Below are 57,498 nucleotides of genomic sequence, written 5' to 3' on the forward strand. Positions count from 1 at the left end.
GCAACAGATGCAGGAAATGCAACCATTGTCACCAGTCATGGAGTGACCCAGTAGAATGTAAGCTGAACAGTTCTATGATGAACAAATCAAACGGCGAAAGAAACCAGACTTCTTGTCAATCCCTAAAGAGACTGAATATCATCATAGTGCTTCATGTTATGAACTGGAGTACTTTTATTTTTGATTCAAAGAAAGAAAGGTGCTGTTGTTTTTTTTCTCTGAACACTTCAGAACCATTAAAGAACTTTTGCCTTTTTGCCATTCATTTTTAAATGTTCAAATGCCGTTGGCAGTCCTGTTGTAGTTATCTGTACAGATTTACAGAAGGTTATGGCCGTTGTGCCCCTCACCCCTGTATTTTTCCTTTTCCCCATCCGTATGTGGTCATGCTGATATTCAGTGTGCTTAACTGCATTATCTGTGTTCTGGTTTTGAGGCAACTGTCAATTGAAAAAGTTACTCTAGTAGTCTGCCAGTTGGCATGGAAGCATTTTAAAGCTGGTCTTGGTAACAGAAGACTTCCAGTAACTTGCATGGGATGAAAAATGCACAAGTAGTAATTTTGTTTACACCCTGAACTGCAGCCATTGCTTACCAACCGGTCATGAACTTTACAGGGAAGTCTACTCAGTTTTTATACAGCACCTTTTGTAAACGATTTTTGAGGTTTTCCTTGTTTGGTAGACTTGCACTATTTTCAACATTTCTGGGACATGCATGCTTTTTCATCACGTAAATTGTTGTCCCCCGTCCCCCAAGTTTTTGGTACTGTTGTGCCCTGGAGGTAAATATACTTGAAGTTTCCATCAGACAAGGAACGAGGGGAGTAAGGTGGGCATCTCCTCCCCGCAGTATTTGAAGGTTGTACTGAGCGTCGCATATTTTATTTCAGATTTTTAGCTTGTCAGTTTAACCATTTTTTTTTTTTTTTTTTTTTCCTCCTGGATTATCAAACTCTTCCCATGCTTTGGCTCAGCTCACCAGCAGACTTATGGCAAATCATCCTGGGACTAAACACCTAATCAAGAAGTGAAATAGAGGGGGAGAAAAAGACCCATTTAACAAAACAACAAAAATCTGAAGTGCTCTGACTTGCTTCCAAAATGAATGCTATGAACAAAGCTCTGCATCAGATGTTTTCCTGGTGTTTTGTTTGTTCTCATTATTTACTGTGGACTCTACTGTTTTCACCCCCTTTTGTGTTTTATGGTACCTCCTAAAGCAAAGCCAATAAACCTTTCCACTATGGCGAGTGCAGTAGGTGGTTTGTACGAAAGGTATAAGAAAGCAGTATGTGTATCATTCCAGTCTATTTTTGTTTATGGGAATTGACTTACCTTCTTGGCTTTAGCAGGTATGGTAAACCTTGGTTTGCGATTTTATTTTATTTTTTTCTGTGTTAAAGCATCTTTATGCTAGTAGGAAACTAGTTTAATGTGTTGCAGGTGCAGAGTATTTTTATTTTGTTTTTTCCATTTTGAATGTGTTGGACTTGACATACAATAAACTACTGATGTCTGCATAATTCACTGTCCTGTTCTCTTCCAACATTGCAGTCTCTTCTCATATTAGACACCACTCTTGGCTGTTAATGTGTTTCTCATGTGAAACCTTTAGAGGAATGTTAACTTGAGTTCAATGAGGTGCTGCAAAGCTGAAACTTGTAGAACAAGGTAATTTCTCTCCACACGCACCCCCACCCCCTAACACATGGATAATGAGGCGGAGGAATTTCCCTTGTGTACTGCAGTTGGATTTACATATACAGTATAACAAGAACCACTTATCCAACTGATTTCCCTTGTATTTCAGAATCACTGGTGTAACTGTTAACCTTTTAAACTATTGTATAAATGCTTGAGTGCAATAGTAAGGAAGTAATAAACCTGTTGGGCTGACAAGCACCTCATACTTTGAGTATGCACAGCCCAATTTATTTCTGAGGATTGCTTACTGTAGTATTAGTTTCCTTTTCAGCTTTTGTTAACTATGAAAAATACAGTATTGGTCATTCTCTACCCAGAATGAGTGACCTCCCCTCCACCACCAAATTGAAAAGTTTGATAGTTGCCTTTTATATTAAACATTCCATCCTTTCAAGCAAATTGTTTTTTAGGCAGAAGAGGGATTCTACATATCTGCAGGTTTCTGACCAATAAAAAGAAAAACTGCACCTATTGTGAAGACTGTTACTTCACGCTAATAAAATGTGACTAAATGGCTTACCCTGCTGTCCCTAAACCAATGTGTTGTGTGCGTTTGTGTAACTTAAGTAATTGTTCATCTGGGTTATATTTCTCCAAGACAGTTACCATTTTTTATCTGCTTTGAACAAATTATGTGGCCTTTTAAGTGTCAGCTCAACCTACTCATCATTTATATACGAGTACAGAAACTAAGCCCTGTAAAGGCAGCTTTATAGAGATTAATAACTCAAGATTGGAGCAACATAAACCAGACCCTCTCAATGGTTGCAAATAATATAAAATAGACTGAGCTCTAGGGGAGTTTCCAACTATGACCAGCTGTGTTGGGGAGCAGATTAAAATGGTCCACCACCCAAAGGACATCCAGCCAACGACAGGCCAATGGTTGAAAATGGCTCATTGATGAAAGAGGCCAAAGGAGGCTGACATGAATTGTGCAGAGCAACAGACGGACTACAGTTTGTATTTGACAGTCCAGTACAACATTGGTGCCAAAAGACCCATAAAAGAATGCGCAACTCGTTGTACCTTGACACGAATGGGTATGGCAGCCGATGACCTAACAGAGTCCCACTTCTTTCAGCAAAACACAAGAAACTGCGGTTGCAGTGGGCTAAGGAACGAAAACAGGATTGGAAAAACATTGCCTGGTCTGATGAATCCCGGTTCCTGCTGTTTCACTCTGATGGGAGGACTAGGGTATGGAGAAAACCATATGAGTACATGCATCCATCATGCTGCATGTCAACATTGCAGGCTGCTGGTGGTGTGATGGTGTGGGGTGTGTTTTCATGGCACACATTGGGCACCTTGATAAAAGTGGAGCAATATGTGAATGCCACAGGATATCTGAACATCATTGCCAATCGGGTGCATCCCTTCATGGCAGCAGTGTATCCATCTGCTAATGGATTTTTTCAGCAGGATAATTCCCCATGCCACAAGGCTAGGATTGTCCAGGAATGGTGCCACGAACATGACAGTGAATTCAGCTTACTGCAGTGGCCTGCCCAGGCACCAGATCTCAATCCAATTGAGCTTCTGTGGGATGAGATGGAACGAGCTATTCGGAGTAGAGATCCACTACCAGCCAACTTGACACAACTGGAAAGCATTGGAGACATGGGGCAGCATCCCTATGGACCGCTTTCAACACCTTGTAGAGTCCATGCCCTAATGAATTGAGGCTGTTAGGAGGGCAAAAGGGGGTGCAACTCAATATTAGGAAGGTGTTCCTAATGTTTTGTACACTTGCTGTACATAGGCTGTATTATAAAATACGTATAGTAAAACCTCTGACACACGTCTCCCAAAGTCAAAACATTTTAAATACCAGTTATCTTGGTCGTTAATGGATTAAACTCTACAGTGTGTAAATTGGATATGTAAGATTTATTGAAATTGGGAGAAACCTTTTTTTAAATATTGAAATGTGTTGTTGGTTAGTGTCCACGTCCATATATATATATATATATATATATATATATATATATATATATATATATATATATATGTGTGTGTGTGTGTGTGTGTGTGTGTGTGTGTGTGTGTGTGTTATTATACACACACACACACACACACTTTTTAGCGATTTCTTTTAGGGGGGTCAATGATTTAGTTACGAGGGCAGTGGAGATTTTTGCAGCTGTCAATAATAACTTGTCTAGTACTTGGTCATGATTTTACAACAGCCGTTTAAGCGTGTTTCGCATGGTACTACCAGGTGTCCTCAGAGTTGATATCAAGAAAAGTCCGTAAAGTCTAAATTAAATGTGATGTTGTGGTCAGAGAAGGCATGTTTTGTGCATGATTTGTAAACTATGAACTGTTTAAATGAATAATTTAATTGTACCTTTTTTTTCCCAAAGGCTCCTTTGAGTGATATGTATTTCCATACATATCTTCTAATGTAGCATTAAAAGCATTTATTTTTTTAAGAGTTGCCAATTATGTGTTGTATTTTCACCTGTTCCCAGAGGCCATAATTCCTATATTAATCTTTGACTTGCACGTCTCATTGCACGTCAGTTGGAACATTACATGCACATGCGTTGTCCAATCAAAGAAGTTAAAGGCTGAATCTGGTGTGAAAATGACAGGACTGCCCAATCGCAACTAATTGTTTGGGGTGTTTTTTTTGTGTACTTAGCCAGCAGAGGGAGCAGCAGGTAGTCTCTCTGCTGTTAGAGGCAGGAGCAGCAGCTAGTCTTCCGTCGCTGGTCGCTCGAGCCCCCCCTCCCCTTGAGTACTGGAGGCTCGGGATCCCCCCCCTGAGGGGGGGGAACTCGTGACCTGCCCCCCCCACCCCTTGAGGGGAGCACTGGACACTGTGGCTCTTCCATTCAAGGTCCGTGGCTCAGTCGTTTCTGGGCAGCTTTCCTCCTCATGCCCATACCATAGGCAAAATGAGTACTTTGGGACACCTGCCCGAGCAAACTAGGACTGCTCCTCATAGATCCAGTCCACAAGCTCCTTCATTGCTTCCATGAACACTGGATACCCTCTCCTGATCCCCTTAAGCTGGAGTGCTGCTGTGTGTATTTATTAAATTAAAGAAACACTTTTACAAAATACTGCTCCCAGAGCAAAATAAAAGTTTAAACGGAACGTCTCGACTACAGAAATACCTCCATCCGAAACAAGTACTGTGCTAGTTCTTCCAGCACCAGAAGCAACTGTGTTATCTTATCCATATGGGCATGACAATAATTACAAACACTCAAACAGTAATTCCATTAAACAATTCCTTCACATGCACCCAGGTGTCCAATTCAGCCCTAGAGGCTTGTGGGACCTGTAGTTTTTAGGCCTTTGGCCATGATACCCCTCCTGTGGCCTACAAAATCCCAACATACAGTGAATATACAAGCAGGGCTTTGCCCTGCCCTATATTTACATGCAAAGCTCTTCTGCTCTGCTACACTTAAAACATTTGTGTGACATCACCCTTTGATCATTTGATTGGTTGATTCTACAAATATTCTAACTAAAAGTGGCTATGTGGCTACGAGTCCACAGGAAAACAATCACAGTGTGAACAATTCAACAGAAAAGCAAAATCAATTTTATTATGCAACAATCATTTCAAGAATTAGAATACACATTTCAAACGTAACACTTGGAAATGGGCTTGTGATTTCAGTTGAGCATTTCATATTGCTTGCTAAAAGTAATACAATTGTACATTAACATCATGTAAAAATAGTTTTTTATAATTACAAATTAATTTCAACATAAACACCCCTTCTAATTTTTATTTCACATATTTTCTGGACAAGCTCAGAAACAACAGCAGTTTCATCAGTTAGTAAAGCTTCATCAATTATACAGACATTAAATTTGAATTTTACATTTCTTTCGTTTAACCATTATTCAAACAAGCTTACAGCCCACTTACATTTTTCCTGATTACTTCTCAAAAATCAATCGCTGGCAATGATATTTAGGTCTTCATCTTTTTTAGGTTCAGCAAAATGATCAATAACTTTACTCCCTATTCCTGGCTCACATACCTTTCACAGACAAACATTTTAACTTTTTGAACTAAGCGTAACAAAAGAGCAAAACGCAAATCCAATTACCAAATTAACAATTGAATCTCATTATCGAAAAAGTATTAGTTTCGATTAAATGTTTTAAGTGGCACAAACAACTCTTTTGAATTGGTAAGAAAATAATCCACAGTTCCTTGTGCCTAACAGCAATGTAATCATTCCTCACTTTCAGGCAAATGTGATAAAAACAGGAATATACAGGAATTCATATATTAAAATTAAACCAACATTATGATATCGGAATTTAATATTCAGAATTCTGAATGCAATTGATCACATGGTTAAATTAACATATGATAAAAATGCAAAGAGCCAGACTCACAACTGCGATCAGTAAACTGTCATTACATTTCACAATGAATAAAAACCTACCAGTTATCCATCGTGAATAACTTCCACTGTTTCTGACAAGTCTAATACCATACAATATAACTTATTACTGAAGTGTGTCACTTGTAATAACATGCGTTCGAGAGTCAGTTGCAGCACAGCACATATCTGACTGTAAAGATTTTTTTTTTTCTACATTTCACTGGTACAGTGTTTATTATTTAATACTAAAACAACATACCAATAATGCAGTAAACATTTTAACAACGGTTGTAATCTAAGAAGGGTACACACACATTATGTATTCTTCGTGTATGTGTTTTTTTTTAAATATTAAAAGTACTATATCCCCATTTTAGACAAAAATTCAAAGATATTAAAAAAAGAAAACAGGAAAGTTCCGGAATCCTGTATTCCTTCTGTAGCTGCAATGGACCTTCACAACAGGTGCTGTAGTAGGATAAATATTTATAAAATAATATAGATGCTTCTTATATAATAAAATATATGAAACTATAAAATCCCTCTCTTCTTTTGAACGCCACTACCATGTCCTCTTTCTTTTTAGATATCTGGCACCTCACCGGTCTCCAGTGAGGGAGACTACCCACTGCTCCCGCCTCCACCGCCAGAGTGCAACCTGCCTTGCAAATCTCAGTAGCCATTACACATGCTACTGAAGGGAGAGTGGTAAAAACCAGGTGTCCGACGACCAGCACAGGTCCAGCCAGAAGGAGAGGAGCAGGCGTTGCCTCTGCCTCCACCACTAGAGAGGTGACAGGTTACACCCCAGCCCTATTATTATTATTATTATTATTATTATATTATTATTATTATTATTATTATTATTATTATTATTTAAATGTATTGTTTTGTGTTTGTTGTGTTTGTTAAAAACAATGTTTTTATTATTGTTGTTTTTTCAGTGTGGATGGGGTTAAATTCCCCATCCATCTAAACTTGTGAGTAATGCCATCAACGAATTGATTAAGTGATTACCAATTTGGAGATGGCCACATATATAAAAACATTACAACAACAACTGCTTTAGACCAGCATGGTGTTTGTTGGATTATTGTGTTTGTTTATTTAGGCCATATTTATTTGTTCCTTTTGCTTACTTTATTTAATAATAAGTGCACTGACGACTCACCTCGAGTACTGGGCCTGTGTGTGTTTACCTGGATTGGACACATCACCACTCACCCATCTGTGACATGAAGAAACACAGAATCCTATTGTGAACCCGAAACAAACAAAACACAAAGTAGTTTTTTTTTTTTTTTTCTAGTACCGTGTTTGATTTATACATAGGAAGACTATTTCACCCTGTAACAATATGATTACATGGAACATGGAAGATCAATACTGTAACACAAATACTAAACACAAGTAATAAATGAGAAGGTCTTGGGAAATGTATTATGAATTTTCCTAGAACCAGGAGAAAATGCTTTGAATATATGTTCCTGTTATCGAGATTCCCATTTACTTAGTACGTTGCTTACAGTGTTTCTTAAAAGGGAAAATCCAACTGGTAATGTTACACTAACTTTAAAAAACGAAGGCTAAAGGTGTGAATTAACACGCTGAAAGATTAATTTTTCAATTCAGAAACAAAATAGTGCAAACACAACACTTCAGCCAATGTTCACTTTCGTACCGTTTATTTCCAAAGTTTTCTTAAGGGGACAACAGCAACAAAATAGAAACCATCAGCAGTATATAAATTAAATAATCCATAAAATGAAACATATGGCAAACTCATTTCAGAACTTTGTTTATTTAAACAACAACTCTGAGGATGTACCGATTCAATCATTTCAGTTCTCCACCTGAAAAAGGATCACTATAAACAGATGAAGTGATTAAATGCAAAACTAGATTGGGGGTCACATTAGATCAATTGTACTGTGAGGTTCAACACTGAACTCTAAACTCTAAAATGGTAAAAGTACTGGTATAGTAAAAAATATGAGAGCAAATCTGCTAAAATGTGCAGACAGGGCAATTTCAATTTCATAGAAGGACCAAAAAGGGTTGTATGCTTAATAATCACAAAAAAAAAAAAGAAATAAAATGCAGGTTTATTAAGTAGAAGAAAACTGTAAATAAAGTAAAATATTAAAAATGTTCCAAGAAAGCTTCACAAACATGAACATCATTATCATAAGTTATTAAAATATACACGCGGGCAAGTGCATTTCAAGGTACATTTACCAGAGAAACAAATGTCAATACTTAAATTATTTGTTGTATGGGGAAAATGTGTGATTTCTCAGATCTTTTTTTTTAAAACTCTAAATTGTATTTTTTTATTTCTCTCTTTCTGCTAAACTCAGCTTTGTGGTCAGTCCGCCTTCCATAAATCTATTTAAATAACTTATTAACTACGACGCACCACTTATTCTCTTCAATAACAGCTATTTTGCATTTAAAGGTGTTCTTTTTACATTGTGTTACTAGATTTGTTAAATTCCTTGTTCAGGCTTGAATTTCTTTCCACCACCCATCAAATACTGATTGGATTAATCAAGTGTCAGTCACTTATATAACTAGCCTCTTGCATCAAATTTATACAGAGAAAGACTAAAATGGAGATGTAAGGTTGCCAAGCAACAAAGTCAAACATGCATAAATAGTTACCTGTTGCATGTTGCTATGTTGGTGTGGAACTGCTGAATTTACAGTCTGCCTTCTATTACTGGGAGTTACTTGGCGATGGCGTGTTTTTTATGTTGTTGTAAAAATAATCAATCTTGGCACTGGTTTTATACATTAACGTTAACATGAAGTACCAAATATTCTTTTGCTTGGGGTGTAATGCTTGTCCATTTATTAACAATAACAAAAATATTTATGTAACGTAAGCAACATTATGCCCACACAAACACCTTAGTACCCGAGTAATTTATTTATTTATTTATTTTTACTTACTTTTTTCCAAAGAAGAGTCGGTTTGAGAAATCGTTACCATTAAGTAGTATTTAAAGTATATGCCATATAAAATGTTGTGTCGACCACTAGATAATAGCTATTTTACAAACAAATTAAATGTGCATGATTTTAATAATAACACTACCAAATCCAAAACATATTAGATGAGCAATACAGAAGACTATTAAAAAAAAAGACTTGCAGATTAATGTTGGTATATATGAAAAACATATATTACACACATAAAAAAACTACCTATGGATAACACATGACGATTATTGACATGATATTTTTAAATAAACGGTCACAAACTAATTAATACTTGAATATTAAAACGTTATTATTTTTCAGCGTGAGTTTGGTCACATGTGAAAATAGGCAATTCTATGTTGCTGTCAGAGAGTGTTATATAGGATGTTGGCAGCATTTAAATTGTGTGTGGAAAAAGCTACTGTGTTCGTACTGCCTGCCACTTGGATGGTGATGACGCTATCACGAGCCTGGATGAAACCCGATTCCAATAAGTGAGATCCAGGGATTTTGAGAAACAAGAAAGGACAAGATGGCTGGCTTTGGCCTGAGAAATGTTTCTTCAGTTTTAATTTGTGAAATATTCTCCGCAATTTATTGGGAAGACTTGGAACAGTGAAAATATATGTAGTTTTGTTACACTGGGTAATACTGAAAGGGACAAGTTTGATGTGTTGCGGAAGTGTGGTTGTAGGTGTTTAATTTTAAAGTTGCTTTTTTTCGTTTCGTTGCTATGACGATGTAGGATTCAGTGTAGCCTACTGTGAAGAGACGTTCAGTTTTTGTTTTGTTTTGTTTTGTTTAAATGTAGCGTTTGTGTAATTTGATCTGCATGCGAGGTAATATACTTTGGTTAAAAGTTTTTACCAAACTAAAAAAAGGAGTTTTGTTCAATTATTTTGGGTAAAGAAAAGCACTGCAGCTGTCACTGTAAGAAATATATAATAAACAGGAAACGCAAAGAAAGTAATTGATACTTTAGTAGCTGCAATTTTTTTAAATTAGATTTTCAGTTTTACATAACATGTTAATCTGTTTACTGTGTGAAGATTTCTAATTAAAGAAGGACAACATACTGCATGTTAAGCTAAAAATCAAAGTAAATAAATGCAACGTTCCGTGCATTAACGGGTGCGATGAGCTCAAGTCGTGTAAGACCTCAGCAGCGGGAGCCACTGCCTGGTCAAAACTCCTCGGGCGCAGTTGGTCCGAGATTGGGCACTAGACAAGACCCAAACGATCGCGGGATGGATATAGAAATGGTTCACCACCCAAACCGTGGTCCAGAGAGCACCACCGGCACACCTCCTTCTTCTTCCTGCTCCAGACAGGCCTGGAGCCGAGTAAATCCTGGGTTTGAGCCCGAGGAAGAAATACTGGAGGCGGGCTGGCCTCCTGCGAGCCCTGGGAGAAGGTCGGTGTCCACATCATCCAGCAGTACAAGCAGCGGGAGTATAGGTTATATCAGAGGTGGTGGTACACGGGGACATACGGGTCTGTGCCCGACCCCCACTGTGGAAATACTGGACCACCAAGACAGACCTGAGCACAGTGAATGCGGGAGAAGGATGTTGCAGAAACTAAGAGGTAAGTATTGATTAGACTTAGTCTTCCTTTGGGGGGGGGTTATGTACCAGTCAAAAAAAAATTGTGTCTGAGGTGTTATTTATAGGACAGTCTTTTAGTGCCCACACAACAGGACTGGGGTGGAGGCAAATACTTTATCCCAAGGTTACCCATAGTGCCAGTTTTGATGGTGGGTAAGAAGTGATAGGGTACAGTCCTTGGCTGGACTGAGAAGAGTGTAATTGCAGAGATGGTAAGTTTTCCAGTTGTAATAACTGCTGCAATTGATATTTTTGAAATTGATGTAGCCATTTATTTCTTATAAGCTGCATAAAATTACACATTGTGTCCAAAAGTATTTCAGACAAATACAGTGCAGTGCAAAAGTATTCAGACCCTTCCTATGGTGTCCCATTTTGTGAAATTACAAAATGATTAATATTTTATTCATAACTTTGAATGCTCAAACTGAAGACTTCTAAGGGTAAGAAGTTACAGTGTCAGCAAAAACTAAAGAGAAAAAACTGAAATATGTTGATTGCATAAGTATTTAGACCCGTCAACTGAGTATTTGGTGGAAGCACCTTTGGCAGCAATTATTGCTTGGTGCAATTTGTAACCATTCTTCTTGGCAGATTTTCTCACACTCTGTTAAGTTGCTTGGGGATCGCTTAGTTTTCAAGACTTTCCACAGACTTTCCACAGATTCTCAATAGGATTCAAGTCAGGACTTTGACTGGGCCACTTGTTGACTGAGATGCGCTGTATTGGGTCTGTGCCAAACATAACGCTTGGCATTTAGACCAAAGAGTTCCAATTTGGTCTCATCTGACCACAACACCTTTTGTCACGTTTTTGCAGGATCACTCAGGTGCTTTGTTGCAAACTCCATTCAGGCTTTAAGATGGCTTATTTTTAGTAATGGCTTCCTTCTTGCCACCCTGCCATACAGGCTACTTTTTTTTGAAGTGTTCTGGATATTGTTGACTGATGCACATTTTCTCCCATCTCAGCCATTGAACTCTGTAGCTCTTTCAAAGTTGTCGTTGGCCTCACAGTGGCATCCCTCACCAGTTTCCTCCTTGCCCGGCTGCGCAATTTGGAGGGGCGGCCTGATCTAGATAGTGTCTGGTTGGTACAACACACCTGCCATTTCTTGATGATTGAGTAGACTGTGCTCACAGGGCTATTCAGAGACACTGAAATTTTTTTATACCCTTCTCCTGATCTGTACTTTTCAGTGACTTTATCTCTGACTTACTTTGAAATCTCCTTGGTCTTCATGGTTTAATCTTTACTTGAAATTCACTGCCTGACCAAGGAACTCCACAGAGACAGGTGTTTTTATTCTGAAATCATGAGAACCACTAATATTGCACATAGACAGAGGCCATTCAACTAATTGTGTGGCTCGTTAAGGTAATTTTGTGCACCTGAATTAATTTAAGTTTGCCACAGCAAAGGGTTTGAATACTTATGCAATTATGACCTTTCCATTTTTATTTTATATTAATTTACTTCTTTCTTTTTGTTTTTGTTTTGAATGTGTGGAGTAGGTTGTATAAAACATATTAATTCCTACTTCAAAGTGTCATGACTGCAAGCTTTAAAGCAACAAAATGTGAAAACTGAGAGGGTCTGAATACTTTTGCAAGGCACTGTAACTCTTTCAGTGAATAACACAATTCCTAAGATGCCAGTTTTTGTGGTAGCATAGCAGGTGCTTTACATACAGTATGCGATGCACAGTACTATATATGTTTTCTGTAATAGGTGAAGATGCCAAAGAGGGGTGTTCTTTATCTACAGGCGATGTTTATACTTGAAGCTTCATGAAGTAGTTTGACTTGGTTTAATATTACTAATGTTAATTTGCAGTCCTGTGGGGAACAAGGTTGATGGAGAATAGCAGTGCAAGCAGAGAAAAATACCTGAAGAATTTACTGCGGGAGCTGATTACTTACATCGTTTTCCTTGTGATACTGTGTATTTGTAAGTATCCCGCTATGTTGAGCTTGTGAAAAGTGTGGGGTGAATTGCACAGCTGACTAAAGTGCTCTGTTTATTCACAGTGTACATGCCCCTCTCCTGGGATTCAGAATTTATCTCTTCCACCATCTGTACCCATCCATTCATTGTATTCTGAGAAGATGTCTGAAAAGGTGATAATTGATGGCATACAATGAATGATTTGTGATATGGACATGGTGGGGTTGTTCAGCTGATCTAAACTGTAGCAGATGTATGTTTAGACCCCTGTGTTTTTTTAAATAGCATGAAATAAAACTAAGTGCAACCTATAAAACGACATACAACTAAATTAAAATATAAAAATACAAAATAAAGCGAAAAGTCACTATAAAGCCAACATTGAATGGTATTTTTAATTTGTGAGGTTTGTACAAAAACTACTTTTAAATAAATATACTTGAACCCGTAGTTGTCTAGGCTCAGCCGTTTAACGGAAGCTCTAAGCAGTGTTGCCAACTTTTCAGATCTGAAAGTTGCCAGATCGGCCTCAGAAAGTTAATATTTTAAAGCAAAAGTCGCCAAACAATCTTAATACATAGACACACCAACAACTACACAGAGTAATGCAGTGGTGGAGTCCTGAATCTAGAAGTACCGGAACGAAGAGAGAGCGTGTCGATGTCACACGGAAATGGTTCCCCTGGACTAAATTTCATAGATCAGCCTATGAAAAAATGAAAAATAAAGTTTATACGTTTCTCCTGAATTTCTGGACAACTGTTTAATCCACTGGAGCTATCCACTCAAGCACCAGTGGATAATATGTTGAAGTAATGTATTGTGAATGTGCCACTGCTGAGGGAAGTGGAAATACATTATGTTTGTGTTGTGGTACATGAAACTTGGCGACAGTGTGAAAGATGCAGTTCAGAATAATGTTGACGGCTCTGTAGATATTATTGACGTGCTGTTTGGGCTCAGGTGCCAGACTGCCAGCTTATCCAGTGCTCTGATTTTTTTGTCTCATGTACCCTGTGGTTTGCGTTGACTGTGAATGTTGTTTTTTTTTTCAAAGTATTCACTGATTGTAAGTGACAGATGACAAAACATGAAAAAAGAAGATGTAGAGTCCTGTTGTGTGCTTGCGTTTAATTCTTAATTTGAATGTTTGTGCTTGATTAGAGCTCCTTAAGAATTCATAATAAAATATCCTAATTTTCTTTCAGTAACCTGCATTTTGAGTTAATGCTGAATTGTACAACATTATGAAATAAGCCATTTGTTGTGTTTGTTGATTTAATGTCCTTCATGCTGATTTGCAGTAATAATTTTTGTATTTTTATTTTATCTTATTGTATTTTTATAGAGGGCATGGGCAGTATTTATTGTAAATAGGCAGTTTATTAAAAATATTTAGGCGACTTTACATACATTACTGTTACTGTCACTGATGAGAAATTGTGGTAACTAAATTATTGTTCTGCTCTAGGTCTGTTTGTCAAAATAATAATAATAATAATAATAATAATAATAATAATAATAATAATAATGATCATGTTTAATATGTATATAGTTAAAACATGATGTATACTGTAATAAAACTAAATAAAACAACATTTTTAGTGGATACAACAAAATAAAATGAAATTTGTGAAAAATAAAACAAAAAAAAATTTCACAGGGCTTTAGGTATGTTCATTGATTACAGCATGCCCATGCCCCCTTACTAGGAATATTATAATGTTAATGTAATGAATACAGAATTTTACCAGTATTAGGAATGAGAACAGAATAGTGCATTGGATAGGAATTCCTTTTCTGTATATTAATGAGATGTACTGAATCTCTGTCTTTCAGAACCTTGTATCTCCACTGTATCAACAATTTAAAAGCCACAAATATTTACTTACCATGTTTTAAAAAAAAAAAAAAAATCTACCAAACTAAGTATTTTCATAGATTCAAGTATGGGTCTCAACTTAAAAAGGCAGGTAGCAGTATGCATAGAAGACCCGGATCATGTTGCTTTAGAAAGCTGCAGTGCAGTAAATTTGTCTTGCACAAGGGCAGGTACTGCGCATTTCTTATAAATGTGCAAATACATACCAAATTAGAGTGCTGTTTAGCAGGCTGGCAAGCGGATTGTTACTATTCTGGTATGTCCTTTCATGGTTACAGATGATTTGTATTGAAAGTAAGAGAGACAGTTTAATATTAAGAACCATATTTGTGTTTTTAAGTTTACACTACACTGTACTTTGGTAACGTATGCCTCTTTCTGTGTAATTTATGTGTGATCTTGGGGACATGCTTTTTACTGTACAAAGTGTCTTTTTAGGTATTTAAAGAATGCTTCTCCTCTCCAGTCAACCTCATGCAGTGTATATGCATTCTGGAAACAAAAGTAAATATTAACAAACCAGTGAACTGTTTAACTTGGGCAGTGGGTATTGAGTAGAAAATTATCTTTATTTGTATCTACTGGCCAAAGGAAAGCCAGTGTTGTTGATCATTGAGAACCGTGTTGCACAGCATATCACAGGGTACAAAGTTCAACTGTTAATATTATGAAATCCACACCACCCTAATATCTATCTGGTGAATACAATTAAAAATCAGCAGTGTAGCTTTTGCTGTTGTTTGAAAAGCACCCTTTTGTTTATGGTGCATGATATATGATGGGACACACTCTCAGCTAATTACAGTTTAGAATTATTTTTGTTTATTTTTTCCAAATTAAATAAAATTAAAATAAAAAATGGACCATAGCTTTTCTTCAGATTCCAAGTGAATATTGTGTTGGTTGCAGAGCTGCGTGTATTTATCTTTTCACTGCTTTTTCAAAATTTGATACTGTAAATAAAGCTTGTTTTGGGAAAAACTTTTTTTTTTCTTTCTGCCCTTTTGCGCCACTGCACAATATATGTATTTTCTTCAATGCTGCAAACCAAACTTTATAATAGAGAAATTACAAATGAACTGCGAGATACACTACCATATACTGTTTGCATATTACACATTTCAATGAGATTCTATATACTGTAACTCCTTCACAAGTCTCAGTGTTTTGAGTTGGGTTCAAGCTACTTTTGACTCCCACTGAAAGCTATAGGGTTGCAGTATGGCACCTAACTGCTGGGATTTTGAAAGTGCTGGGGTTTTTTTGTATCTGTTTATTTATTGTATTTTTTTTTTTTTTTATTTTTTTTTTTTTTTTTTTTTTTCAATGTCTTGCAGTGACATATGGGATGGTGAGCTCCAGCATGTATTATTACACAAAGGTCATGTCACAGCTGTTCCTGGACACTCCACTATCAAATGACGAGAAGACAAATTTCAAAACTTTGGCTAATATGGGTGACTTCTGGAAGGTACTGGCTGTTTCAGATCTGTGAGGTTCTGCTATTTTGCAGGTCTGCTTCCTGAGAGCAGCAGGAGGAAGTGACACGTGCAGACAATGGCTTTCCAAATTAACCCTTCCTGCTCTCCTAGTGACTGAGACCAACTATGTGATGGTGTTCTTGGATTAGTATGTGGGACATTTCACAGCTTTGCAAAACAGGCTCCAAAGAAGGTTTTTGCCATGCACGTGTTAACTAGAAAGCAAATATAAAACAGTACAGTAGTAAAGCTATGAAAGTCTTTGAAATGTGAAAAAAGAGGTGTTTTTTTGTGTGGAAAAAGCTGAAAGTTTATTGTAGACCAGTGGTTCCCAACCTTTTTCAATGTAGGGACCACCTTGGTGTTTGGATTTTTCCCATGGACCACTTGTCACACAATTTTTCATAACAGCATTTTGAAGCTAATTTGTGTGTGTCTATGCAAGGCTGTAGTCAGCTATGAGGCACCCGAGTATGGGCCTTGGTTAAAATCATACAGTAATGTTTATTTAGGCCTTTTACACGTTGCTTTGCCACAGATTAAAACATATCCCTCGTTGTGTGCGCACATTAATTCCCAAGTCCCGCTGATATCTCTGGGCTGTTCAAAGTCTTTACTGTCATTGCAGACTACAGTGACACTGATTCTATAAAAGTGCAAGTACCTCCTGATTTTTCATGGATCGCTATGGCCCTGATATGTATAAGTATATGTAGAAAGTAAAGTATGTATGTAACCTACCTAAAATTATGAGATTCCTAGGCTTGAATCTTCGCTACCAGTGCATAAAAGAATGTTGTCATTTTACATTTTGAAAGTTGCTGATGGCAAATTTCCGATTTCTTTTGTTTAAATTTTTTTTTTCACATTCTGAATGCTTTGTAGATGAGTGGCATCCCAATTTTGCAGGTTTAAGAGTTTTGTTTGATAAAAGCTCCTGACAAACAATGCATGGGGCTTGGGTCGTCTTTGGATCTAGTAAATGTAAATACCAGTGCTGGTCCCCACAACCGTTGCCTCGCGTAGCAAATTAATCTATCCATTTCTAACACAACTCATTGCATTCACTGAGTCGCCAATAACTATTGCACACCTGTAATAAATGAAAACAGGTAAAGGGGAAAATGCAGACTATATACATGGCTTATAATTATATATAATGTGGTTAACCCTTTAAGGACCAAGTGTTCTTCAGTGTTTGTTTTTTGGCTGTAGTTGACTCTCTTCCAATACAAATTCGTATAATTCAATTTTTTACAATAGCATTTTGGAATTGGTGTCCTTTTTTCCGAACACTCTGGGGAACATTATAAAGTAATTCTGAAACCTTATAAACTTTCGCTTTTTTTTTTTTCAACATGTTTTTTTTTCTCGTTTTAGTTGTTTTATTGTCATGTATTCTGCTTAGAGATACATGTATAAGAACATGTTATTCTGTAACCTGAGGGACCTTACAATAATTCCTGAAAGTTTTATTGAGACTTATTGATGTTTGGAGAAATAACAAGACATTTGTTTTCACCTGAGTGATTGGAACGATCTAATACACATTAATTCTCAGGGTATTTCTAAGCAATAATGGACACTACTCTCGATTATTTTCTCAAAACAAATATTTATGAATAAAATAATAGTTCCATTCATTCCGTTATTATCAGTAATAAGGAAAAAAAAACATACCTGACAAATTTTGCTCATGAAATAGTGTCTTCTTATATCCACTCATTTCTTGATATTTATAAATGTTTATAAAAGCACAAGACAGAATAATGTTCTAATATAAGTCAAATACATCCGATTTACAGGGCTTTCAGTTTTTTTCTTAGCTGTAAACAAGTTCTTGTGACATTTTGTTTCTCTGTGCTGTTGAAAATGACGTCTCAGTGTTGTCAAATGAAAAAACAATGCATTAACAAGCTGTACTGCAAATTATGGTGGCGCAGAATGTGCCCAGAATGACACTTCAGTATGGTCATGTTTACATGATCACGGGCTGTCTGTTGTGTTGCTTGCAGACCACCTGGAGTCTACTCACAGACCACAGGTTGGAAACCACTGTTGTAGACCAGACAAACCCTGTTTAAAAAAGCAAACACAATTGAATTTTTAAAAATTACATTTATGAGGAGGGAAAAAGCCTCAACATCAAACTCTGTTGCTCATTGTGCTCTCCTTCCAGTTCGCAGAAGGCCCATTACTGGGTGGCCTGTATTGGGATGCCTGGTATAATAACAAAACCCTACCAGAGAACCAGAGTTTCATCTACTATGAGAACCTGCTTCTGGGTGTACCTCGCTTAAGACAGCTAAAAGTGAGGAACGAGTCGTGTGCAATCCATGAAGACTTGAGGGACGAAATCCAGGATTGTTACAACATGTATTCACTGGGAAATGAGGACACCTCTCCGTTTGGTCTTTTAAGTGGAACTGCGTGAGTACCAGTTTTTAGGACTGGAAAAAAATATATAAATCTGACCTGTTTGAACTGTTACAAAAGATTGCACTGTATATTGTAAGCTGTATCATGTACTATGTTTCCTGTAATTGTTGAAGCATTGTGGAAAAATTAGTATTTATGTTACAAGAAGTCATTTACTGTGCTTAGCTGCTTGAAGCTGTTGCTGATTGTGAGGGGTAGCAGTGGTAAGACTAACAGAACACACATCTTTTGAAATGGTCTTAAACAAACCTGAATAATTGTATGTACAGTAGGATGGCGATAACAATTTATCACCAGCCAATCGCAATGCTTATATTCCCTTGAATTTATTAATCTGATTAACCTACAAATTAAAAAGCTAAAACCTTTTTTTTTTTTTTTTTTTTAACAGCTGGACTTATGCTAAAGAAGAGGATTTGAATGGAAGCCGTCACTGGGGTCTGATCACTACCTATAGTGGTGGGGGTTACTATCTGGACCTCTCACGGACCAGAGAGAAAACGGCTGCAAAAGTGAAAACGCTTAAAGAGAACCTGTGGCTGGACAGAGGAACCCGCGTGGTGTTCATTGATTTCTCGGTTTACAATGCCAATATCAATCTCTTTTGTGTTGTCAGGTAGAGTGTATATTAGAAGTAAGAATTTTGTACTGTTTTGTGCATGAGTGCGTTCTTGAACAAAGAAAGGGTGGCAATAAAGTCAATAATAAAGCCACATTCTTAAATAGCTACTGATCTGATACTGTGTTCTAGTTGTGATGTTTTTAAAATATCTGTGGTATACCAAGGGAGGCATATGCTTTTAAAGAGACATTAAGGTGCTGTACATTAACAATCTTCAATATGAATAGACCCTTCCCTCTCTAGTGTGTCATAGTGGTTTTGGTCAGGATTCATACGTAATTTCACATGCATCTTTTTTTAATAGGATGGTGGTGGAGTTTCCTGCCACTGGTGGCACTGTTACCTCTTGGCAGTTTCAGACTGTGAAACTGATCCGCTACGTATCCAACTTTGACTACTTTATAGCTGCCTGTGAGATCGTTTTCTGTCTTTTTATCCTCTACTATGTGGTGGAGGAGATCCTGGAAATACGCATTCATAGACTCCATTACTTCAGGAGCCTCTGGAACTGCCTGGACGTTCTTATCATTGTGGTAAGTGGTGTAGCTGCAGTCAGACCACGTGACCTACAGAACAGGTATCCGGATCCAGAGGTCATATTTAGCGTTGTATTTGGGATGTAATAAATTGATATTTAAAAAGACTAGTGAAGAACCAGAAGAGTCTCAGCACAATAACAAGGGGGGGCCAGTAAAATGTTAACAAAGCACCACTTTAACATGAATATATGTAATGTGTGAATGGTTTTAAAGAAACGCACTGAAAAAGGGCTGGTTAAATAGATATTGAAACTTCAAATGTTAAGCAAAATGTAAATGTTAAATATATGTATGTTTTTTTACAGCTTTCTGTTGCGGCTATTGTTATTAATATATACCGGACATCAACTGTCAAGGCTGTTCTGAAGTTCCTTTTGGAAAATCAGGAGACTTTCCCAAACTTCGAGCAGCTTGCCTCCTTGCAGACCCAGTTCAATAACCTAGCAGCAGTGATTGTGTTCTTTTCATGGGTTAAGGTATGTATTTGGCTTTGCTGCCTAATACATACTTGCACAGTGCTGTTCAAATTGTAGTTACTTTGTATAAGTACCTCTATGGGAACACTGTGAACAAACTTTTGCAATTTCATTGCAACTGAAGTAGACCAAATTCCATATGCAGAAGAGAAAAACTATCAAAAATCCACCTCAAAGTCTTTATTGTAATTGGTGTTTAATCAATTTTACTATTTTAATTTACCATGCTGTTTCTATACTTGGTCATACTGTAGATGCATGGTCTTCTGTATTAATCCAAATTAGAAATTGCGTTCTAACAGTAAAACATGAAATTTAAATGAAATATTAACGACAAATATATATATATATAATATTATTTTATATATCTAGATATATAATATATATTATAATAGATATATATATATATATCTTATTTTATCTTCTTCCATTTCCAGGTGTCACAGCTCTTTAAATTTATTAACTTTAACAAAACAATGAGTCAGTTATCTTCCACCATGTCTCGTTGTGCCAAGGATGTCATTGGCTTTGCCATCATGTTCTTCATCATATTCTTGGCTTATGCCCAGCTGGCATATCTTGTGTTTGGAACCCAAGTAAATGACTTCAGTACATTCCAGGCCTGCATGTAAGTAGCTGTAACAGATAACAGAGTTGCCTAGAGACTCCCGGGATAAGTTTTTACATGAAACTGTTTTTATATCTTAGCTGACATTCTATATTGGCAGTATTTTTACCAGGTATCATTTAAGACTCACTTTACGCAGCGATTAAAGCCTTGTTAATTTATTTAGACACACCTGAGCTTAATTAGACACACACCACTCCTGACAGTTTTACAATTTAAAGGGTTTTAAATTATTTCCTGTTTTTGTGTTGGCATGTACCCGTTGATGTTACAATAATGTTAAGTCATGTAAGGTTCTAAATGACATGGTATAAAATGATTGCTCCTCTTTTCTTGTTCTGTATTTCAGATTCACTCAGTTCCGCATTATTCTAGGTGATTTTGATTTTGCTGAAATTGAAGAAGCAAATAGAATTTTGGGTCCAATTTACTTCACAACATTTGTCTTCTTCATTTTCTTCATTCTTCTGGTGAGCATTTCATTTTTCATCCACCTGTTTTAAATACACACCTCCGCACATTTGCTCTTTTATCTTTTAAGTGTTGTTGTTGTTTTTTCAGCTATCCTTGTTTTGAGATTCTGTGGGATACTGCAAAAGTAATACAGCATTTGTGTAACAGGTCTCAATAAAAATATATTAAAATCTCTTTTTTTTTTTGCAGAATATGTTTTTGGCCATTATTAATGACACCTACTCAGAAGTAAAAGCTGACATGGCCCAACAGAAATCAGAAATGGAACTTGCTGATCTTATTAAAAAGGTATTTAGGGCACAAAATGTTGACAACCACTATACTTTTTTTTTGTCATGAAGCTGCTTATAAAATAAACTTTAAGTAATTTTAGTAACTTGGATATAGGGTTTTAATTAAACAGCTTTCTGTTCTGTAAAAATAAATAAATACACAATAGAATAAATAACCTTGAGCTTACATTATCCAATCAATCTACTGTGATAATAATAATAATTATAATAATAATAATAATAATTATTATTATTATTATTATTATTATTATTATTATTATTATTATTATTATTATTATTTAAGCTGTGCTTCTAAGTGGAAATGCAGGTTCTTATTATTTCAGTTGAAGCGATTTGGGAGGTTTGATTCCTGTGTACTGTTGTTCAATAGGGATGTAACAAGGCCATGGTTAAACTCCGGCTGAAGAAAACCACAGTTGATGACATTTCGGAGAGCCTTCGTCAGGCGGGAGGAAAGCTCAACTTTGATGAACTGCGCCAGGATCTTAAAGGGTTTGTGCAGAGTGATGTTCATAAGGCTTGTGCATGCACTGCTTGGAACTTCACTCAGTAAATTTACAGAATAACTGCCTTGGGATGACTTATTGTAAGTGCAGTACAAACTGTTGTATAAGTCAATTATCCAGGCATTTTTGCTGAGAGGGGGCAGCGATTAATACGCCAGTGCAACGTATGCACCGGTGTGTCTAATATTAAACTGGGATGACTACAGCCACGGTTATTATGGCTCACACAAACTTAACTGTCAACAACCCCATTCATTTTTTCAGGATCTGCGGCATTCAGGTCATGTTGCTAGGTAGAAACACTGAACCACTGTTCAAATTAAAAGTTTTCATTTGTTACTTTCAATACCCTTAGTCATTTTGAATGTTAAATGTAAGCTTTCAGACTCTTGATTGACCTCCTCTCGACCCAGAGGTGTGTAGGTGGAGGACAAAAAATTAGTGGTTAAAGTTACCAAACTTCGGAATATGAAAATGTCACAGCTATACTGCTTCACTGTTAACACAATAGCTGTCAGTCTCTCTGAATTTCCTTAGTGCCACCCTCCCGAGCCATTGATTTGTCAGACTGAACCCGCCCTTGGGATCCATTGTAAACAGTTATTGGTTAGAAAGCCGAGTAAACTTATCAATCCTTCCCTTCATTGTAACTGCAATGCAGTAATAATGCAGGTGTCTGTCTTTGAGACTGGATAAAGTAAGACAATTAAAGATGGCGAAAGAAAATCAAGCTGAAAGAGAAGGAACGTGTTTATGGCCCGATGTAGAAAACATTTTCTTTGAATAGAGTACAGTACTTTGAATGACTTTAATTACAGGGGAGGCCAATTCTGGTCCTGGGGGGCCAGTGTCCCTTCTGGTTTTTGTTCCAACTGTACACTAAATTAACGAATTGGACCAATTAAGCTTCTAATAAGCACTTAATTGGTCCAATTAAATAATTTAGTGTACAGTTGGAACAAAAACAACACTGTAAAATTATTAATGGAATAAAATATTGCAAACAAGGGTTATTGCAAAACTAAACCTGTGTATCTTTATTTATCAGTCTTGAGCATGTAGGAAAAAGTATTTTTAAAAACAAGAAATGTGTGTTTCCTAAAACTGAACAGTCAAAAAGGAGGGAGCGACTTTAACAACAGTGCAACCTATACCACATTTTTTACAGTAGTTTTAAAAAAAATGTATCAAATATATAACTACTAGTATACAGTAGATAACTTTACTGTTCTGCTGCTTTGAGTGGTGGAGTCATCTTTCTTATATAAAACGGTGTACCTTCTGTAGTTGAGAGAGTAGGATAATTGCTCATCTATTTTATTTTACAGTTCTCTCCCAGCAATTTATAGGATTTACACACTAATGTTTACGACAATGCTCTTTATTATTAACTTCTTAGGAATTACCATTTATTTTATTCAGTAGTAAAGCTGTGATAGACTGGTTGGTTTAATAGGCTTTTTAATAACTTGAAATTAATCAGAAGAATTTAGACAATATTATAGTTTCCTTGGATAAATAAATCGACTCATTCAATAACTGTTTCTACAGTATATGCAAATTACTGTATCATTTTTTGTACATCATCATAATGTATCAGGAATGAGAAATACAAAAAAGTGTTAAGACGTGTTTGTTTGTTTGTGTAATGTGCAGAAAAGGCCACACAGATGCTGAGATTGAAGCCATTTTTGCTAAATATGATCAAGATGGAGATCAAGAGCTGACGGAACATGAGCACCAACAAATGAGAGATGACTTGGAGAAGGAGCGGGTGAGTACTGTCCACTTGCATGTGTTATTTACTCCTCACTGTACATTGTGTTGTACTTCTTGAACATAAAATAACTTTTAAATGTGACTGGTTGATCAATACACATTCATCGTTGTATTTATTGATTTATTTGTTTGTTTTTAAGTGAGACAATATCTTATCATGTTGCCACCTAAACTTTATAAACAGCTTTCTACTCATAAAGAGTGAAAGAAAGTGAGCTGGGTAGTGAAAGTTGTATGACTCGTTAAATCAGGCCTGACTACCTCCCTGCCCTGTGCATGCTGCAGGAGGATCTGGACCTGGAAAGAAGCTCATTGCCCCGGCCGGTCAGTGGACGCAGCTTTCCCCGCAGCCTGGACGACTCCGAGGAGGATGATGATGAGGACAGCGGCCACAGCTCCCGCAGGAGAGGCAGCAGCTCCAGTGGAGTCTCCTATGAGGAATTCCAGGTGTAAGTTCAGCTTCAGTTCTACTGCAACTTGTCAACGGGTACAATGCTTTATTTGTGAATAAATTTGTGAAGCGCCTTTTTTTCCTTGTACAAATTAAATTAACTTGAACACAAAACACTTAATGTTGGACTGTGCTTTAGCAATGTGCAATTATGACATTTGTTTATTAGAAAGTTAGTGCTTGAAACAGAAAAGACATAAATATATCTTCCTGCTTTCATCCTCCTCATTAGGCTGGTTAGACGTGTGGATCGTATGGAGCATTCGATCGGAAGTATTGTGTCCAAAATAGATGCTGTGATTGTAAAGCTTGAAGCAATGGAGCGAGCCAAACTGAAGAGGAGGGATGTGCTTGGCAGACTTCTGGATGGGGTCATTGAAGTAAGCTTGTGTCACAACATGAAAAGAAAGCCTGTACCTTTTGTCTTGCTATCCCCCACCAGAACATAAGAATGTCACACTTTACAGTTTTATATATATGCAGAAAACTTAATTTATTTGTCATGAAATTTAGTTGACATTCTTTAACACAAGTTATTGAGAGTATATAAGGAGAAGCCTGCTCATCTATGTCAATTTTTACATTCATGCATGGGATATTGAAAATAGATATATTTTTTAATTGAAAATATTCATTTCCCCCCCCCCATTGCTTTATATGGGGAAAAATGCCATCCTCCGGCAGTCACCATGCATTTGCATCTTCCATATCTCCCCATATAAAGACTATAAGCCTTAAGGGTTAAGAGAACTGCTTTTCCAAATGGGATAAAACTTGGTTACGACATTCTTTACCACAAATTATTGAGTATCATAAACTAAGGATACATGCTGTATGTGACACATCTGCATAGAAGATGATCAGTATGTTATGGTGATCTGCTTTGTCAGAGCTGTAACTTTGTATTTGCAGACGTGGCAGGATTTACTGTATGTTGCCCACATACTTGTTGCAGGATCACCCTGAAAACAAGTGTTTGCCATCTGTCACTGAAATATATTATTATTATTATTATTATTATTATTATTATTATTATTATTATTATTATTAATTAATAGCATGCCATCTCAAGTTACCAAAGTTAAATAGAGACTTAGAAATGAAGTTTCATGTGTCGGTATCGAACACTTTTACGCCTGTCACAGCTTATTGCAAATTACTGTCACACTTCAGAGTTTTAGGTATATCTAGAGTATTGCACCACTTACTCAGTTTTGGTAAAGCCTCTGCGTCCGTCTGTTTTAAGTCACACTTACATTTTTACATATACTTTTTATCTAGTGAAGTGCTTATCCAATTGTGAAGAAACTCACTAATGACATTCTTAAGCATGTGTGACGAAGTGCCCACCCCTGTGTGTATTTTCTGTTTTATGTTGCGTGTGGTGTGTTAAATATTGGTGTATAGTCATTTGTACACGGGATATAAACGGGTCTGTGTAACACGAGTGTTTAAAATGTATATTTGTATTTAGGCACGAGAATTGCACAGCACTTCACGTGCAAGTAAAATGTAGTATGTGAGCACGGGGAATTGCACTTTATTAATTCACGTGCAGTTGTACCAAGACCCCAATTGAATGATTGATTAGAGGTCTCGGTACAGCTGCATAAAAGCAGCATGTTTTCATATACTCAGGGTTGTGTGTTCGGTGAGAACGGGATGGGAGACGGAGGTAATAATTGTGATCATAAATAATTGAAGTAAAATATCTGCTCACCGTGTTTTGTTTGTCTGTTTATTTTGGCGAATGTGCCATGTCCTGTTTTTGTTTGTTGCAACCGTTTATTTTCTGTGTCTTTTCATTCATTAAATGCTGAGCGAGACCATTCGCTCAGCTCCACCAAACACCACCTCTATGTCGTTTTATTTCCTGCTTCTGGTCTGACGTCACCCACTCCGGACGTCTTTGTGACAGTGTTATTGAGAGTTTACTAATTTGGGGGTATATCTGTGTTAACAGTCATGGTGGGGGGGTGTACATGTCACTGATACACTTGTTGTATTTGCAGGACTGCGAATACTTGTAGCTTGATAGAATAAAGCCTGTTGATGCTGGTGTGCAAGTCTTTTGGTCCTTATTCCCTTTCTTTGGGGCTTTTTAACAGTAACGCAGTCTACTACCAGAACTAATCAAATCTCCATCCCTGGTTTTGTGTTTATTTGTTTTTTTTCTCAGGACGAGCGACTGGGGCGTGACAATGAGATCCACCGGGAGCAGATGGAACGACTGGTACGAGAGGAGCTGGAGCGCTGGGAGTCTGACGACACTGTGTCCCAGATGAGCCACCGTCTGGGGACCCCGCTGGGTGGGAATGGACAACCTCGTTCGCGCAGCTCCCGGCCCTCCTCCTCGCAGTCTACAGATGGTCTGGAGGGAGGAGAAAATGCGGGCAGCCATGTGTAACCTTGCAACCCAACAAGGACCTCAAGGGGGTGCTGCTGAATTAATTTGCAGTGAGCCGGTGAGAGTGGCAAAAAGAAGGGATATAAAAAGGGTAAAACTCCTGTAAGCTTTACCGTGGAAATCAGAAAAATTAACAGGCGGTGTGCAATTAAGGTAGACATATTTTGCTGTGCAGTTGCACCCAGCAAAGGCACAGAACACGATAACAATGCAGACTGGCAAAGGCGGAAATTAAAAATTATGGTTCATTAGGCTCATGAATATGCTTACAGTGAGAACAAAACAAAGTTTCAATTTTAGTTGACTAGCAAGTATTTCCTTTTTCCTTTTCATTATGTAAATTTCACCACTGCTTTTGTTTTTGTTTTTTATTATTTTGGTTCTCACTCTCCAAGCTGATGCAGAACCCACTTTTTTTAGGAAGGAATTCAGTGTTCTATTTTTTTTTTAACCTGTTGTTTTTTAGGGACTGGGGGACATTTCTTAAGGATTCCAAAGCTAATTTTGGTTTAGAAGTAAACAAATCAACTATTAATGGTACCAACAAGCAATATGTGGGAATTATGAAAACAGTGTTTATTACATATAATGGTTGACATAGTACAGTAGCAATGGTCAGTTAATACCCATTTTTAATTGTGTAGTAATTTATAAACCTTTGATTGGCATTGCCCCATGTCTTGTTTCCCAATGTTTTGAACTAAATATTTCTGTGCATGGTATGATTTTATTTTCTACAAATGTTGTAACCATACTGTTGGTTTTAAATGTATTGTTTTCAACCAAGATCATATGTTCTGTTTGGTAAAATAATAACAATCATGTTTTGTTTTGTTATTTTTAAACCAAAAGGAAAACCGTAACCTTTGTCTCAAACCTAAAAGGGACAAGTTTATAATTCACGTTCATAGTTCATTTTGTAGAAGCTGTTTATAAACTTTTCAGAGCAGTAATAGGTTGTAGAGCAAGATCTACACCAATGTAATTTCTAAAGCGGAACTCAAAAACAAATAGTAATGCATTTGTTAGAACTGTATAGCAATCATAAGAATGTTTCATGAGTTCTATCAGCATTTGAAACTGTGTTGACTTCATAAATAGCTGCCTGGAACAGTTTCCTGCATACAAAACACTGTTTAACCCGTCAAAACATATTTAAAATAACTGATTTACAGTTAAAGATGTTTGTGTATGGTCCAGGATTTCTAGAAAAAAAAAGTTTTCCTAAATTCTACTGCATAAGTACTATACTTTGTCATGTTTTGTGTTACAGTCTTTATGCACATACATTCAAGGTACATTACATCGTTCAGTTTTGTAGTTTAAATCATCATTAATTGTAAAAGTATAAACCCTTTTTGGTCAGGTAATATAAATGTTACCATGTATCATTTTTGCATTAGAACAGCAAATAGAAATACTAATAGTTTGTGAAAGCAAAATTGCCTTGATCAATCTTTTTGCAAAACATCAACAGTTTAAAGTGAGTTTGTTGTTTTGTGTCTGTTTGCTAATATAACGTTGTGTATTGCACTGTTTTTATGTACCAAACTATTCTTTATAGACACATTGTTTACATATGCCTGTAATGCTATGTAACTTTTAACAAACTTCATTTTGGAGTGCATCTAGTTTCATGGGATATCCATGTGTGTTTGACAATGTGTGCCATATTTTCAGGTATGGTATTTTGTCGTCATTTTTTTATGAAGACATTTTACATTGTGATTTGTATCTAAATATTATTAAGATTATGAAGTTAAAGGGGAAAAAAACCCACTTTTTATTATTTGTAGCATTGGACAAACAATGAACAGTAAAGCGTCTCACTTTTTCACTTGTTCTTTTGGTTATTAGGAAAGTTCATTATATGTGGTGTTAGTCTTCCACTAGGTGATTTGAGAATATGTAGGCTGTTAAATATATGCACTTTACTTCCTAATAAAGACTCTTTCCTGTACAAATAATTTGCTTCAGTCTTGTATGTAGTAATATTGTCCACTTTGTGATTTGAACAAACTTTAGTACTAAAACCCAGTTCCCCATTTCTGTATGTCTTCTTTTCAACCTGAGGATCTCTATCTGTTATGACCAGCTCTCTATATAGATGGTTTTACTCTATCATTTTGGTGATGATTACGCTGTACCAGACAGTAGTACAATGACCCAGCACTTGGCGTTGCTGCAGAATTGTACACATATGAGAATAAACACAAATGAAATGTTTCTGTTCACATATGAGACAAAGAAGCATCCTTTCGGTGAATTGCAGTATCATGCTGTTGACTTATTTAAATTTCCGCTTACACCTGGAGACTTTTTTTATTTTTTAAAAGCTAGTTTTTGTATATCAAGTTTAATCGAGTAAAAAAAAGTCTTCAAATCTTGTATCATTATCACTGTTACATTCATTAACATAAAAATACTCTCTCAACAGTATCAAACTCATGTTTTATAACATGTCTGCATGTGTGTGTTACTGAGCCCAAACCTAAATTCAAAGAAAAATGGGGCTCCAGCCCAAAAATAGTTTTAAAACTGCTGCCCTAATATTTTTGTGTATCAATAGTTATATTCTAATATCCTCCTAAAACCACACATAAAACCTCTGGATTCACAAAAGGGTAAACAATATGTGTATAAAATTAACATTTAAAGTAAACTATATGCTGTTACTACTAATTTTACTGGTCTATTAGGTCTAGCTAACAAAGTGTATACAATTATCTTTAGCCATTTAAAAATAAAACACCAAATTGTTAATATCTAAACTATCAACAATTATTTAATAGAGTGAACCTAAAATAGACAAAAATAATTAGAATAAAATACGCCATGTTTTATGAGAACTTCTTCATAAAGCGGAGTTTTAAATATGCAATTGCTAGGAAGATTAGCATCATTATTGCCAAAGCTAAGTGGTTCTCCCACAGACCCCATTCTGTTGCTTCAATGCCTTGCCTCTTCAAGAACTGTTCCCCAGTACACCTGGAATTGAAACAAAAGGCATCCAGTTCAATATATGAATCAAAATAAATTAACAAGATGAGAACCAGTATATCTCCAGCACAACAAAAACAGGCTCCAGAGATTAAGTCAATAGCTATGAAAAGGAATTTTAAAACATTAACCGCCTGCAGTATGTATAGCAACAACAATTCCCTCCATGTCAGGAATGAACAGAACCAGTTCATAGATTGTATTTTACTTTTTCTCTGTCTAAAAATACAGCTGCACCATCACAGTACAAATAAAAATGACACAATATATGACATTTTTCATCAGTTTTTATTTGTGGAAACATAAGTGTTGGTACGAACAATGGTTTTATGATTTAAAAAAATATATATATTATTACTGTTTATGTCTGCTCTCGATGTGTATTTGGTTTGAGTTGTTGGTGTTTTCAAAGAAAATTCCATTCTGAAATAGCAGTACGGTTTAAAATTCATGTGATTTTAATGTCTGGTCATTCTGTGTTGGGAAATGAGTCAGTACAGTATAAAAATTCACATAAATATTTCTACAAATATGTGGTGAACCTTCCACAGTGTAGCACATGTGGGTAATGTAACATGCAATTTTATATGAAAACACATTACTTACAGTACAAATGGGGAAGACATGCTGCAGTTGCTGTTATCTCCAGGGGGCACTGAAGATGTGGAAGAATTTTTACAGAAATCAAGTCCGACAAACTCGTTTACTTGCAAAGCCTAGCAGAAGAACATTGCACAGGTTAATAACGCTGGTGGGAGGCACAGTCCCACCAGTACACTTCACTTAGTCATCATAACTATAAAAACATGTACTGCTGACAAACCCTTCACAACTCACTGTCAATCCGTAGCGGGGGATGCTTAAGTATTTAAACCATGCCAGCCAGTTCATAATACTTGGTAGATTGACAAGCAGGCCAGAGAAAATCTGAGAAAAACAGAAACAAACAAATGTTTAACAGAAGCTGCATTAAGTTACATTGTGCACAATACATAACTGCAGAATACACCTGATACTGAGTACAGCCACTTGCACAAATTCAGAGAATTGTGTCATGGACTGGTCATGGCGACTAATATCCACTGAAGGAGAGGTTGAGCTCTAACCTGGAATCAAAACAATACCTCTCTAGAAGTGAATGAGGTATTACTCAAATAACCACATAAACCATTATAGATATTATAGTTTAGGTAAATCCCACCTGTGAACCATTTCCATTCACTATGTACATGTTGGTCTCTCACGTGTTCAGTTTTGAAAGAAGCGCATGTTATATCAAACTTGTATTACATCTGATACTGAGCCAGGTTAAAAATATCTTACATTTTGTGTGCCATACGTTCATGTAGTCTGTTTATTTTTGACTTCATAGGTAATTTCACTTCAGCGTGTCACCGACTGCAAAGTCATAAATGGGGTTGAATGGATAGACCAATTCTCCTCACCAGATTGGAAATACAGACTGCTAAAAGTAAGACATGAAACCAAGTATGGTACCAGACATCAATTACAAAATGAAAAATTGCTACTATGTTTTTTTGTTTTGTTTTGTTTTTTAAACTGCAGAGATAAATGCCATGATTGGAAGAGCAGACCCGGTAAGGTTTATGGATTCATAGCTATAAGCACTTCAGTTGTTCAAACATATGATTACGACTTTGTAACAACAACAACTAGAATGGCTCTCCTGCTGGATAAAATGAGGTAAAACACAGACACTCACCATCATGAAAACAAAACTGATGGTCATGAAGATATTGGCCACTGCCACCACACTCTGGTCTGCAGAGATGGCCAATGTCATCGCTGTGGCAGTGTAAGACACCAGAGTGGTAGTAAACATAAAGATGAAGAAGGCAGGTACAGTTTTTTTTAAACCTAGAGAAAGGGAACGGAGCAGGTAAATGCACTCCTCTTACTACAGCAACACTAAATAGCAGAACCAATGGCATTCACGTTGCCCTGGCATAAATACACAAAAGTTAACACAATTTGATGAGGTAAAATCAATTGCACAGAATCCTACCAAAAGTAATATGACTCAGTCTGCAGATGCAGGGAGCGAGATGCCTATTCTTTTTTATGCATTGGGTGCTCGGGGGCTTTATCTTCACAAGTTGGAATTCAAGTGCTCTAATCTACAGGGGGCTTGACCTTTAGATCTTATTGTGATAAGATCTTCCTTGTGTTCCATATTCAATCCGTCTCCAAGTATTTGCTAAAATGGTATATTGGACTCATTACATATGACAAACATATGAAATGACCAGAAAAGCTGCTGCTTACCTATCATGAAGTAAGCAACGCATGTGAAGAATATCGATGGCACTGTCCTTAGAGTTAGTATATCTGCCATTATTTTTGAGAGAAAATATACTGACAGTCTGTAATATCCACTGATGTATTCGTGTCTGAGAAAAAAGAAAGAGGCAACAGTTTATGTGGCACACATTCCATAAGACAGTCAACAGCATTAAAGTTTTATTTGTATAGAATCATTTATTTAAAAGCGATAGAATCAATGTAATCCAGACCTTAAATTCTGCTCTAGAGCCACAGAACGCCTTTAATTAAAAAAAAAAAAGCTTTTTCTCAAGCAATCAACTGGAATTTATATATTTGAAATATATTTATATATTCATGTTGAATGTAACATATAACCAGCTTAGTGGTGCTGTGGGGAAGTTTAATGTTAAATTGAGAAAACAATTAAAAAATGATTTTAAAAAAATACAAAAAAAAACAAAACAGTAAAAAGGAAATAAATAAGTATAATGTGCTTATCATTAGCAAAATCGTACTGTACTGTAACGGATCCAAGATTTTTTCCTCTGGGTTGCCAAATGGGGAAAGTGCAAAAACCATCTACAGTTTAGGTAGCGGGGTCATGTCATACTCACATGAAGATTTTCCTCTCTGTAATGAACAGCTCAGCAGCAGAGACAGTGCTGAAACACTGATTGGTAACAACAAAGAATAATGCACCAACTCTGTAAAACACAATAAGATTTATTTATTAGATTTTTTAATATTCATAGCTCATCATCAGCAGCGGTTTCTGAATGCTGTTGACTGTTATCTTCTGGTGTGTGCCATTCTTTAAAGTGGGTTTTGATTTCTTGGTTGTAGATGCAGGCTGGAGTACAGATACTCAGACTAGTCAGGTCCCTTCTATCATGTCCCTTTTAGACTGTCTTGATATTGTAAGTCATTGTGTTTTACCCATTTTACACAGCACTAACAGCTAATTGCTCTTGCATTACGACAAAGTATATCACATGGCATGTCACATGGTTCAAGCCATTAGCATAACACACTTGAAGCTGTTTGCCATCATAAATTACTTCAAACCAGTAATGGGTTGATTCTAGGTTAAAAAAAAAAAAAAAAAACTAAAAGTTTACTAACCTGTTCTGGATCCCACTTTCATCGTCCTTAATTCCAAAGAATATAGCACCCACAATAAGAGCTAGGAAAACAGTGACACCAATCTGACACAAAGAAAGCTGTGTTAGTATATGTACATAATATTTGAATGAGCATGAGTGTTGGAATGTTTATTGAATATTTCATTTTTTATTTGCTGACAAAAAAAACATTTCAGCACTGCAGTGCAGTAGATACAACTTAGATGTAACCTGTATGTCAAATGGCCTTACAAAATTAAGAAGAGAAACACTGTTTTGTACATTTGAATGTATTTTACTTAGTTAATGAGTAATCTATAAAACCTGCTATCTTTTTGGTACACTTGTGCTTATTTAATAAGGTTGTTACTTATGACAAACAACTATTTTTGCACAGAATACATAGACAACTTTGTTTAAATATTCAAATACGTTACATTTCTTGGCCACTTCAGATCCCTTACAGGTTTAAAATACAGCCTAAACTTATAGCAGCTTTTAAAAAATATCAAAATACAACGATAACTTTAAGAAATGCTAACATTGTATAAACATGACCAGTTACAGTATCTTTATCATATTTGTTGTTTGTTTCGGTCTGTTCTATGGGTAACAACGCCTTTATTAAAATGTAATCCTAGTGCTGGCTTCAATAAAAAAAAAAAAAATGATGACCCACATAATTACCTTTTTTTACAGTAATTATACAAGGACAAATAAGTAACTGAATTGTATTGAACCAACTCCCTAGGACAAGTAAACCCCACACGTACTACTGCCAGTCAATGCCTACCATACTAAAAACAAATACCCAGTTCTACTCATGTGCCAGCAATTGCTCTCAGCCAAAAAAAATAACAGACTCTGTCCTAAAATGTTACATTAAATGAATAATATTTTCAGTTAGATGATAAATCCATGACAGAAAAGCCAACTTAAGAGAATTCCATTTCAAATAAGCAAGTTTTTAGTCTATATTTACAAACATCCAATGTCAGAGATAACTTTATATGGGCCCCAAAGGTTAGAAATGTAGTTAACCTCAGTGTTTAAAAACCAAAAGTCCGGTTTCAAAGGTGAAAGGACAATTTGTGAAGGTCAGCCTCATTAAACCTCATCAGCAGAATTTTCTCATGTGGAAGTTCAGCAAGGTTCATAAGGGCATCATGTGATTATCTACAAGAGTGCCAGGGCTTTAACAGTCTCCCGGAGATATGATGTCATTTAAATTGCAAGGTCACAGCAGCCAAAGCTGCTTAATTGGGGGATTACGTACATTACTTGGGACTGATTAGAAGCTAATATTTCCTAAAGCGAGTCCCATTTACTGCATTTTATTGAAGTTAATGACTAATAAGGCTAAGTATTTACACACCAAAGTGGATTGCTGAAATTAAAAGTCTGCAGTTAAAACCTAGATTACTCTAAGTCACTTATGTCGGTAAGTACTGTCATAAGGTCACTATTCATTACTGGTGTAATCATATATGCATGATTGTAATGCCCTTTTCTTCATCATATGTCTTTTGTTGGATATAAGTAAATCATAATGGCATGCTTCAAAACATAAAATGGATCTAGTCCACAGTCTGAAACTCTAAGACAAAAAATGTGTACAAAATACAAATACACAAATATATTTTAGGTTGGAATGACTTTGCTCGAAGCTGTATTTGATGATATGAGGAATACATTCAAACCCTTTTAATATCACTTTAAAAAGGACTGAACAAAAATGATGCCAATCAGCAGAGTTGACTATATCAGGAATTTACCAAGAACCTTGCAAAATAAGCATTAAATAACAGAAGTTGAACTACAGATTTAGCTGGAATCTAGTACTACCCTTACTGTATTGATTACAATACTGTTCATTATTGAAAACAAAGTGATATCAAGTGGGGTGTAACTCATTTGAACGGCTGATGAATGTGACTGAAGACAAACTAGAACCTAAATTTAGCAAAGTTTAGCTGAGGAGCTGTAGAAAAAAATGAAAATATTTAGCAATGTAATTCTATAATTACCTGAGCAACTGAGGTCTGGGGGTTTAACATAAGATTCCTGAATGTCCTTTTTGACACCCACTTGAGCTGGTGGAAGAAAGACGTTGAATAGGTGATCTTCCTGGAAATCGACCTGGTATTGTACAGTTTTCCTTGGGCGATCTTTTCCAGATCTGCTTTGGTGTTCTCGTAGTAAGTGGAGCTGCAGTACGCCTCTGCCAGCTGACTCTCAATATTCTGAAAGCTAGCCTTGCGCTCCACAGAGTCGAAATCTATAACAAGAATACCAACCAGAAGATAACTGTAATATCATACCGATGACAGTCAATCCATCTTCTACACTCACTGGCTGTTTCATTTTCTACTGACAGAAAAAAAAATACAATGTTTCTATTTTTTATGTTCTGACACAAAATAATTCTAAAAGCCAGCAGAAAATAGTAGCTAAGTATCTTAGCTTAATTGCTTACTTACCTTGCAAAACTACATTGTATTAAAAACCACAGGCAACTTTTCTTCTTATGATCTACCATTCAGTCAAGTGGAATCATTTATTAAAGCGAGGGCAGACAAAAAGGTCATAAGTTCAATCCGCAGGCAAGGTTAGTTAGCCGTGACACAAGTTTAAAACAAGAGACTGGCTAATTGTCTAAGTTTTTATGTGGTGCTTGTAGAAAAGGACCAAAATATAGAAAATCTGGCCCTTGGTTCAATCAGTTTGCTTGACTAGAGAACACGGTTGATTATAAAAGATAAAACTGAAAAGCTTAAAACTGATAAAACTGAAAATACTCCAAGCCCTATAAATATAAAAAAAAACAAAGACATTTATGGAACGTTTTCAAGAAAGTTTTGCTAGGGACAGTCTTGAATAATAGAACCAGTTCATTTTGGGTTTTATTTTATTCCTATTTTCAAAGCACTAAAAGAAAGTCCAGGTCAGTGAGATTTTAATTTCATGATTGTCTGTAAATATAGGGGTGACAGGGTTTATAGCAAAAATACAGCATCCAAATCCTGTAATGGATTTGCGATTTCCATCCCCCCCCATTTAAGAAATGCTAACATTGTATAAACATGACCAGTTACAGTATCTTTATCATATTTGTTGTTTGTTTCGGTCTGTTCTATGGGTAACAACACCTTTATTAAAATGTAATCCTAGTGCTGGCTTCAATAAAAAAAAAAAAAATGATGACCCACATAATTACCTTTTTTTACAGTAATTATACAAGGACAAATAAGTAACTGAATTGTATTGAACCAACTCCCTAGGACAAGTAAACCCCACACGTACTACTGCAAGTCAATACCTACCATACTAAAAACAAATACCCAGTTCTACTCATGTGCCAGCAATTGCTCTCATCCACAAAAAATAACAGACTCTGTCCTAAAATGTTACATTAAATGAATAATATTTTCAGTTAGATGATAAATCCATGACAGAAAAGCCAACTTAAGAGAATTCAATTTCAAATAAGCAAGTTTTTAGTCTATATTTACAAACATCCAATGTCAGAGATAACTTTATATGTTTTCAAGAAAGTTTTGCTAGGGACAGTCTTGAATAATAGAACCAGTTCATTTTGGGTTTTATTTTATTCCTATTTTCAAAGCACTAAAAGAAAGTCCAGGTCAGTGAGATTTTAATTTCATGATTGTCTGTAAATATAGGGGTGACAGGGTTTATAGCAAAAGTACAGCATCCAAATCCTGTAATGGATTTGCGATTTCCATCCCCCCCCCCAAGAATTTGAAGTCTTGCATAAAGCTGTTTTGTTTAAAACTGAGAATCATAATTAAATAAATAAATAAATTACCTTCAATTCCATTAATTGTGTTCATTGTCACAGCAGTTGAATCTCCATTGATGACATCCAGAAAGAAATCTGCAGGGTTGTTGTATGGGTCACATACATATCCTGCACATCCAAACAGTACAATAAAAACACATGTACAGTTACCTTATAAATATACAAATGTAATTTAGAGAATGTGCTAAATTGCAATTTAGTGTGTTTTAATTTGTTTGCTTTGTATGATCCCACAAGTTTGTAAAAAAATATTTTATTCAACATTATCTGAAAATAGCAGTGGAACCAGGAGTGATCTCATTCACCCTGTCTGACCACCCTAATTTGAAATAATGCAACCCTGCGTTTTGCGTTTATGCATTTTTATACTGATTATACTGAAGTATCAATTATGAATGATCTGTTCCGTGTTCTTTCTTGAACTGCATGACACTGCCACTGATCCTCAGAGCTGCGAAAGCACCATAGTAAAATAAATTAGTTCTTACCAATATTTTTAAAGTAATCCAGTGCATTCTGAGCAGGTCCATGGTAAACAAGTTTTCCACTGGACAGCAGTGTCAGACTGTCAAAAAGACGATAGATGGAATACCTGGGCTGATGGATGGACAAAATAATTGTTCGTCCACTAATGGACATCCTGAGGACACCAAATGAGAAAACAAATTACTTTAACAGCTGTTACTATGGGTCTGTGAAGTGAAACCTTTACTTACCAAAGGTTCTTAGAGAATGTTCTGCAATATGGTAGCTCTTTCAGATTTCTTGAAACCCTAAGTACTTTCATCAATATTCTTATAAATGACGTACTGTTCAGATCTGCATTCAATACACATGTGAAAAGCATACATGAAATGAGCTATAAAGAACCACTTTCACACATACAGTATTGTGACAGTGCTTCACATTCATCTTCAGCTAGCCACAGGACCCTTTCTCAGTACCAGCCATACACAGACACCACTGTTAACAGTGAAGTGCAGCAGCACAATTTACACTTCCTTCTGTGATGCGTCTTGCTTGAACCAAAATGGTACTTAAGCATAACAATGCAAAGGTTTACACTGTGTTTAAATGAATATTCTTTATGAAAGACATTATAGAGAAAATATATTTAAAACATATATTTCATTACTTTTTCTGAGAAGATCTTGCAATGTTGAAGGTAATTCATCCATAACAAAAACTACTGACAAATGTTAGCGGGTTTCCCACAGTGGAGTCACATGTGTTTCTTTAAACAGAACATTGCCGCAGTAATAACAAATTAAAAGTATTAATGAATTCATTTCTATAGCTTAGCTTGTTGGATATATGACATATATTTGTATTCATGGTCTTCGTTGCAGTTTTGAGTTTCAAGTTTGGATATCAGTGAAGTGGGCAACCATAGATTTTGTTATATCTATTTATGTACAGTAGAGGGCGCAGGAGAGCAGGAGATTGCTGAGTGCAATACAGTATTTCATTGGTATTTTCAGTATCATACCACAACTAGAAATGTTTTGTGAACAAAAACAAAGCATCCCCGGGAAAGGAATCTCTAATCAAATGGTTTGTAAGCATGAACTAAAATGGATATGTGAAACTGTTGCCAGTGGCTAAAACAAGGTGACAGGTAGTTCATAGCAGACAACTCCAGATACAGAACCTCTCTCCCAACACATTTACTTCAAGTGTAAAATGTGTCTAATAAATGTACGCATTTCTTTTAGTGCAGATACTTATAATTAAGTGTTTTACAGTAACGGATGAAGAACAACACATTTAACATGTGGTGTTTATATAACCCTGCAAATATAAAAGTCAAGGGTCTGGAATATGAGGCTTTTGATAGTGGTGCAGCAGCAGTAGTAGTAGGTCAAAGATTAAATGGTATGATTTTTTATATATTAGCATTTTTAGAAGAAGGCAGCGGATTTACAGAAACGTAAGGGATGCTTAATGCTACTCGTGGTACTTTTTCAGCAGCAGCAGCACAGAATTGGCAGTACTGGCATCCAGCCCCGTGGTCGGCTCGTCCAGAAACAGCACAGGGGGGTCGATTATGAGCTCCATGCCGATGTTGGTCCTCTTTCTTTCACCACCAGACACTCCACGGAGCAACTGGGTCCCGACCTGCAACAGAGAAGAAACCCAGTGAAGCAATAAAACGTCAAGTACTGTAAAACTGAAGGATATAGTGTCATCCATAACTTTAATAGAATCATTGAGAAAATATTAAAAGACATTTTTTATTTATCTACTGAACTACAAAACTTATTTAGTTGTATTCACAGTAAAGTTATTACACTGTGGCTTTTCTTAATATAGTTTTCACTAAGAAAGCCACTTTAGGTTAGGCACAATTCACAATTTCGCTGAAAAACACAAATCATGTTTTGAACAAAGCACAAAGCTAAGGCAAAGGCTTATTTTAGATTAAAGTTGCAGGAAGGAACATGCAAGGTAATAGCATACCTTTGAGTCTGCAACTTTGGTCAGTCCTAACTCTTTGATGACCTGGTTGACTTTGGCCTCCTTTTCCCTCTCACTCACTGTCTTTGGTAGGCGAAGAGCTGCAGAGAACTGGAAATTCTCTCTCACTGTAAGTGTTCCCATTACAACATCATCCTAGTAAATAAAAATGTAACCCAGGGTAAATACAGAAATAGAGGTGTGCAATGAGGGAGGCAGGCTGATGGATGAAGTGATTCGGGGTGAACGGGGAGGTGAGGGTTGTACAAAGAAAGACAAAGAATGTGACATCTGCATATTTATTCATTTAAATGAATTCTGTTTGTCCTATGGGAAAGAATCATAATCCCATGCTAAATCAACAAGTTTAGGAGAATTTCTCATCAGCTAACGAAAGCATGTATTTGTTGGTCAAAAATTGGAAGTGTAGACATCAGGGCGGCATGCTTTTTCAATACTACTGTGGAGCACAATCAGGTAGGAGGTGCTTTCGTGTGCACCGCATTATGACCTGATAAAATAAAACCCTGCACTGTTAGTAGACACAGAGAGGAACAACATTTCATTAAACCATCTCAGCTCCAGAATAAAAAAAGCACATGCATAATAATAACAGCACCAAATGTCTGCCACTCCCTAAGGTGTATTCAGGAGCATGAAGGAATGCTGTACATTTCAGGCACAATATGAAACCTTACATTTTGGGTATGTTGTGAACTTTTAGCAATTTCATTGAAATAACAAATGACTATAAGCATTTAAGGTAGTCATGTAGATTTTCCACATGAGATTTTACAATTTCTCTGAATAAGTGATGATCCCAATACTCTCCCAGCAGTAATTCCTCACACCTGAACTACATAGCCTGAGATACATTTGAAGTTGGGTGGCTGAGGGGCTCCGTCAATGAGGATCTCTCCAGACAGACCAGCAGGGTCCTTCCTAGCTGCCAGAATATCCAGGAATCTTAAAAACGGCAAATAAAGATATAGAAAATCTTTTTTAACCCCAGAGCTAGAGTTGACTGGTAATAGCAATAGTTGCCGGTGAATGTAACATTTGATCCTCTTCAGTATTTTTTGTTGTGTAATTTATTCTAAAAACAAGGCTGTCTGGTATATTTCAAGCACATACTTTTGTGTGTTTTTAAGAGTTGTATTGTAGCTAGTGACGGATATCTCATCTACTACTTTTCACCACTTTCATGATACTCTTCCTGTATATGCAGACTGTGGGCCTAATTTACAAAAGGACTGTTGTTTTTTGAGAGAGTTTATAAACGGTCGCATAATAGTTTCATGAACTGCAATTCAGTTAATAAAAATAGGATTTTAAAAGTTTTGTGACTAAGGCCTATAACAGTAACACATATTAGAATCTGATTATGGTTTCTAGCTACCGTAACAAAGACACTTACGAGGACTTCCCACTCCCTGTAGCTCCCAGGATAGCGTTTAGACCTGGTCTCATTATCCCACTGAAAAAGAGAACAATAAAACACTGGTCCTGTAAATCAGTCTGCATAATCTATTAGTCATCTATTAGTCATTTTTATAATAATTTTAAAGTCCTAAGATTTGTTGAGCTTCTGAAATATGTTTCTGTTTAATAGAAGAGAAAGACACAAATGAAGATAATAATAATAATAATAATAATAATAATAATAAATAATAATAATAATAATAATAATATAATAATAATAATGTATAGTGCCTATCATTAAAATAAAGCGCTTTATATTTTTTAAAAAGACATAAAATACATAAATATACATAAAACAATACAATAACAACTATGCATTGCAGTAAGTCAATGTATAAAAATGAGTCTTGAGGTGTGATTTAAACATGGACACAGACTCTGAGTCCCTGATAGACCTTGGAAGGGAGTTCAAGAGACGAGGGGCCACAGAGCCAAAGGCACGTTCTCCCACAGTACGGAATTTTGTTCTTGGCACGGAAAGGAGCTCATTTTTAGCTGATCGCAAACTGTGTTGGGGAATGTAGCAGCAAAGCAGATCCTTGATGTAAGATGGGCCCAGGCTAATCAAGGCCTTAAAGGTCAGCAGCAAGATCTTAAAGTCAATTCTATGTGTAACTGGTAACCAGATTCTGATGATTACTTCACTTCTGTCCTGTAAACCTTAGGAATTAAGCGATGAAAAACATTGAGGTGTACATAACATAACCTGTGATTTGTGGATTGCGAAAAAAATAGTGGGATGAGTGTGTGGAGAGAGATTCTAAACAATATTGAAGATGTAGCACACTTTGCAGAGTGTACAGTATTTGCTCAGTGCACTGGCAGTCAAGATTTGTGGGGTTAAGTAGTAGTATAGGTTGCTATGCACAACTACCAGGAGAGATGGCACAGAATAGCATCCCACAATTCAAGCGTCTTATTTTTAAATAATTTAAGACAGAATTACAGCATATGTCTACTATAGCTGTCCCTTACAGGTGTCAGTATTTATATTTCATTCGCCTAATTTCCCTCCTGCGTTTAAACTGCATGGTAATATATTCTATACTGGTAATGAATCTGCATTTGTATCTGAGTTTGAATTTATTGCTAGGCCACTAAGTAGAGGCAGACTGTGCAGTACTATATTCTATACTTATAATGAAAATAAAGGGTAGTCAAAAGAACTTGACAACAAATATGCCATTATTGATGTCTTATATGTCAGTGCCACCTTTCACCATCACCCCCCACCCCTACTCTATAGCTTGTGATCATATATTTTATGGTGTACAGAAAAAAACAACAGTACAGCTAGCTTAATCATTTACAACACATTAGAGAATGTTTGTACTGTATCTCTTTGTCAGGTACTGCTGTGCAGTAAAACTTGAACTATCCGATGAGCTCTTAGTTATGATTCTGAAATAATAAAAAAGAAATCAAAAATTTATGAATAGGGTGGCTCAGAGTATGACATGTGACACTAATGCTTTCGTCTGGCAGCCATATAAAAGAGATTATAACCAAGAAACCATGTATAATGTTGTATAATTAACAGTATGAGAAAAAAGCTGAAAACCTGTGTGAAAAAGCTTTTACTTGCCTGAGAAATGTCAAGAATATTTAAAATAATCAGAATAATATTTAGCTGTTCAATTGCCCATTGTTATGAATGTTCTACAAGAATCTGGTTTCCCAGGACCACACAATGAAAATAAAGAAAATTATATATATATATATATATATATATATATATATATATATATATATATATATATATATATATATATATATATATATATATATAATATACAGCACAGGTCAAAAGTTTTAGTTCACCTGCTTGAATCCAGGTTTTTCATGATTATCTATGCTTTTAACTGTATATATTGTCTATAAACACTTAATATTTCATTATATGATACGTGTACTTTTATAAGCTGATAATCATAAGTGAATTGCATTCAAAAATTTAATTTTTAAATGAAAATGTAAATCTTGTCAATTTCAATGAAATGGTCACCCAAAGCAAGGGGATTTCAGTCTGAAGCCCAAGTCAGTTAAAAGTCTGAAATGTGTATAACACGGTGTTAGAACACTGGCCTAAGTATAAAAGTGTCTTTGTTAGATGTTCTCTGAGTTAACTAGCATGTTACCTAATTAACCTTTTCTCACCAATTATTGTTAACAGGTGAGGATCCATGATTACTGTAAATATAGGTAGCATAGGCACAAGTTTGTCATTCCTGAATGTAAGGGAGCAGAAAATGGCAAAATACGCTCAGTTAAGCATAGAAAAAAGTCTGTAATTACTTTAAGAAATGAAGGTCAATCTTTAAGACAAATCGCAAGAACTTTGCAAGTGTCTGTAACTGCTGTGGCCAAGACCATCAAACGATTTGAAGAAACTGCCACTCATGAGGACCGAACAAGGTCAGGCAGGCCAAGGGTGACCTCAGAATCAGAGAACAAGTTCATTCAAGTCACAAGTCTGCGAAACCGGCGATTGACTGCCCCTGAAATACAAGCTCAGCTAAATGCTACTAGAAGTACAGATGTTTCAACATCAACTGTTCAGAGGAGATTGCATGAAGCTGGCCTTACTGGAAGAATTGCTGCAAAGAAACCATTGTTAATAGTGCAGAATAAGAGGAAGAGACTTGCCTGGGCCGAAAAACACAAAAACTGGACGTTTGAGGAGTGGAAGTCGGTCTTATTGACCGATGAGTCAAAATTTGAAATATTTGGGTCCAACCGCTGAGTATTTGTAAGACGCAGAGAGGGTGAGCGCATGAGTTCTGCATGTGTGGTTCCCACTGTCAAGCATGGAGGAGGCAGTGTCATAGTCTGGGGTTGCTTTGATGGTGACAGAGTTGGTAATCTTTACAAAGTCCATGGCAAGCTCAACCAGCATGGCTATCATAGCATGCTTCAGAGGCATGCTAGTTGGGCAGTCCTTCATTCTTCAGCAAGATAATGACCCCAAACACACCTCAAAGTTGTGCAAGAACTATCTGGCAAAGAAGGAAAGTGAAGGAGAACTCAATCTAATGACCTGGCCTGCCCAGTCTCCAGACCTCAATCCCATAGAACTTGTATGGGACGAACTGGACAGAAGAGTCAAAGCAAAGCTACCCACAAGTGCCCTACATCTCTGGGAATTGCTGCAGAAGAGCTGGGAAGACATGTCGGGTGATTTCCTGCTGAAACTTGTTAACCGAATGCCTCATGTTTGTGAGGCTGTTATTAAGGCATAGGGTGGCTATTTTGAGGAATTCAAGATTTAGAGACAATTTTCAATTTTCTTGAAGATTGCTTTGATACTCCTAATATTTTGTTTTGTATATTGTAACATGTGTTTTCCTTTTCAAGTACTTACAGAAACGTATACAACGTAAAACATTGGCAATTATGAAAAAAACCTAGTTTCTAGCGTGTACTCAAACTTTTGACTGGTACTGTACTTTTTTTTTTTTTTATAGATCTTTTTTTTAATTTAATTTTGCCATAAAAGCAGGTCAACCAGAAGGTGATGCCCTTTATCCCTTGTGTGAACTAGCAAACCCAAATTTATTGGAAATTTTTTTTTTTTTTTTTTTTAACGTTTTTTGATGGCTTTCATCCTCAGATTTTTTTTTATTTTTTATGTAGATCAATATTTTGAACAAAATTTGTTAGAGTACTGTTACGACAGCAAATGGTGGTGTATTATATGATCTGAATTCAAATGTATAAACTTGTTTATTTACAGACCTTATTTTAATGTTATTGCCTTTACTAGTAAAGGGGAAAAACATAAACAGGAATGAATTAGAATGAAATGATAAAGGGACACACTGGCTGACATCATAAAAGTCAATCCCCCCCCCCCCCCCCCACACACACACACACACACACACACACACACAATCTCTCTGACAAAAAAAATACTTCTTCAAAAAGTAGAAAATTATGTTACAAAAAGCATAGTTCACTCTCTGATATCATGTTAATCATTATGGTTTTATAACACAACCCTCTCTGCCATTGACATGCAATAATTATGGAGTTGTCTGGAGCAGTGTTTTTTTGGTTTTTAATCTTTTCAAGTCCCAGTTTCCAGCGGTGACCACCAGGTGTACCAATAAATGTGTGCAATCTTAAACAGCTGTTGTAAAACAGAGATTTAACGCATAACAACCAGTCTTCTCACTGAAAGTGTGACAGCATTATCTAATGATCTGACAAAAGTTCACCACAATCAGTAACACAAAGTGGCTGCTTGAAGATCACAACAAATACCTCTTCTCATAATTTCTCATTTCTCTATGATTCAGTGGTACAAACAGATTGCTACATTACGATAGTGTGATTAAGGGAGTATTGTGGTTGAGGAATCATATCGTCATAAAGAACAACTGCGGTGCATACCAGTTGCAAGCCTGTCACGTACCAGTACCTTGTACGCGTAGCACTAGTTAAAAAACAATAACAAAAAAAGATATTGCTCTAAACATGCATGTATTTAGCACATAAAATCTTAATGATCATACTTTTTGGTAGAGCAACTCACTTATTTTCTCAATGCCGCCTTTTCTGTTTGTTTGTTTTTACTTATTATTCCATAAGGTTTATCTATTGCTACCATGAAAATACGACTATGAAAATATGCACTATTAAAATACGACTCCAGTAGAATCATATACTCTAGTAAATGCAGCCAATGTTAAAGCATCTGCACTGTGCCTTGGGAAGGGTGGCAGACAAGACTCCAGAGTAATTAGAATCACCTGGTCTATTAGAGCAAAACATCAGATCATACATCAGACATAATAGATCCCTCCCACATCACCAGCTCTCTCCCTAAAAATGTGTGGTTATATAAAGTAGAACATTATGTCACAAAGATATTGCATGTTAATCATTCAGAACATTTATTATTTTACAACACATTTATCTCTGCCATTGACTCGCTATCATTCTGGAGTTGTCTGGGGAATAACAAAATGGTATTGTTCTGACCTCTGAGTATGTATTTTGTTAAACAAAATAATTTCTAAAATCTTACATACAGTGTTTTATTTAAGTGACCCTACGTTTTGTACAGCTACTCACTTATAAAATTAAAGGCCTGTTTAATCCACAAGGTTTATTCAGGCTATGACATTAGAATCATGTATTCTGGTATCTGTAGCCATTACCTCATACAGACAACAATGTTAAAATATAAACAAATAAGCACAACACTTCATGGGAGATTCTGTTTAAATTTCAAAACTGTTTAAATTTCAAAAATCGTTTTAAGTGGCCAGACAATTCATTCCCAAGGTTAGACGGAAGTTGGCCATCTAGAAAGGGGGCGGAGCTACAGTACACTAAATCATCGACCCGGAAGGGAAATTATGTGGCAGCCACGGATTGGAGGAGCGGTTGCAATCATTAATCAAGGGGTGTGACTGATGGTATATAAGGGGACGTAGCAAGGTGATTACACTTGTTTGTTGTTATAGACGGCTAACACGATCCGGAGCTGTCGCTAGAGGCCAGAACAAAACCTTGCACCACGAGCACTACAGCACTCACTTTGGACTTAACCATGTTTGTATATTGTGTGTGTATTAAAGACCGTGTCTATTGTTTTGGGACAGAACACTGTATTTTTTACTGAGCAATACGCATCATTGTGTACTGACAGTTAACATTATTGTTTACTGTTGTCAAGTGACTTTGGATTTCACCTGTACCATTGTTGTTGTCATTCTCTTGAGCACTGCAACCACTTTGCCACAGGACCACCATCAGCATTACAATGACAAGAAACCAACATTTTTCAGAGATCAAGATCAGAATCTCAAAATGATGAGATGACTCAAAATGTGAAAAATAAGCACTTGAGAATTCTCAGCTGGCTGACTTCATCTTTCAAAATACTGCTCATTTTCTCAATTAATCGTGTAGCACTAACAGTTCTAACACAACAACCCCAAGGTTATAGTTTCAAATCCCATGCATGCCAGACCTTTTGTTTATATATTATATAAAAAAAAAAAAAGATATTTTTTGCAAGCAAATGTTCCATTTTAAAACAGAAATAAATCATTTAAAATGATACAGATGTCATAATAAGTGTGTTCCCTAGTATATTTCTATGTTGACAAAACAAGTTATTGCCATTAAACTTTGATGTCCTGTAATGTACATACGCATGGACAAAAGTGCCTGGGGTCTGCAAAAATCTGCAAAAAAACAGGACAAAAAGGAGAATGAGAAGCAGGACATTGTTACCTTAATGTTGGCACTTACGTCTCTTACTATGTGACAGGTATTGACTTTTTTTCTACATTTCACCTAAGAGTGTTGGGAACTACAAATTAAAAGTGAAATGGTGCTTTTGGCTGATTTACTTTTGCTGCGCCAATATTCTGAAAACACGTCAACTATCCTTGCTGTATAGAGAGTCTGTGGCAGTTCTCGCTGATAACTTGGCGCTAGGAACTACCATTCCTCTCAATGCAACTGAGGCTGGAGATATAAAGGGTTTCCAGTTTTTTTTTATGTTTTAATGACATATTGTGTTGCTTTTGAACCAGTAACATAATTCTGTAAAAAGAGAAGAATGATGTAGCAGATGATCTGGTAACACATTAGAAACCTGGAACAAAAACTATAAATGTGGCCACATAAAACATTAGTAACATACGGGAACAAATTAGTTTGGCAATATACAGTACTATACACCTGTCCAACCAATCGGATTATTCCGTTGCTGTAGGATATGTCACAGTACACTTCAGCTTCTGATTTCTGCAGTGTCTGAAAAGGAACTAGTTTAAGATGAAAAAAAATTCTATCACTACAGCAACTGTGCAGACTACTGCAGAAAAGAACCAAGTAAAGAATTCTGAGAAACCCAGATACTGTAGGATTGTGGTATCTTGCTTGCCTTATGTAGGGTGTGTTAAACACAAGAGTACAGGAGGTGAACTTTTTGACTGTATACAACAGCAAAAAGTTCACTGTCAAGCAAAGGGTGTGACAGCAGGGATAGTATATCACCCATCACCTGCTGCCTATATGTTAGGATAAATGTTAGCATATGGGAACTGCTAGGATATATAACCATACATGTTTCACCATAAATGACTGTAGTATTGGTAACTCTTGGTGGATTTTTAAAACATTGCAGTTTAACTGCTAATGGTACATTTTTAACAACAACTGATAATGTTCTTGAATTTTATGTCAAATCCTTCCCTTGACAGGTTACCATTAAAATAATTTTGATAAAAATGTCTCTATTTATCAATCCTGTTATCTCAAAGTTAGATGTTTGCACCAATAATGTTACAGCCATAGTAGGAAGCAACGTAGGTGTACTTAAAGTTGTTTCACACTATCTGTGGATAAGCTTTGTCCTTATTTGCTGATATTTGGACTAAAATGCTTACCCATTCCAGAAAAATGCTCCTATATTACCTGTTAAATGTTAATATAATACCCCAGTGTACCTTAGCAGTACCATTAAGATTGCATCATTACAGGCAATAGCATAATAATTAGCCAAAAAGTGTTTTTTTTTTTTTTTTTTTTTACCACAGAAGCTCATCCCATTGTAGTTGCCATTGTCGGATTATTCAGTTGCAGTAGGATATGACTCATGATTACTGGCTTTAGATTTTCGTAGTGTATGAAATGGAACTAGTTTTGTCAGAAAATAATTTAAAAAAAACAAAAAAACATTCCATTACTATGATAACCATGGAGTCTACCACAGAAGTGTCAAGATTTTTTCAAATTTCTAAAAATAAAAAGGATGTTTTTTTATATAAAGTAATAGTGCGGATTTGTATTTAAATGCACTAAACTAAAATAAAGAAATCAGCCAGCTTACAAAGATTATCGCTTGGTACACAACAGTTAAAAACAAATTATTACTTATGACTAAAGCTTTTGCCTAGCCACTCTAGTACCACTAACGATGATTGTTGCCTTCTGCCCCATCAGAAGGAAAGGCAAATAATGAGGAGAATTCAGATTTACTCATTTAGTTCACTCACAGATATCCCACAGATGAACAATCTGGGAAACATGGTCCAAAAGTTACCTATGGCATGGTGCAATACAACACTTACTTCAAGTCATTTAAGATTTCCTTGGTGTTGATTTTCCTTTTGCACAGAAGTCCACTCTTCAGTTGCACCTTGTAGGAGATATTATGAAAGCTGACAGTGGCTCCTGGAAGGTGGCTGTTCTTACCCTTCCCTATGGATCTACCATTCATGTCCTCTGTCATTTGGATGCTGGCATGGCCAACCTTATCGGTCATTTCTGAAGGGTATACTTTCTGTTCATATTTGAGAAAAATAATCCATTACAACAGTGAATTACCATAATTACAATGTAAACAGTACTGTTAGAAACACTAAGACATAGGTTAACACCACAGTTTTACCATTATATTACATTTGTATGCATGTATCTCAAAGGTCCCCCGTTTAAATCCCGGCTGACTCACTGTGTAGTACTACAGTATTTGCACTGAAATTTTACCTGATTAAAAATCGCAAGAACTTGATTCTAAAAAGCTAAAATCAAGAAATTCAACGATAATTCTACAATACCAATTTCTTTTCTACAATTATAACCCTATGCAAATGACTAAGCAAAAACAGCTTTTTAAGTTTCTTCATAATTAGCCTATACTTTAAGTTTAATGATAATAATTGACACTATTTGTACTTACTTTTCATAATATTTGAAATACTGGTAAGCTTGGTAACGATCATTGCCTACACTACTTGTTAATATTTAAACCTAAAACGAATGAACCCCGTCGCTGTCTAGCATCGTATGCAGACCTATATTTTAGAGTTATTCAAGCAATATTACTATACCGATATTTAAAAAAAAAAAATACAAATGTAAAAGTTAAATTACAGGAACTTACCAATGCCAGTAAAACGACAGAGAGTAGGCTACTGGTCCTGGGTAACAGCTGTGTATGTAAGTGTTAAGTGCGATAAGCGTGAGCCACGGTTGTATTTCTGATGTGTTTTTATAAGGAGGGCTGTTTAGAGCAGACTCAGAACTCATAAGCTCGTGAAGTGGGCACAGCTTGTTCTGACCTAAAAGTAATACTTGTAATTTACAGGCTACATTACTGCCCCCACCCCCTAATATTGCGCATAATATAAGTAGAACAATGGCTAACGTCTAAAAATAAACAGGTGTTCTAAGGCGTGCTGTCTGTAAACGGTGTATGCCGTGTGCACCCTATACACACTGCATAGACTGGTGTACGTTGTGTATTGCCATAGTTTACATTAATTTAGAATTTATTTTAAAAAATACGTTGTTTTTTTTTTAGTTTTAGTATTAGTTTTAAACAATGTATTCCGTTGGTGTTATTAGAGTTCTTTGTGCATTAAGGTTGTTTTTTCTTCTTCTTTATGCAATTAAACATATACAGCACCATCAATGTGGTCTGAGGTATGATTTGTCTGAATCATACTGTAGTCAGTCAGTCTATGATGCCTGTTTTGAAGCAGGTACTGTACAGAGACACATTGGGACAATACTTACTGGTGGCTATTGTTTAGCCTTTTAACTGAAGCCATTTGTCTTTGCTCATAATCCTAAAATTAAATGTTGTATAAGGTTGCAGGTTGTGAATATTGTAATATCCAAAGTTCAGTACAGTATTTCATAATAAACACACTCTTGTTTATATGTAGCGTTTATTGTCCTGTTGCATAGAGTTTAATATAGCCTACATACAATAAAATGTGCAAGTTCCCTTTTAAGTGGAATGACAACCATTATCGAATGGGAAGAGCCTCTCTGACCCCGTCAATCACTGTGAGGGGGAAGTCCGTCTCACCTCCTGCTGAAGAGGCACATCCTCACAGTAGCATATCGCCATTTTTTCTCTCACCTCACTGAGACAATATAGGGATTGCTTTGCGCTCTCCCTGCAATTGTAATAGATATCAACAATCAGCAGAAACTTGTAATTCGTATATGAAAAAAAACGTGCATACTGTATCGCCATTTAAGTAAAATAAACAAGCAATTTCAGCAAACAACCAATCGTAATTTTGACAAGGTTTGCAAGCATTGATGTGAATTGTGATTAAAGAGGCTTAATGGGGCCATCTTGTGGCAAAAGATATATAAACATTGGGATATTCTTTAACCAATTTTCTTTCAAATATGAAATAAAAATATGGAAATATCTTTCAAATATGGAAAAAAAAACATCACTAAGTATATTACTTTGAAACATGTGCAGTTATGTTTTTGCTGATCTATGAGTTCAAACAACACAGGTTGTTTGAGCATAATGATATCAATAAAATAAGGTAATATGAGGATGTAAGGTTGCAAGTCACAATATATATTTAAATGCATGCACAGTAGAATACTAAAAATAAACCAAAACTTGTAAGTAATAGTAAAGGTGCACAAAGTACAATATACATACAAAAGTATTTAGGTTTCGGACAGACATAAGAGTCCATCATTTTAGCTGATGAAACGTTGTCCAAAACGTCCTGAATAATTTTGTACTGTATTTATGTTGTACTTTGTCCACCTGCACTATTACTTTAAAGTTATTTTTGTGTAATTATATACACACACACACACACACACACACACACACACACACACACACACACACACACACACACATATATACAGTGCCTATAGAAAGTATACACCCCCTTCAAATGTTCACCTTTTGTTGCCTTATAGCCTGGAATTAAAATGCATTCAACTAGTTGTTTTGTTTTTTTTTCATTTATCTACACATCCTTTCCCACAACTTCCAACTGAAAAAAATATTCTAGAAATTTGTAGAAAATTAATTAAAATAAAAACTGAAATAGCTTGGTTGGATAAGTGTCCACCCCCTTGTAATAGCAATCCTAAATTAGGTCAGGTGCAACCAATTGCCTTCAAATCTTGGGGCACGATTATTAAGAAGTGGAAGGTGTATGGCACCAAGACCCTGCCTAGATCAGGCCATCCTTCCAAACTGGATGACCGAGGAAGAAAGAGACTGATCAGAGAGGCTACCAAGAGGTGAATGGCAACTTTGCAAGAGCTACAGGCTTTTATGGCCAAGATTGGTCAAAGTGTGCATGTGACAACAATATCCCAAGCACTCCACAAATCTGGCCTGTATGGTAGGGTGGCAAGAAGGACACCATTACTCAATAAAGACCACCTTGAATCCCATTTGAAGAATGTAAAAAAACACTCAGGAAATTATGTAGCCATGTGGCAAAAAGTTTTGTGGTCTGATGAAACTAAAATGGAACTTTTTGGTCTAAATGCAAAGTGTTATGTTTGGCACAAACCCAACACAGTGCATCATCCAAAGAACATCATCCCTACTGTGAAGCATGGTGGTGGCAGCATCATGTTATGGGAGTGTTTCTCATCGGCAGGTAGTGGGGCACTTGTCAGGATAGAAGGGAAAATGAATGGAGCAAAATACAGAGAAGTCCTTGAGGAAAACCTGCTGCCCTCTGCAAGAAAGCTGAAACTGGGATGGAAGTTCACCTTTCAGCATGACAATGACCCAAAGTACACAGCCAAAGCTACACTGGAGTGGCTAAGGAACAAAAAGTCCTTGAGTGGCCCAGTCAGAGCCCCAATCTAAATCCAGTCGAAAATTTGTGGCATGACTTGAAGATTGCTGTCCATCAACGCTCCCCAAGGAACTTGACGGAGCTTGAACAGTTTTGCAAAGAAGAATGGTCAGAAATTGCCAAATCTAGGTGTGCAAAGTTGGTAGAGACCTATCCCAACAGACTCACAACTGTAATTGCTGCCAAAGGTGCTCAGGGGGTGGAGACTTATGTGTTTTAATTTAGTCAAACATGATTTCCATTACATGAGAGTAGATGTTAAACTTCATGCTGATTTGAACTTGGCTCTCGCCAAGATAAGCACCAACTAAGACGTAGCTTTACAGTAAACTAATGTGATCCATCTGCATCTCCATCCATTTGCGTTGCTTTCCATCTGATGATGTAGATATCTTTCTGTAAGGTGTTGATGGCTGAAGTGTAATGCTGGCTCCAGGGATCAGCTTATTTTGCCACGCCAGTGCATCAGCACACACAACAGCTGTGATGTTGGCTCTGGGGATCAACCACAGTGCCGTCTCCCAAGCACATCAGCATGACAACCGTCTGGATTGAGCTAAGTAGGGTACATCTCTGGGGTCTTCAAGTGGGCACCTTCCATCCTCTGTGTTTCGTCGACTAGCCCAAGACACCTCAAGAGGGCTCAACAGTGATTCTGGCATCCCAGCATCACCCCCGTCCATCCCCCACTCAGCTCAGCCCAGCTTACTTATCCGTACATCAGCGTTGCTTTTTTTCTATTGTGCTTGAGATCCTCATCCAGAATATTTCCGTCTCAACCACAGCCAGTTGCTGCCCCTTTCTGCTGCTTCAGATAAGTTCAATATAAAATGAAATGGCCATACAGGAACCCAGTCTATGGAATATTTATTTTAAAAAACAAAAGGAAACAAACATAAAAAACTTAATCAAAATTATTCTATTTCAAAAAGCAACAGTGGACACTGTCGAAATCTTTTTTTTTTTTTTTTTTTTTAGGCTGTGATTTGGCTTTATTGAATAGCCATACAAAAAGCAACTCATTTAAGACACGTTGTGAAGTCACATGGATCCTTAAGGGTCTGCCCAATGATAAATATTCCAGTAAAATTAAATAATGAATGACAATTCATTAAACGTTAAATTTAAGCAAGTATCGAATATTGAATTTTAGCATCAAATAATAAATACTAGCATTAAATATTTAATTCATGTATCAAATGTTAAATTTTAACATCAAATAATAAATTCAAGATTGAATATTAAATAACATTATTAAGCCTTACATCCTTTTAATAAAGGTTTTTATTTTATTTTATTAGGTTCACATGGCTGAAGCTGCTAGGTCCAACATAGCGACACAGCTACAGAACTAAGCTTGACAAAAAATTATTCTGGCGAGAAATATGCTAGAAATTAATCGCAGTAATGATACCGTTTTGTACATTTTACAGTGGCTAAAAAAGTAGTTTGATTAATTCAGACGCAAGCGGAATTAATGCGAACGGCGTTGGTGGAAGTTTTATCTGAAGTCATTTCTGAGTTACACGTTGTGAGTTAACAGGTGTTATTTGGTATTCCCTGTGCATTTCATGCAGTGGGGCTCCTAGAAAAAATGTCAAACTTGCACAGTATGTCTACCTGTGCTCCATTTTCACACACAAAGGGTTTGATTGATAATATTGGGTGTATTTGTAGTGAGAAACATAGATACCAAATAGTACAGCCATAGACTACAACATTATCAGCTGTCTAATTTGGTATCCCGTGTTTCTCATTGTAAATACCAATCTTGTGTGTACTATATATAAAATAAATATATTGTAATGGCAGGTGCTGCCCATTTCTCCAAGCCGGGACTTTGTAGGATCTCTGGGCTGGGGAGTTTCCCCACTGCTGCCAGGCAGGGACTTTCCAGGATCTCTGGGCTGGGGAGTTTCCCCACTGCTGCCAGGCAGGGACTTTCCAGGATCTCTGGGCTGGGGAGTTTCCCATCGCCATCTGCCTGTACTTTCCCTCACCAACTGTCAGGCAGGGTATTTTCAGCTATGTGCGGATTGGCTGGGCCGGGCACTGCCTCCCTCCAGCTCCCCTATAAAAGGGGCTGTGAAAAGGACCTCAGAGTTAGCCTGGAGAAGATGGAACTGTTACAAGAATCTGGGTTGTTTAAACTGGTAATTTTGTTCGATTTATTTGTGTGAGAATAAACCAAGTGTTTACTTTAAGCAACGCTGTTTTATGTCCTTCTTGAGATTACTACAATATAAAGAAATATATGTAAACAATAACGTTATATGTAATACATTATGCTTTTTTAATATCATTTACTCTACTCGTTTTGAAATCCAAAAAAATATATACAAAATAGGCTATGAAATCGGCACAATCGTTTATAAACAGGTATACCCATAGTTAATACATTAAGCATTCACTATTTAAAGATTGTTTTAGCTGCGTATATCAAGACATTTTTAATGAAAACAAACTATAACCGATTATACACATCACAAAGAAATCATGCCGCCCTGTCGAAAAAGTTAGTAAATGATTGCAAAATGCAGCCGACAACTGCTGCGTGAGCACATCACTCGTATTTGACCTCAGACTAGGGTGGCCATTTGGCCCAATAATTCCGGAACACTTTGGGACGGGACATGGTTTTTAAGTTGCCCTTAAACTGAAAGCAATAAACACGTGAACTGAGCACTAAGCACTTGCTTAATTTATACTGCATCTTAATTATCCGAATCATTGTGATAATACAAGTCTTACAAAATAAAAAAAAAGCATCTTGATTAAAAGTGTGTAGGTTTATTCAAGATATTTATTTTTATTTTGTACAAAATTATATTTCAGTTCTCAATATTTAAAAGATGCTATTTATATCCTATTAATTAGTAATATATAGCCCTAATTTACATTGACTCTCCCAATTAAATAACAACTCTGATCCAGTGTTCACGCTGTCTGGTGTCAGGAATAGTGAACAGCTGCTCAGTATTAATGATTTCAGTGGGAGAAGGTGATATACTATTAGAAACTATAAAGAATATTATATATATATATATATATATATATATATATATATATATATATATATATATATATATATAAACTATTAATAAAATAAATAACTATTGATGACGTACTTATTTATTTCATTTGTTAAAAGCTATTATTGTATTGTCATGCTGCCTCAAGATAATTAATCACCAGAATCAATTTAGCAAAGGTTTAGGGCTCAATTCACATGTTGATTTCCTTCAGTTTAAAGGTAACTTCAAAATCCTGTTCTGTCTCAGTGTTCCGGAATTATGGAGCCAGATGGCAACCCTACCTCAGACACGACTCACGATCAAAAGAAAAAATAGATGTGCCTGTGGGGCGATGTCATTTTACACATGTGCAGTGCGCTAGGGGATACATGTATACATACAAAACAGGCAAAACAACAAGACCCTTTTTAATTTATACAGACGGCATAAGACAGCTAAAATATTTCAGTTTGACAATCAAAGCCCCTCATTGGCTGAACAGGTTAACAGGTAACAAGGAGGAACTCCGATCTCTCCGATGTGCAATGGGTGGGGTGGATGGGATTGATTGACAGTTTGCAAGTGCGTGAGTCGAATGGATAAAAAGCACATTGAATGACAAAGGGCACACTGAATGGATAAAAGGCACATTGAATGACAAAGGGCACACTGAATGGATAAAAGGCACATTGAATGACAAAGGGCACACTGAATGGATAAAAGGCACATTGAATGGATAAAGCTCATATTTAATGTTTGTTGCTAGTTTTTAACATTCGATGGTAGTATTTAACATTCAATACTCGCACTTAGTATTCAATCTTGAATTTATTATTTGATGTTAAAATTTAACATTTGATACATGAATTTAATATTTAATGCTAGTATTCATTATTTGATGCTAAAATTCAATATTCGATACTTGCTTAAATTTAACGTTTAGTGAATTGTCATTCATTATTTAAGTTTTGTTACTTTCACCACCCATAAGAGACAACCCAGCTTGCGTCGTTGGAAAGTAGACTCAGTCCTTTAAAACGAAGTCCTACTTGTGTATTTGCGGTAGATGACCATATGGAGTTAGCCTTGAACGCGAGTGATCTACCCTTGTGCAGTAAACAAACATTTTCACATAAAATCTTTACAAAATAAGAGAAATGGCGACATCGAAGGCACAAGGACATATTTTCTCTCTGTCATAGATACAGTAGATATATATATATATATATATATATATATTATATATATATTATATATATAATATTATATATAGGGAATATATTACACCTATTCTGTGGATAAGATGCACGAGACAAGTCCAGCCAAGTCCCTATAGGGGGATGGTGGACCACCGGTGGTTGCCGACCGATAACAAAGTAGGATAAAAGTGTCACCCCGTATTGGAGAGTCTCACACTGTGGGACACTAGTGATACAAGGGTTCTGCTTGGAGTTTATCTTAAAGAAAATTTAAAAAACCCCGGGTGGAAAAAAACGTTGGTTAAAAAGGAATTCAGTTGTTGTTTGTTTGTTTCTTGTGCTTGGAAAAACCTTTGACACTCATTTTTTTTTTTTTTATCCAATTTGTTCATTTTTTTCTATTTTCCCTACATTGGGCATACTAAAATATTTTTGAAAGCGTCTTTTTCTGTGTTTGTTGTAATCTGTATTGAACACGTGCACCCTAATACCAGAGATGTTTGACAGGTATTATTTTTAGACAAAGCGTACTCAAATAGAATTGTAGCTCAATGTCGATACAAACTATTTGACAGACTAGCCACCTCATTTCCTCCAGTGACACACTGAACAAGGCTGTGGGGAAGTTTCATTGGGACCAATGTTCTTTAAGAGACACACAATACTTAATATATAACAGACAGTCAGAGCACTTAAGAAGCGGTGGACCAAGCACATTGTATATAGAAAAATATTGAAATTAAAGGTCTCCCTATTTCATACATTATGCTACTGTACAATGGAAAAGTGAAAAAAAAATTACCCTTAAAGGAAACAATGAGGCCAATCTTCTCCTGCCATCTTCAGCAGAACTAGTGTATCACGAACCCCTAGATTTAAAGTTTTGGACCCCAGATTGCCTTAAACTA

At 36.3% G+C, this 57,498-nt stretch overlaps 3 protein-coding genes across 7 annotated transcripts in view; 2 read left to right on the forward strand and 1 right to left on the reverse strand.

The window, feature by feature from the left end:
* The window catches only part of LOC121320863 (ras GTPase-activating protein-binding protein 2-like), a 20,541-nt gene extending 19,016 nt beyond the window's left edge, over positions 1 to 1,525 (forward strand). For all 4 annotated transcript variants that reach the window (XM_041259607.1, XM_041259616.1, XM_041259587.1 and 1 more), the window contains one exon: positions 1 to 1,525. This exon is cut by the window's left edge and continues 1,747 nt beyond it. The gene's annotated coding sequence lies outside the window, so the exon portion shown is untranslated.
* Positions 1,526 to 9,505: 7,980 nt separating this feature from the next.
* Positions 9,506 to 27,000, forward strand: LOC121320878 (polycystin-2-like). Its single transcript, XM_041259629.1, has 15 exons — positions 9,506 to 10,645; positions 12,503 to 12,616; positions 15,833 to 15,966; positions 18,156 to 18,406; positions 18,807 to 19,031; positions 19,342 to 19,570; positions 19,882 to 20,052; positions 20,499 to 20,680; positions 21,030 to 21,150; positions 21,344 to 21,442; positions 21,818 to 21,939; positions 23,610 to 23,727; positions 24,018 to 24,181; positions 24,416 to 24,563; positions 26,363 to 27,000. The coding sequence occupies exons 1-15, from the start codon at positions 10,195 to 10,197 to the stop codon at positions 26,588 to 26,590; spliced, it is 2,757 nt and encodes a 918-aa protein (XP_041115563.1). The 5' UTR covers positions 9,506 to 10,194; the 3' UTR covers positions 26,591 to 27,000.
* Positions 27,001 to 27,094: 94 nt separating this feature from the next.
* On the reverse strand, positions 27,095 to 49,816 carry LOC121320883 (broad substrate specificity ATP-binding cassette transporter ABCG2-like). 2 transcript variants are annotated; one of them, XM_041259643.1, is made up of 16 exons: positions 49,668 to 49,816; positions 48,853 to 49,064; positions 40,695 to 40,754; positions 40,129 to 40,243; positions 39,281 to 39,433; positions 38,781 to 38,938; positions 37,309 to 37,460; positions 36,827 to 36,928; positions 35,025 to 35,275; positions 32,999 to 33,081; positions 32,491 to 32,580; positions 31,877 to 32,001; positions 31,314 to 31,468; positions 30,428 to 30,517; positions 30,197 to 30,306; positions 27,095 to 29,578 (listed from the first exon to the last, which is right to left on the reverse strand). In XM_041259643.1, the coding sequence occupies exons 2-16, from the start codon at positions 49,044 to 49,046 to the stop codon at positions 29,431 to 29,433; spliced, it is 1,986 nt and encodes a 661-aa protein (XP_041115577.1). In that variant the 5' UTR covers positions 49,047 to 49,064; positions 49,668 to 49,816; the 3' UTR covers positions 27,095 to 29,430. The 2 variants fall into 2 exon arrangements, 1 of the variants encoding a protein (XP_041115577.1); XR_005950886.1 differs by lacking the exons at positions 27,095 to 29,578; positions 30,197 to 30,306 and adding an exon at positions 30,914 to 31,055 and having other exon boundaries at positions 30,440 to 30,517.
* Positions 49,817 to 57,498: the final 7,682 nt, after the last annotated feature.

The sequence above is a fragment of the Polyodon spathula genome, chromosome 1 (genome assembly GCF_017654505.1).
Source record: "Polyodon spathula isolate WHYD16114869_AA chromosome 1, ASM1765450v1, whole genome shotgun sequence".
In the NCBI taxonomy this organism is placed as follows: domain Eukaryota; kingdom Metazoa; phylum Chordata; class Actinopteri; order Acipenseriformes; family Polyodontidae; genus Polyodon; species Polyodon spathula.

What these genes read in the sequence shown, in the direction of transcription:
- LOC121320883 (XM_041259643.1), bottom strand. Translation starts at nt 49,046, where the DNA reads ATGACCGATAAGGTTGGCCATGCCAGCATCCAAATGACAGAGGACATG. An exon ending in CCAAAGTTGCAGACTCAAAG is followed by an intron (nt 38,939 to 39,280) that starts GTATGCTATTAC and finishes TCTCTGTTGCAG; the next exon opens with GTCGGGACCCAGTTGCTCCG. An exon ending in TCCCCCGCTACGGATTGACA is followed by an intron (nt 30,307 to 30,427) that starts GTGAGTTGTGAA and finishes TTCTTCTGCTAG; the next exon opens with GCTTTGCAAGTAAACGAGTT.
- LOC121320878 (XM_041259629.1), top strand. Translation starts at nt 10,195, where the DNA reads ATGAGCTCAAGTCGTGTAAGACCTCAGCAGCGGGAGCCACTGCCTGGT. An exon ending in CCTTGTGATACTGTGTATTT is followed by an intron (nt 12,617 to 15,832) that starts GTAAGTATCCCG and finishes AATGTCTTGCAG; the next exon opens with TGACATATGGGATGGTGAGC. An exon ending in CTGCGCCAGGATCTTAAAGG is followed by an intron (nt 21,940 to 23,609) that starts GTTTGTGCAGAG and finishes TGTAATGTGCAG; the next exon opens with AAAAGGCCACACAGATGCTG.